The 72,089-nt window shown below is 45.9% G+C and overlaps 1 protein-coding gene across 1 annotated transcript; it reads left to right on the top strand.

The window, feature by feature from the left end:
• Positions 1 to 30,316: 30,316 nt before the first annotated feature.
• Positions 30,317 to 59,983, top strand: BLOC1S1 (biogenesis of lysosomal organelles complex 1 subunit 1). Its single transcript, XM_075852160.1, has 4 exons — positions 30,317 to 30,575; positions 43,312 to 43,384; positions 53,616 to 53,748; positions 56,040 to 59,983. The coding sequence occupies exons 1-4, from the start codon at positions 30,515 to 30,517 to the stop codon at positions 56,148 to 56,150; spliced, it is 378 nt and encodes a 125-aa protein (XP_075708275.1). The 5' UTR covers positions 30,317 to 30,514; the 3' UTR covers positions 56,151 to 59,983.
• Positions 59,984 to 72,089: the final 12,106 nt, after the last annotated feature.

Genomic DNA, 72,089 nt, shown 5'->3' with positions numbered 1-72,089 from the left:
GTATGTCTATATAAATGCCTAGCAATCAGAACAATGTCTTGTCTGAAAGGAAACCTTCACTTTTAACCCCTTATCGACAAACTTTGTAAATATATGTTGATAAGAGCCTGTGCTTAGCACCCAGCAATGTACATACACAGCGCTGTGATCATAAGGGCACAGCTGTTGTGCCCGCTGTGATTATCATCCGCCACTCTGCGGCAATGGCCAGGACCAGAGAAGACTCAGATCCCAGTCATTTAACCCTTGTAATCAATAGCGATCGCAGCACCACAAGGGATGATGCTCTCTTTGTTCCCTAACCGTCAGCCAATCACAATGGTTTTATTCCCAACACAAACATTTATAGCATATCCACAGTATATGCAATAAATGTTTGATAGATGCTTTTCCCAGCTCAGGGACACACACCCATGGCCGGCCTTAGCTATGTTCGACCAGTGCGGTCGCACAGGGCGCCAGCCGCCACACTGGAAGAGGGGCGCCAGCAGGTGTGTGTATCCCTGCGCCGTTGCAACTACCAGCGGGGATACACACATTAACTGCAGTCGCCTTTCCACCCTGGCGCTTCTTCACTTAGTAGCCGTCGCTACCGCTGTAGCAGCCATAGCGGCTGCTAGCGGTGACACGGGGCATGAGGGCGGTGGAGCCGCTAGCAGCTGCTGTGGCTGCTATAGCGGTAGCGACGGCACTATAGCAGAGCAGGGAGGTATCTCCCTGCTCTGCTGTCTACTAGCGCCACTGTAGCTGCCTGAAGGAGCGGAATCCCAGTGTGGCCGGGGTTTCCGCTCCTGGAGCGTTGCTTGATGTCTCTGTCCATACAACCGTGCAGACTCTACGACCGGGGATTCTACTCCAGGAAAAGCCAATGACGTCATGGACACAGACGACAGGAGCTTCTCCTGGAGTGGAATCGACGGTCATAGCGTCTGCAACGCAGTGACCGGGGATTCCGCTTCAGGAGTTTTCCCTGATGTCACTGTCCATATATGGACAGAGGCATCAAGCAGCGCTCCAGGAGCGGAATCCCCGGCCACACGGGGATTCCGCTCCTTCAGGGAGCTACAGTGGCGCTATCTTTACTGGAAGGGGGGGTGCGTTGCTATCTACAGGGGGGCTGTGGGCTGTGGGCACCTTCAGGGAGCTACAGTGGCGCTATCTTTACTGGAAGGGGGGGTTGCTATGTACAGGGGGGCACTATAGCAGAGCAGGGAGGTATCTCCCTGCTCTGCTGTCTACTAGCGCCACTGTAGCTCCCTGAAGGAGCGGAATCCCCGTGTGGCCGGGGATTCAGCTCCTGGAGCGCTGCTTGATGTTTCTGTCCATATATGGTCAGTTACATCAGGGGAAACTCCTGAAGCGGAATCCCCGGTCACAGCATTGCAGACTCTATGACCGGGGATTCCACTCCAGGAGAAGCCAATGACGTCATGGACACAGACGACAGGAGCTTCTCCGGGAGTGGTATCGACGGTCATAATGTCTGCAACGCTGTGGACGGGGATTCCGCCTCAGGAGTTTTCCCTGATGTCACTGTCCATATATGGACAGAGGCATCAAGCAGCGCTCCAAGAGCGGAATCTCCGGCCACACGGGGATTCCGCTCCTTCAGGGAGCTACAGTGGCGCTATCTTTACTGGAAGAGGGGGTGCATTGCTATCTACAGGTGGGCTGTGGGCTGTGGGGCACTACCTACAAAGGACAACTGTGCAGGAGCACACAAAATACCCAGCTTTCCCGTGTATCAAAAAAAAGTGTGGAAATAAACTAAGATATAACTTTTATTTAATCTAGCTAAAAGTATTAATCCTTTACTCAGACTAAATAAAAGTTATATCTTAGTTTATTTTCACACATTTATTTGATAGCTGGGTATTTTGTGTGCTCCTGCACAGTTGTCCTTTTTTAAATGTCTATTGCCCACCAGCTATCAGGGTCATTTCGGTGCGTTGCTATCTACAGGGGGGCTGTGTGACACTACCAACCAGGGGGCTGTGGGCTGTGTGGCACTACCAACCAGGGGGCTGTGGGCTGTGTGGCACTACCAACCAGGGGGCTGTGTGGCACTACCAACCAGGGGGCTGTGTGGCACTACCTACCAGGGGGCTGTGGGCTGTGTGGCACTACCAGCCAGGGGGCAGTGGGCTGTGTGGCACTACCAACCAGGGGGCTGTGGGCTGTGTGGCACTACCAACCAGGGGGCTTTGGGGCACTACCAACCAGGGGGCTGTGGGGCACTACCAACCAGGGGGCTGTGGGGCACTACCAACCAGGGAGCTGTGGGGCACTCCCTACCAGGGGGCTGTGGGCTGTGTGGCACTCCCTACCAGGGGTCTTTGCGACACTTCCTACCAGGGGGCTAGGTGACACTCCCTACAGGGGGCTGTGCGGCACTCCCTACAGGGGGCTGTGCGGCACACTCTACAGGGGGCAGTGTGGCGCTATCTACAAGGGGGCTGTGTGGCGCTATCTACAAGGGGGCTGTGTGGCGCTACCTACAAGGGGGCTGTGTGGCGCTACCTACAAGGGGGCTGTGTGGCGCTACCTACAAGGGGGCTGTGTGGCGCTACCTACAAGGGGGCTATGTGGCGCTACCCACAAGGGGGCTGTCTGGCGCTACCCACAAGGGGGCTGTGTGGTGCTACCTACAAGGGGCTATGTGGTGCTACCCACAAGGGGGCTGTGTGGCGCTACCCACAAGGTGGCTGTGTGGCGCTACCCACAAGGGAGCTGTGTGGCGCTACCTACAGGGGGCTGTGTGGCGCTACCTACAAGGGGCTGTGTGGCGCTATCCACAGGGGGAATCTTTGAGTGGGGGTCTGATGGTCATTTTACTGTGAGTGGTGGGCTTATGGTCTTCAAGTGGTTTCCACCTCTGACCTCCAATTGAAATTAATAGGAGGCAGAAAATACCTGCGGCGCCCGTTTGGAACTTTTTTTCCCTGCGTCTTTTGCATTCGTTTCAACAGCTTAAGAAAAAACACAAAAAAAGGTCACACAACGCTGTCAGTTGCTGAAGGAATTTTGAGGCAGATTTTTTTTGCCTTACAAAAAACGTGTGTGAACATACCCTACGAGTGTAGTGCTTCTTCTTAGCCGTTTTCTGTCTTTCTCAAAACAATTTTTGGTAGGGGGGCCCTGAGGAAATTTTGTTTTTCCAGTGCTGCCTCGAGTCCGAAAAGGTTGGGAAACTCTGTACTATGCTACAGGGTCCCGTCATGGAGCAGCTCCGTTCGTCATTGGAATGGGGCCAAGGTGAGTACAATTTTTGTTTTTGTTTGGGGGCACTGTCTACAAGGGGGAGGTGCGGGGACTGTATGGCACGATCTACAAGGGGGAGGTGGGGGATTGTATGGCACTGTCTACAAGGGGGAGGTGGGGGACTGTATGGCACTGTCTACAAGGGGGAGGTGGGGTCTGTATGGCACGATTTACAAAAAGGAGGTGGGGAATTATGGCACGGTCTACAGGGAGGCTGTATGGCAAAATCTACAGGGGGGCACTATACTGTGTGGGGGTACTACAGATGGCATAATACTGTGGGCACAATTAGAGGACAAAATACTGTGTCCTTGAAGGGGTTGTAATATATGATATTATTAAATATTATTATTATACTGTATGGGGGCACTAAAGGGGCATTATAATTTTTTTATGGGGCATTTTTTTTTAATGATGGGGTGGGGCGCCGAAAGATCATTTCGCACAGGGCGCCATCTATCCTAGGGCCGGCCCTGCACACACCTATATCGAGAACGATGATTACCCAACCGCCGTTTTGCCTGGTGAGATGGTCACATGCGCGAAACACTCTCCACTAGCTCTTGTATGGAATCGGCAGCTAGCTGCCGCCTCACCAAGCGAAATGGGTGACGGATGAACCGTGTTTTCGATATAGATGCAGGCCCCCGGATCTAGTACCCGCATCTATCAGACATTTATGGAATATCTTGTGAATATGTTGTAACTGTCTAAGTTTGGAAAACCCTTTTCAGGAACAGCCCTGGGCCTAACAAATACACCCAGAGTTCTCCTGAGATAATCCCTATTATGACATACCGAAGGTATGCCCTAACAACTTCCTGTGCATTTTACATTCACAGGCAGTAATGCTTTAGAATTCATAGGTATTATATGCATTATAATGGCAAAATAACATTAACAAGTAAAAGTCCCCTGAAAAATCAGGAAGCTGTTTGAGAAAGTCTTTGGAAGATGTAAGATGGCTTTCCAACCTTTACAAAAATATCTTGACAGGAACCATATAAGCTTTTCATTTTAGAGCGGATGCTCATTATTGAAATAAAAGGGGTCTGTTGTATGCATTCTGCTATATTTTGTTTGTTTTAGTGATGATTGATAAAGATTAGTAAAATATTTAGACAATAGATCATTATTTCAGAGCAACCTAAATGTTTAGGCTCTGTTCACATCTGCATCAGAGGCTCAGTTCAATTCAGTCAATAATAATCGACACTACAATGGAACCCGACAGACCCCAATGTTGTCAGTTGGGTGCCAGTGGAATCTGCTATGCAACGGAACCGGCACTGCGTTGTAGTTTCTCTTATGAACAGAGACGTAAAGGGGTTTTCCACCTTCTGACAACTGATGACCTATCCACCGGATTGGTAACCAGTACATGACCTGTGGGGGTCCGACACCCAGACCCCGCACAGATCAGCTGGTCCAGTGTCTCCGTGAACCGGACGTACATGCCATGAATAGGAGCATACCTGCAGCACGGCCGCTATGCTATGTACGGAGCCAACTGCTTCCAGCTCCGTACATAGCATCATGTGCCATAACATCCGGTGCCCGCAGGCCACCAGAGCGGCTTAACGGTGCGGGGTCCAGGTGTCGGACCCCTACCGATGATATACTGATGACCTATCCGATGGATAGGTCATCAGTTGTCAGAAGGGGGAAAACCCCTTTAAGGCCGTTTTACATGGGCCGATAATTGGGGAAACTGAACACTCATTCCCAATCATTGGCCTGTGCTAAAGGGCCCAGCGAACAGCCTACAATAGAGCAGATGGGCATTTGACAGCTGATCGCATCTTATTTGCGGTCGTAAAAATCATAATTTTCAGCAGCATGTCTCCCTGTGTAATCAGGGGATGTGATGCCGCCAATGATGCAAACTGTAACATTCTTGTTCGTCCCATTACAGCACAATGATTGCTCCATGTAAATGGAGTTATACCAGCGCCGATCAACGTGCTATATTGTCAATTTACTGTCACACAATTTGCTGGTGTAAAACGCCCTTTATAGGCAGGCTGATTCTGTAAAAGTACAGTAAATTGGTCAATATACTTCACCATATAGGGCTGCAGTGTGGTAAGTTTTGCTTCTGCAATTAAATATTAAAGTGCAGCAAACCTTTTAGGGTGACTTTTCAAAATAAACTGTCATATGTGTGGACCTGCGCAAAAACAATATTTCTGGTTATTATATGATTTGTATATGGCATATTTTTTTTAGCAGTTTTCCCCTCTGCAGGCTTTATCTCTAATGCTATATATTCCCTAAACAAGTGGATGGAGCCTAACTGCTGTCATATCTCCTATACACTGCACATATAGAAGAGGAGAATCCTGCTCTCCTATCTCTATCACATATAGACAGTCAAGTCACATTATTATGACCACCAGCTAATATCCAGAGTAACCGCCATTTGTAGCACGGACAGCAGCTAGACGGGCTGAGAGTCACTGAATAAGGTGCTGGTAGGTGGTCTCAGGTATCTGGAGCTATGCTGACTGCAGCGCACTCCACATTTGCTGGAGGGTGTGTGGGAGAGGATCCATAGAGAGAACAAGACGATCAAGGTGGTCCCACAAATGCTCAATTGGGTGCAAGTCTGGCGAATTAGCGGGCCAGGGAAGTACTTGGAAGTCTTGGTCGAGTTCTTCCAATCACTGTCGGACATTTCTAGCTGTGTGACATGTCGCATTGTCGTGCTGGAAGATTCAATTTGTCCCAGGGAAGACAAACATCATGTGTGAGTTGACGTGATCTGCAACAATGGATTCTTACCAAAATCGGTTCAGAGTGCCTTCCACATGGATGAGTGGGCCCAGAGAATGCCATGAAAAAATTCCCCAGATTGTAACGCTGCCGCTGTCAGGGATCATTACTATGTATATTGTCTGAAAAATATTATCCTCACACATATTTATATACATTTCAGTTCTTTGTGTAATATACTGATATATATAACAAGTTCTTTCTTCATGTCGGACACACCTATGGAAGACACCGCCCCCTGGAATGCAAAGAGGAGTGTGCAGAAGAATGTAAAGGAAAACTTATAGCTGAGGAGCGAATAGAATTTAAGCAAGTCCCACATCTATAGGGAGGGGCATGTGTCTTCTCTGTGTGTGTTTCTTTGTTCTGAATAAAGTTCAGTTCCTCCTGGCTGACATTGAAGCTGTACCTCAGACATTTGTGTGGTGTACTTCTCTCCAGGCATGCCTTCAGCTTTCAATTTACAGAGGTGGTTATTCGGTGTGAAATACGGACCTGACATTTTGGCACCCCAGATGGGACCTCACTCGAGGAAATATCAAAATCCGGACAATCGACAATCACAGGGTGAAACAGATAACTCAAAGTTGCCCACTGAAGGAATTTGATCACCTCCGCAATAACACGGTAAGCTAATTGATTTTATAAATCTTCGTCTTATCTGTGTTAGTGGACAGTCTTGTGGCGATCTGTAGAACCCTTTTGTTGATTTCCTGGATTATCTCAGGCGACAGAGGAGATATTTTCCGCTGTGAGGTTGAAAACCTGTGAGACCTTAGTCGCGCCCGACTAACCATCCTCTGGGTAATTAGAGTCTAAATAAAAGATTATATAACCGACCAGAGAGCTGCAGACTGTGAAATTTAAATATTTCCAACGAGGCCAGAGAGTCTAATTAAAGATTTTTATATCCTAGCGAGACGTAATAAATTACATTGCAGACTAGAGATGATACTATTTCGGCTAGACTTAGCGTTGCAGACTGTGAAATTATAATATTTCCTGCCAGACCAAGAGTTGCAGATCGAAAATTGTTATATAAATTACGTGTATAATATAGACTGTTAGAATGGATGGTTTACGGTCCATATTCAAATCATCAGGATCACCCGATCCTATTCATGATTTGGTGAAGTGAATGGAAGTTAGGAATAAGAAAGGTATTGTATGTTATATGTATTAGAAAACACAGGACCAGCCGACGCCCGGTAATGGTGTCCGTACCTCATGTTGAGTGTGTCCTCATTGTGGGTGGGAAACCACCCCCCCTTCACAGCTGCGCACTGTGTTTCCAATGGGAGAGGCTGCCCCCACCACCCACCCCTGATGTGGCCACGCCCGGCCCAACCAAATCAGTATGAAATAATCGCCTTGTTAATTTTGTCATTTGTAGTGTTTTTTTCTATTTACAGAAGTTCCAGTCTAGTTCACTGATGAAACAACACGTCATCATAATATAGAGATGGTGGCCGACAGATTGTACTGTTAAAGATGTGTTTGATGTTTAGATAATTCCTTTACAATGGTGTGATGAATGATTGCAGATACGTATGTTGTTTTGCCGGCATTGAAAGTGTTAAGATTGTGAGACTAGAAGCTGTGAGAAGCTGTGAGTGTGTAACCCCCCTCCATCTCCCCTCTAGTGTGCTGTGTTTGGGTGGAGGAGGGGGGCTGACTGGGTGCAGTCTGCAGGGCTGATGAGACAAAGGGATTTCAATATGCACTGCTGAGATATATATATATATATCAGTAATGTCTACAAACCTAAATACATTTCTTCTCTTTGCGCATGCGCTGTTGTTTATAAAAGTAACAATATTTATGTGTTATGATGTGATCAGATTTCATGTGTTTTCATGTTAATTCAGATGTATTAAACTACAGATACTGTGAGACACGGGGTTTTGAAAATGTATGTGCCCCCACCGTTCCCTATTTTTATATACAGTTTATTGGTTTGCAGTAATTAATGTTATCAGATATAATATTTTCAGTTTTTATTGAATAACTAACTACAATTGTTTTATTTTTGATTTCACATATAAATTATGTCATTGTAAAGATCAAATGTATTTGTCAGGAAAAAGTCATTTTTGTCTCAGGCTGTTGTACATTACAGGGGGTTAAACTAGTGTTATGTTGAGATGTAGTTTTGAACTCTACTACATTACTCTCGCAGAGTCCACAAAGGGGGGAAGGGTGAAGGAACTGATCAGGTACAATTTTGGTTTATGTGTAAGAGACCATCCCCCTCCAGCAAAGTTACACAGGAGGCGAGGTGACATCACTCACACGAGTCTTTATGGATTTAGATGAGGGAGAAGGCAAAACAAAAATTGTCTGGACATTGTTAATTTGATGTAAAGTTTTTAGGAATGTTTTATTTTTATTTGTTTTTGTATTAATCAAGTATTTGCAGAACCTGATAAAAGTGAGATTCTCAAAGTATTCTGTATTATCAGATGAGTGTTGAGAAGTGTATAACATTTGGTTTTATTTTAGAGGATAAAGACGCCACCCCTTTGAGATGTTCTATCTATATGTGACATGGGTTTTTAATGTAAATTTGTAATAAAGAGATATTTTATTATACAATATGTACAAGACAGGATACGAGGCACCAGGTAAATCATCCAGAAACCACTCTCACCTTCTTGTTCATCTCAAGGAGCGGAGCTGGAGGTGCTCGCTGAGGCTGTAACCTGGCAAAAGGTAAGACGGCCGACATCTACACTGGCTCTAGGTACGCTTTTGGCATCGCCCACAATTATGGGCCCATTGGTAGTAGGAACTTTATTGGATCATCGAGTAAGCCAATTGAGAGAGCGAGAAAAGACAGACCTGACAACAAGGGTATGTGCGGTCAGGTATCAGTAAATTGGCTTGTCCCTGGATACAATAATGCCACCACTAGGTTTGTAGCAGCCGGCGTGATGTGCGCACGGCATGACATAAGTAAAACTGCAAAGGTACCTGTGAAAAGTGCAGCCCGGCCAGATTACCCATCCCAGCCACTGCAGAACATACAACTACCCGAGGTAGTAGAAGTGTATGACAAAGTGCTCGTGTGTGTAGACCTGTTCTCAGGGGGGGCCTGAAGCCCGGCCTGTATTTTCCCCACTGCAGACGTTGTGTGTAAGTGACAGGGGAACAATGTTATCCCAAGTATTGAACTGGTGTTTGTACAATGATAAGATGTCAGCAGTTCTCTAGACATTGTCCCAAAGTTAGTTTGTTTAATAATTGTATTTAAGAAGTGTTGTGGGAATATTAAATTCTGAAGTTAAGTTTTATGTAAAGTTCTAGACCAGCCTTAGCATTGGACTATTAGAGTCATGCGTCAGATAAAAGGTACAGAAGCGGAATATTCCCATTAGAAAACATTTTTATTTGTTTATTTTTGTTGTGAAAGGGAAATTTTAGAGCAGAGAATTCTGTGCAGTGTATATGTGTAAGTATAGATATGTATATAAAGAAGAAGAATCAGTTTGTAAGTTTTAGTTACTGACCAGTGTGAACGTTTAAAATAAATCTGTCATTGTTAATGTTCTCCTCCAAGTTAATTATCTGATTAAGATCAATTACTGATTAGGCTATGAAAAGCTTGTTCTTCACAGGAAGAGTCCAACTGGGAGCGGAAGGCGTGAGAACCAGATTCTAACAGAATGTGGACGGATAAGGGAAGATGAACCGGTAACACCCAAGGCACTCTTGATGGCACTTGCATTGATGGTGCATGACCTCACATATGCCCCAAGACTGCAAGGATCGATTTGGTAAGATCTAATTGGTATGTCCCAGGTTTTACAGCTGTCGCTGCTAAATTCTGTTAGAGCTGTTTGATTTGCCTACAGAACAGTCCTGGCAGACCGGTGCCAACCTTATCATACCCGCCTCCCACGAAGAGAACAGACCTTGAGAGGCCTTCCCAGGTAGAACGAACCAGATTAGAGTAAGAAAAATTGGTTTGAGACACTTGTCAGATAAACATGTGGAATCTGTGCATGTTTCTGTGAGGTGGAGATGTTCTAGGCGATCAGCTGAGATCAAGGTACAAATCCTGCTGAAAGAGTATCACCAAGTGCAAATGAAATGTACCCAGTAATCACACATCTTCTAGGTGCCCTGTCCATTGTAACAGAGAAGTTTTTCCTTATATATATATATATATATAAAAGTGTTTGATGTCGTTTAAGGGCCTGACATTATTGTATGTACTTAGAACAACGTTTATAATGTATGCGGATGATGTTATCACCAGATTAGTATTTATTTTAACAATTGACAAGAGTTGGGGGTCCCCAGCAAGTGCCAGTAAATATGAACTAAAAGACTTTTAACACGATGAACTCCATCACTGAGATGCGGCAGGCACAGCCTGAGCCAGTACAACGCGTTTATCATGAACTGACGGCCGTGTCACAATTCTAAGCGGCCGCCCAGACAAGTAGCTTGCCAGAGGAAGAGTACAGATGCGGAGGGTTTGATAGTCACAATACAACTCCACTAATCCGCCTACGTGGGATCTCACCCCAGGCTCACAACATGAGGTGCTATGTACAGCCTGATGACGTAAACTAAAGGAGACGGTGTCGGACAGATGAGAAGGACCAAACCAAGTCCTGATGACATCAGCAAAGATCAAAGTAAAGACCAAAGACCTGAGTGAATCCGTCAGCAGGATCAAGTGTTTTGATAAGTAAGTGACTAGGAGGGGGTAATAATAACTCCCCCACTGGACACCAACGTAGTCTGACTCCACAATTGTGTGGGTTACCCTGAGGGTGACAGTCAGTGAAGAGCAGAAGACAGGAGAAGAAGGGGACGATGGTGTACAGGACTGGCAATGAACTGATGGGACCCGAGACCTGAGGGTGATAGCATGAGATTGGTGATATATGTATAGTAACAGGAAAGGGAAAGAGGAAAGTAGTGTGATCAAATAATATTGAAAATAATAAATTCTTTATTAGTAAATAGTTAAAATAACAATGTTAGCTGAAAATTTGTAGTGCCAATGACCCCTCACTTGACACTATAGACAAATAAATGTCTTAATTATTCTTACTCCGTTGGGGAAATATGCGAGTAATGGGACAAGTAGCCTAAATCTTAGATGTATATTGATATATTGATTAGCCCACAGTTGTATATGCTAAAGCAAAGTGTTGTGGAAATGACACTGCTAGAGCATTAACTTGAGTTGGTTGTAGTGGTACACAATTCTCTATAATGCTGTGCTGAAGGTTCCTTCATCGGGCTGTAATGTTAGCCCAGCGATGGAGGAACCTAGTAAAGTGACAGTCACTGCGTGTCTGTCAAGTTGCACATAGACCAGATCAGCATACAATGTACAATGCTGAGCACGGTCAAATGAGAGAGAGTACACGGCAAAAGCCGGGATAAGCTGTCTGGGTGCTTGTTAGTACGTCCAGTGCAGCTAAACACAGTCCCTATTTGTGGGCTAATGCAGCTCACTGAGCACAGAATGTGTGTGCAGCCTAGATGGAGAGACTGCTAAATCAACAGTCTCTACGTAGCGGCTCAATGGTCACACGGCTCAAAAACAAAAGTGCCGTTTGTGAATAAAGAACCAGTGTAATCTACAGAGTAGAGCCGAGATCAGCTGTCTGGGTGCTGTCAGCACGTCCAGTACAGCGTAGCACGGACTCTCACTGTAGGCTGCTACGGCTCACTGGGCACACACTGTGTGCTGCATCGAGGAGAGACTTTCAGAATGACAGTCTCTGCATTCCTGTGGAGCTTCTAGTTGATCACTACGGCATACAGGGAGTAGTGCCGTTCGTGATCAGAAAGGGAGTTTACAGTGTTGAGCCCGGATCAGCTGTCTGGGTGCTAACAGCACATCCAGTACAGCTCAGCACGGTCCCCCACTGCAGGCTGCTGCAGTTCCCTAGGCACACACTGTGTGTACAGTGTCAACAAGAGACTGTTGAAATGACAGTCTCTGCGGTCTTTGAAGCTGCTCGTTGATCATTACGGCACACAATAGACAGTGCCGCTCGTGACCAACGACCAGGGAGTTGAAGCCTGTATGCCGGGATCAGCTGTCTGGGTGCTAATCAGCACGTCCAGAGCAGCCCGGTCCCTTCGTTTGAGCTGCTATAATTGACTGAGCGCACGTACCATGTGCAGCTTCAGTGATAGAGGCATAGAAGAGTCCCTGTCTCTTAGCAGATATTCTGCCACAGTTGTTAGTTGGAGACTAGTGTCTCAAATAACGGAGTTAGTGTTAGAGCATGAAACATTGTTGATAGTAAAACACCCAGTGAAGGTAAAAACCCAGACTTGTCCAAGCAGGACAAAAAGTATTAGTATTATAGATTGATAGGTATTACCCTCATACAATTTTATATATAATATGTTGGAGCAATGAGATTCACACTAGGTGTACACCACCGATTTATGATATATGTATAGTAACAGGAAAGGGAAAGAGGAAAGTAGTGTGATCAAATAATATTGAAAATAATAAATTCTTTATTAGTAAATAGTTAAAATAACAATGTTAGCTGAAAATTTGTAGTGCCAATGACCCCTCACTTGACACTATAGACAAATAAATGTCTTAATTATTCTTACTCCGTTGGGGAAATATGCGAGTAATGGGACAAGTAGCCTAAATCTTAGATGTATATTGATATATTGATTAGCCCACAGTTGTATATGCTAAAGCAAAGTGTTGTGGAAATGACACTGCTAGAGCATTAACTTGAGTTGGTTGTAGTGGTACACAATTCTCTATAATGCTGTGCTGAAGGTTCCTTCATCGGGCTGTAATGTTAGCCCAGCGATGGAGGAACCTAGTAAAGTGACAGTCACTGCGTGTCTGTCAAGTTGCACATAGACCAGATCAGCATACAATGTACAATGCTGAGCACGGTCAAATGAGAGAGAGTACACGGCAAAAGCCGGGATAAGCTGTCTGGGTGCTTGTTAGTACGTCCAGTGCAGCTAAACACAGTCCCTATTTGTGGGCTAATGCAGCTCACTGAGCACAGAATGTGTGTGCAGCCTAGATGGAGAGACTGCTAAATCAACAGTCTCTACGTAGCGGCTCAATGGTCACACGGCTCAAAAACAAAAGTGCCGTTTGTGAATAAAGAACCAGTGTAATCTACAGAGTAGAGCCGAGATCAGCTGTCTGGGTGCTGTCAGCACGTCCAGTACAGCGTAGCACGGACTCTCACTGTAGGCTGCTACGGCTCACTGGGCACACACTGTGTGCTGCATCGAGGAGAGACTTTCAGAATGACAGTCTCTGCATTCCTGTGGAGCTTCTAGTTGATCACTACGGCATACAGGGAGTAGTGCCGTTCGTGATCAGAAAGGGAGTTTACAGTGTTGAGCCCGGATCAGCTGTCTGGGTGCTAACAGCACATCCAGTACAGCTCAGCACGGTCCCCCACTGCAGGCTGCTGCAGTTCCCTAGGCACACACTGTGTGTACAGTGTCAACAAGAGACTGTTGAAATGACAGTCTCTGCGGTCTTTGAAGCTGCTCGTTGATCATTACGGCACACAATAGACAGTGCCGCTCGTGACCAACGACCAGGGAGTTGAAGCCTGTATGCCGGGATCAGCTGTCTGGGTGCTAATCAGCACGTCCAGAGCAGCCCGGTCCCTTCGTTTGAGCTGCTATAATTGACTGAGCGCACGTACCATGTGCAGCTTCAGTGATAGAGGCATAGAAGAGTCCCTGTCTCTTAGCAGATATTCTGCCACAGTTGTTAGTTGGAGACTAGTGTCTCAAATAACGGAGTTAGTGTTAGAGCATGAAACATTGTTGATAGTAAAACACCCAGTGAAGGTAAAACAGCACCCAGACAGCTGATCTCGGCTCTACTCTGTAGATTACACTGGTTCTTTATTCACAAACGGCACTTTTGTTTTTGAGCCGTGTGACCATTGAGCCGCTACGTAGAGACTGTTGATTTAGCAGTCTCTCCATCTAGGCTGCACACACATTCTGTGCTCAGTGAGCTGCATTAGCCCACAAATAGGGACTGTGTTTAGCTGCACTGGACGTACTAACAAGCACCCAGACAGCTTATCCCGGCTTTTGCCGTGTACTCTCTCTCATTTGACCGTGCTCAGCATTGTACATTGTATGCTGATCTGGTCTATGTGCAACTTGACAGACACGCAGTGACTGTCACTTTACTAGGTTCCTCCATCGCTGGGCTAACATTACAGCCCGATGAAGGAACCTTCAGCACAGCATTATAGAGAATTGTGTACCACTACAACCAACTCAAGTTAATGCTCTAGCAGTGTCATTTCCACAACACTTTGCTTTAGCATATACAACTGTGGGCTAATCAATATATCAATATACATCTAAGATTTAGGCTACTTGTCCCATTACTCGCATATTTCCCCAACGGAGTAAGAATAATTAAGACATTTATTTGTCTATAGTGTCAAGTGAGGGGTCATTGGCACTACAAATTTTCAGCTAACATTGTTATTTTAACTATTTACTAATAAAGAATTTATTATTTTCAATATTATTTGATCACACTACTTTCCTCTTTCCCTTTCCTGTTACTATACATATATCATAAATCGGTGGTGTACACCTAGTGTGAATCTCATTGCTCCAACATATTATATATAAAATTGTATGAGGGTAATACCTATCAATCTATAATACTAATACTTTTTGTCCTGCTTGGACAAGTCTGGGTTTTTACCTTCACTGGGTGTTTTACTATCAACAATGTTTCATGCTCTAACACTAACTCCGTTATTTGAGACACTAGTCTCCAACTAACAACTGTGGCAGAATATCTGCTAAGAGACAGGGACTCTTCTATGCCTCTATCACTGAAGCTGCACATGGTACGTGCGCTCAGTCAATTATAGCAGCTCAAACGAAGGGACCGGGCTGCTCTGGACGTGCTGATTAGCACCCAGACAGCTGATCCCGGCATACAGGCTTCAACTCCCTGGTCGTTGGTCACGAGCGGCACTGTCTATTGTGTGCCGTAATGATCAACGAGCAGCTTCAAAGACCGCAGAGACTGTCATTTCAACAGTCTCTTGTTGACACTGTACACACAGTGTGTGCCTAGGGAACTGCAGCAGCCTGCAGTGGGGGACCGTGCTGAGCTGTACTGGATGTGCTGTTAGCACCCAGACAGCTGATCCGGGCTCAACACTGTAAACTCCCTTTCTGATCACGAACGGCACTACTCCCTGTATGCCGTAGTGATCAACTAGAAGCTCCACAGGAATGCAGAGACTGTCATTCTGAAAGTCTCTCCTCGATGCAGCACACAGTGTGTGCCCAGTGAGCCGTAGCAGCCTACAGTGAGAGTCCGTGCTACGCTGTACTGGACGTGCTGACAGCACCCAGACAGCTGATCTCGGCTCTACTCTGTAGATTACACTGGTTCTTTATTCACAAACGGCACTTTTGTTTTTGAGCCGTGTGACCATTGAGCCGCTACGTAGAGACTGTTGATTTAGCAGTCTCTCCATCTAGGCTGCACACACATTCTGTGCTCAGTGAGCTGCATTAGCCCACAAATAGGGACTGTGTTTAGCTGCACTGGACGTACTAACAAGCACCCAGACAGCTTATCCCGGCTTTTGCCGTGTACTCTCTCTCATTTGACCGTGCTCAGCATTGTACATTGTATGCTGATCTGGTCTATGTGCAACTTGACAGACACGCAGTGACTGTCACTTTACTAGGTTCCTCCATCGCTGGGCTAACATTACAGCCCGATGAAGGAACCTTCAGCACAGCATTATAGAGAATTGTGTACCACTACAACCAACTCAAGTTAATGCTCTAGCAGTGTCATTTCCACAACACTTTGCTTTAGCATATACAACTGTGGGCTAATCAATATATCAATATACATCTAAGATTTAGGCTACTTGTCCCATTACTCGCATATTTCCCCAACGGAGTAAGAATAATTAAGACATTTATTTGTCTATAGTGTCAAGTGAGGGGTCATTGGCACTACAAATTTTCAGCTAACATTGTTATTTTAACTATTTACTAATAAAGAATTTATTATTTTCAATATTATTTGATCACACTACTTTCCTCTTTCCCTTTCCTGTTACTATACATATATCATAAATCGGTGGTGTACACCTAGTGTGAATCTCATTGCTCCAACATATTATATATAAAATTGTATGAGGGTAATACCTATCAATCTATAATACTAATACTTTTTGTCCTGCTTGGACAAGTCTGGGTTTTTACCTTCACTGGGTGTTTTACTATCAACAATGTTTCATGCTCTAACACTAACTCCGTTATTTGAGACACTAGTCTCCAACTAACAACTGTGGCAGAATATCTGCTAAGAGACAGGGACTCTTCTATGCCTCTATCACTGAAGCTGCACATGGTACGTGCGCTCAGTCAATTATAGCAGCTCAAACGAAGGGACCGGGCTGCTCTGGACGTGCTGATTAGCACCCAGACAGCTGATCCCGGCATACAGGCTTCAACTCCCTGGTCGTTGGTCACGAGCGGCACTGTCTATTGTGTGCCGTAATGATCAACGAGCAGCTTCAAAGACCGCAGAGACTGTCATTTCAACAGTCTCTTGTTGACACTGTACACACAGTGTGTGCCTAGGGAACTGCAGCAGCCTGCAGTGGGGGACCGTGCTGAGCTGTACTGGATGTGCTGTTAGCACCCAGACAGCTGATCCGGGCTCAACACTGTAAACTCCCTTTCTGATCACGAACGGCACTACTCCCTGTATGCCGTAGTGATCAACTAGAAGCTCCACAGGAATGCAGAGACTGTCATTCTGAAAGTCTCTCCTCGATGCAGCACACAGTGTGTGCCCAGTGAGCCGTAGCAGCCTACAGTGAGAGTCCGTGCTACGCTGTACTGGACGTGCTGACAGCACCCAGACAGCTGATCTCGGCTCTACTCTGTAGATTACACTGGTTCTTTATTCACAAACGGCACTTTTGTTTTTGAGCCGTGTGACCATTGAGCCGCTACGTAGAGACTGTTGATTTAGCAGTCTCTCCATCTAGGCTGCACACACATTCTGTGCTCAGTGAGCTGCATTAGCCCACAAATAGGGACTGTGTTTAGCTGCACTGGACGTACTAACAAGCACCCAGACAGCTTATCCCGGCTTTTGCCGTGTACTCTCTCTCATTTGACCGTGCTCAGCATTGTACATTGTATGCTGATCTGGTCTATGTGCAACTTGACAGACACGCAGTGACTGTCACTTTACTAGGTTCCTCCATCGCTGGGCTAACATTACAGCCCGATGAAGGAACCTTCAGCACAGCATTATAGAGAATTGTGTACCACTACAACCAACTCAAGTTAATGCTCTAGCAGTGTCATTTCCACAACACTTTGCTTTAGCATATACAACTGTGGGCTAATCAATATATCAATATACATCTAAGATTTAGGCTACTTGTCCCATTACTCGCATATTTCCCCAACGGAGTAAGAATAATTAAGACATTTATTTGTCTATAGTGTCAAGTGAGGGGTCATTGGCACTACAAATTTTCAGCTAACATTGTTATTTTAACTATTTACTAATAAAGAATTTATTATTTTCAATATTATTTGATCACACTACTTTCCTCTTTCCCTTTCCTGTTACTATACATATATCATAAATCGGTGGTGTACACCTAGTGTGAATCTCATTGCTCCAACATATTATATATAAAATTGTATGAGGGTAATACCTATCAATCTATAATACTAATACTTTTTGTCCTGCTTGGACAAGTCTGGGTTTTTACCTTCACTGGGTGTTTTACTATCAACAATGTTTCATGCTCTAACACTAACTCCGTTATTTGAGACACTAGTCTCCAACTAACAACTGTGGCAGAATATCTGCTAAGAGACAGGGACTCTTCTATGCCTCTATCACTGAAGCTGCACATGGTACGTGCGCTCAGTCAATTATAGCAGCTCAAACGAAGGGACCGGGCTGCTCTGGACGTGCTGATTAGCACCCAGACAGCTGATCCCGGCATACAGGCTTCAACTCCCTGGTCGTTGGTCACGAGCGGCACTGTCTATTGTGTGCCGTAATGATCAACGAGCAGCTTCAAAGACCGCAGAGACTGTCATTTCAACAGTCTCTTGTTGACACTGTACACACAGTGTGTGCCTAGGGAACTGCAGCAGCCTGCAGTGGGGGACCGTGCTGAGCTGTACTGGATGTGCTGTTAGCACCCAGACAGCTGATCCGGGCTCAACACTGTAAACTCCCTTTCTGATCACGAACGGCACTACTCCCTGTATGCCGTAGTGATCAACTAGAAGCTCCACAGGAATGCAGAGACTGTCATTCTGAAAGTCTCTCCTCGATGCAGCACACAGTGTGTGCCCAGTGAGCCGTAGCAGCCTACAGTGAGAGTCCGTGCTACGCTGTACTGGACGTGCTGACAGCACCCAGACAGCTGATCTCGGCTCTACTCTGTAGATTACACTGGTTCTTTATTCACAAACGGCACTTTTGTTTTTGAGCCGTGTGACCATTGAGCCGCTACGTAGAGACTGTTGATTTAGCAGTCTCTCCATCTAGGCTGCACACACATTCTGTGCTCAGTGAGCTGCATTAGCCCACAAATAGGGACTGTGTTTAGCTGCACTGGACGTACTAACAAGCACCCAGACAGCTTATCCCGGCTTTTGCCGTGTACTCTCTCTCATTTGACCGTGCTCAGCATTGTACATTGTATGCTGATCTGGTCTATGTGCAACTTGACAGACACGCAGTGACTGTCACTTTACTAGGTTCCTCCATCGCTGGGCTAACATTACAGCCCGATGAAGGAACCTTCAGCACAGCATTATAGAGAATTGTGTACCACTACAACCAACTCAAGTTAATGCTCTAGCAGTGTCATTTCCACAACACTTTGCTTTAGCATATACAACTGTGGGCTAATCAATATATCAATATACATCTAAGATTTAGGCTACTTGTCCCATTACTCGCATATTTCCCCAACGGAGTAAGAATAATTAAGACATTTATTTGTCTATAGTGTCAAGTGAGGGGTCATTGGCACTACAAATTTTCAGCTAACATTGTTATTTTAACTATTTACTAATAAAGAATTTATTATTTTCAATATTATTTGATCACACTACTTTCCTCTTTCCCTTTCCTGTTACTATACATATATCATAAATCGGTGGTGTACACCTAGTGTGAATCTCATTGCTCCAACATATTATATATAAAATTGTATGAGGGTAATACCTATCAATCTATAATACTGAGATTGGTGATAGCATTATGTTATTAGTTGAGGCCCTATTGTTTATAATGTCTGAGGTTTATAATTATAATGTGTGTAAATATGCCACGGTGCTGCAAATTACAATCTGAGGAGTTTTATGTGGAGGTGTGAGGTGAAGGTCACTGTGCTGCCCATGACCTGTCATATCTGCAGGGGTAAAGTCCCATTAGGACAGTAAGTGACAGTGCGACAATTATTACTGTTAATAAAAATGTAGACCGGATTAATTATATATATATATATATATATATATATATATATATATATATATATATATATATATATATATATATATATTACAACCAGCAGCGGTTTGTAGATTATATCAAGACAACCATCTTGTATCCAGAGGAGAATAGGGAAAGTTAGGACCACTCCGACACCTTGGAAGTCCAGGTACAAAGGGGGGTTACTCATCAGGAGTAGCTCGTCTCAAGCTGGTGAAGAAATCCAAAACCCCTACCCGCCTGGTTCGAGTGGTCAGTGGTAGGTTGCTAGGCAAGACTCAGGGATAAAATAATATTTTTAGGGGGGACTGTCAGGGATCATTACTATGTATATTGTCTGAAAAATATTATCCTCACACATATGTATATACATTTCAGTTCTTTGTGTAATATACTGATATATATAACAAGTTCTTTCTTCATGTCGGACACACCTATGGAAGACACCGCCCCCTGGAATGCAAAGAGGAGTGTGCAGAAGAATGTACAGGAAAACTTATAGCTGAGGAGCGAATAGAATTTAAGCAAGTCCCACATCTATAGGGAGGGGCATGTGTCTTCTCTGTGTGTGTTTCTTTGTTCTGAATAAAGTTCAGTTCCTCCTGGCTGACATTGAAGCTGTACCTCAGACATTTGTGTGGTGTACTTCTCTCCAGGCATGCCTTCAGATTTAAATTTACAGAGGTGGTTATTCGGTGTGAAATACGGACCTGACACCGCCACCAGCTTGTGTTCTTCCGGCAATGGTTATCGTGTTTGTTCTCTAATGTTTGTCGCCTGACACACCAACGTCCATCCGTTCGTTGATTCAGAAAACGTGACTCATCAGAGAAGGCAACCCTTTGCCAATCATCGGTGGCCAAATCCGATACTGCCGTGCAAATTGAAGCCTTCTTTTTCCAATGCACCTTTGTTAGCATAGGAGCAGTGACCATCCGTCTGCTTCGGAGCCCCGTACGCATTAGGGTTTACTGAACTGTTGTTTTAGATGCACGTCTGGTAGCCCCCTTTTCACGGTGAGCTGCCCCACTGTAGCGTGTTGTTTGGCCCTCGCGCACCTTCGTAGCCAACATTCACATCTCACATCAATGGCACGTTATGCTCCGCAGTTTCCACGTCGGTTATTCCCAATGGTGCCATTTGTCCACTCATGATACACTTTTACCACAGCAGAATGCGAACTGCGCTGTTTGAGAAATACTGCTACCCTTGGCCCGAAAGCCAATAATCATCCCTTTTTGCAACTGATAAATCACCCATTTTACCCATTGCAACGACGAGTGATATGTGTTCAGACAGCCTATCGCACACCTTATATACACACCAAGCCGGCGACATCGAAAGTAGGAGGTGGTCATAATAATGTGACTCGACTGTGTAAATAGAAGCTGCAGCAGCATGAAGGAGATTATACAGCAGTAATAAATAAGCAGTGTAACTGTGAATCCAGCACTGCGGTGATATATAATACGTACCAAAAGCTGCAGCATGTCTGTGTATGTCTCTCACTCTGCTTCCTCATCCTGCCCCCCCCTGTTACGCTGCTGGTGGTGCTCAAGACCGCAACACCAGACAATCACTATCACATGGGTGAAGCACGCATTAACATTGACAGAAAACAAAAGCCACAAGTAGCTCACCAGTGACCGAACACCGAAGGTAGATGGAGACTAAAAGCATGCAAGCAGTTAACAGACAAGTAGACAGTGGACAAGAGCAGTGGACAGTGGACCCTAGCACTCACTGACCCTATCTGAATACTATCCCACAGCAGGGTAAGACAACAGCTTAGCAGCAAACCAAACGCACAGGAAAGGCAAACAAACCATTGGGACTACTAATACCTGGATACACATAAAACTACAATACAAAAACTAGATCTCTCAGAGCACCATCAGGTCCCACAGTACAAACAAACACTAGACAAGAACAAAGTCATAAACAAGAATCTGGAAAGAGTTAGCACATGCCAGAAACCGTATATCCAGCACCTGAGTAATCCAGGCTGAAGTATATATAGGCCCAAGAAAACTACTCCACCCGAATCAACCAGGCAAAGCTAAACGATGACCAAATCCAGATTTAAACCAAAGGCATAAAATTCTACGGGCAGCGTCTATCTCTGTTTCAGCTCCTGCTCTCCCCACCCTCTCCATAGATTTCTATGGGCAGCGCGTCTGTGTCTTTCCCACTCTGCTCCCCCTTCCCTCTCTCGACTTCTAGGGGCAGCGTGCCTGTATCTTTATCTCCCTGCTCCCATCTACTGCTCCCCCATCCATAGACTTCTATGGGCAGTGTGTCTGTGTCTTTCTCTACCTGCTGCCACCTACTGATCACCCGTCGCCCCTCCATAAATTTTTATTGGCAGCAGCATATGTTTCTTTCTCTCCCTGCTCCCCCTCCCCTCTTCATAGACATCTATGGGCAGCGTGTCTGTATCTCCCTTCGCCTACTTTCCCCTCCCCTCTCTATAGACTTCCATGGGCTGGTTGTGAAAAGACACGACCCCACTTCCTGTAGAAAGTCTCTTCTGCTCTGTAACTAAAGACAGATTTTTCTTGACAACATGGGGTGGACAGCAGATTACCAAAAGGGAGACACCTAGTGGCAGCAACTTCACACAGAATTTGCATTGATTAAACTAAATTTTAACAGTAAGTAAATTACAAAGTTGATCTATATCAGGTATACTATTAGATTACCAGAAATTGTTTGAAAAGTCAGTGTCCATTCAGATTAGCGTTTTCAGTTGGCGTAAAGGGGCACTTGGGTCTGCCATGTGCCTTTCACAGCTGCCCAGCTCGCCAGTTAGTATTACTGTACAATAGTGACATTTCTATTTTCTGAATACATATTCTGGCAGTTCTAGTTTGCTGCTATCTTAAAGATTATAAAAAGTTATGCAACATGTAATTAGTTGTTCTGTAAGCAAACTGTCTCAGCTAATTGTCCATGGCATGTCATAATTTTAGTGGTCACATGATATATATCCACGTGACCACTTTGTTCTTAGCCTGAATATACAGGCGCTTGAGGCTTAGCGCTTATTCAGACGAATGTATAATACGTCCGTGCGACGCGCGTGATTTTCACGCGCGTCGCACGGACCTATGTTAGTCAATGGGGCCGTTCAGACAGTCCGTGATTTTCACGCAGCGTGTGTCCGCTGCGTAAAACTCACGACATGTCCTATATTTGTGTGTTTTTCGCGCATCACGTACCCATTGAAGTCAATGGGTGCGTGAAAATCACCTGCTGTTTTCGCAGCAGTTTTTGCCCGCGGCCATTGAAGCAAGGCAAGAACTATGGGCAAAAACACCACAACAAACGCCACGGGAAAGATTTCAATGGGAGGTCAGAGGCGGAAGTCGCAAGGAAGGACACGCCCCCCCCCCCCCCACACCGAGATTGGTCGAAGACCGCCCGGCAAAAAAAACACCTCTGCCTCCCATTGAAATAAATGTGGGGAGATTTCGGGTGTTTTATGGCGTTGATTCCGCCGCTGTTTCCGCATCAAAATCAGTGCCAGAATGCTCTGTGTGAACAGGGAGTTATATCTCTGTTTTCTATTACTTTATTACCACCTTAGTAATGGCAGTTGTCTGTTTGACAGCATCCATTACTAAGACGGGGCTTAGTGTCAGCCAGTAAAAAGGCTAGCAGTAACCCCCCAATATTGCCCCGATACCCACCGCCACCAGGGGTATCTGGAAGAGCCGGGTATGATCCAGTACCCAACCATCTGTAGTGATGGTCGGACACTGGGGCGGCCGCAGGCTGGTAGTATTAGGCTGGGAAAGCAGTATAGTGAATAGGAGAAGTGAATAGGAGAAGGCTATAATACTGTGAAACGCCACTAGAAGGTGATTCATAGTAGGAGAAAGGAACGATGGAGTAGCGGTGCTTGCCGCTGATCCCTTAAAACAGATGATAAGCAGCTATGAAGGATAAGCGGCGCTTGTGCCCCGCTGATCCTTCATAGACGCCAATCAGCTGTTTTGAAGGAACAGCGGCTAGCACCGCTGCTCCATCAAGCGCCCCCCCACACATAAAAGCACAAAACCCCCCAAACATGTAACCACGCCACACACAAACCCCCCCAAACAAAGCCCCGCAAACATGCAAAACACCGCCACCTGGACGCACGCACACACTTTACCTGCAGTGCGGCCGGTCTTGAAAAAAATTGCGCCGGATTTCCCCCTTCAAGCCAGCTGCTATGCTGGGTCGCTCTGAACTGCGCATGCCACAGAAAATGCGCAGTTCAGAGCAGAAGCACAGGATATACGAATGGTTCACTTTCGTATGTCCTATGCCCTGTAGCTGCCATATTTCATCTGAAGAGACACATACACAGATTAAATAAAACATGGCAGCCAGTAGTGTTAATAAAAAAAAACATTTTATGTAAAAAATAACGTAAATATAAAAATTTTATTAAATAAAAACACATAGACTAATTAAAAAAATAATAATTCATGACAACTTTCCTTTAACCCCTTAACGACCAAGGACGAAAATGAACGTCATGGTCGGCTGCTAGTTCCCGCACCATGACGTTCATTTTCGTCCGCATTTCAAACTGTCACTCTGTGTAAACACAGAGTGACAGACCCGCGCTGACAGCTGTCCTAGACAGCTGAGACATCAGTCTCGCCGGACAGCGGACCATCGCCGCTGCTTTCGGCAGTTAACCCCTTAAGTGCGGCGACGGATTGCCGTCGCCGCATTTAAGTGGTTTGAAGCACATCAGCAGCCCCCACGAAGTGATCGTGGGGGCTACCGATGCTTGTCACGGCAATCGGAGGTCAGATAATGACCTCCGGGTTGCCATGTACGGAAGCCTCGGAGGAACAGCCTCCGGCCGTTCCTCCTCTGCTTCCTGTCAGTGTGAGTCACGTCACAATGACAGAGTACATCACACTACGTGTGTAGCGTAATGTACTCTAGCAGCGATCAAAGCTGCAAGACTAAGTGTCCCCTAGTGGGACAAGTTAAAAAAGTAAAAAAAAGTAATAAAAATGTTTTAAAAAAAGTGTTAAAAAATAAAAGTTCTAAGTTATATAAACACTAAATGCTTTTTTTTCTTATAATAAGACTTTTATTATAGAAAAAAAATGAACACGTTAAAAAAGTACACATATGTGGTATCACCGCGTTTGTAACGAACCCAACAATAAAACTATAATGTTATTTTTCCCCGCACGATGTACACCCCAAAAAAAATCAATAAAAAACTACGACAGAATCGCAATTTTTTTGGTCACCACCGCTCCCTAAATAAAGAATAAAAAGTGATCAAAAAGTCGCATGTACCCGAAAATAATACCGATAAAAACTTCTATCCGTCCCGCAAAAAACAAGCCCTTACACAGCTTTTTTGACTAAAAAATTAAAAAATTACGGCTCTCAGAATATGATGACACAGAATTTTTTTTTTTTATAAATAAGTCATTTTATTGTGCAAACGCTAAAAAAAAGGACCAAAAGGTAACCGTACCAACCCGCAGAATAAAGTAAAAATGTCATTTATAGCGTACGGTGAGCGCCGCAAAAAGAAACCCTAAAAAACGGTGTCAGAATTCCTGTTTTTTGCTCAGGATTGCAAAAAAATTGAATAAAAAGTGATAAAAAAAAATCGCTTGTACCCCAAAATGGTACCAATGAAAACGACAGATTGTCCCGCAACAAATAAGCCCTCACCCAGCTCCGGTGGTGAAAAAATAAAGAAGTTCTGGCTTTCAGAATATGGCGATGCAAAATGTGCAGAGTGTTCCAAAAGCGGATAAGATCGGGCGCCATTTATCAGTGTGACACCGGGCACATATCTATGAAATATTATTTATTTACCCCATTATTATACCCTCTTATTATGCCCTGATGTACTCCACACAGCTTACATATGCCCTAATGTACCCCGCACAGATTAGATATGCCCCCACATTATAAACTGAAATACCAGCGAAACCCAAAACAGAAAAACTACCAAGCAAAATCTGCGCTCCAAAAGCGAAATGGCGTTCCCTCCCTTCTGAGCCCTGCAGCGTGCCCAAGCAGCAGTTTGCGCCCACACATATGGCGTCGCCATACCTGAGAGAACCCGCTTAACGTTTTATGAGGTATTTGTCTTCTGTGGCACAAACTGGGCACAACATATTATGCACTAAAATGGCGTATCAGTGGAAAATTGCAATTTTCAGTTTGAACCATCCGCTGTGCATTAACCCCTTTGCGCACTATGACTTAATTGCCGGTCATGGTGCGGCGGTTGATGTATGGAGCCGGCTCACGTGCTGAGCCCGCTCCATACGCTGCGGGTGTCGGCTGTGTATTACAGCAGGCCCCCTCGGTACTAACGGACAGGTACAGTGATCGCTCTGTTACAGAAGCCTGTAAGAATAACAATATACTGCAATACATTAGTATTGCAGTATATTGTACCAGTGATCCAATGATCGTTGGATCAAGTCCCATAAGGGGATTGATTAATAAAATGTGTAGAAGAATTATAGTTATTAGTAGTGAGAATTTTTTTTTTTAAAGTTAAAAAAACAAAACACCTTTTCGCATTTTTCTTCTAAAGTAATGTAAAAAAAATGAACAAAATTGGTATCGCTACGTCCGTAAAAGTCCGAACTATTACAATATACCAATATTTAATTTGCACAGTGAACACCTTAAAAAAATTTAAGAATTGAAACCGGCAAAATCGCTATTTTTTTTTTTTTGTCACCTTCGCTCTAAAAAAAAAAATGTAATACAACTTTTGAATCACTTTTTATGTACCAAAAAATGGCACCAATAAAAACTGCAGCTCCTCCCGCAAGAAATAAGCCCTCCCACCACTCTATTGATGGAAAAATAAAAAGTTATGGCTCTTGGAAGGCGGGGAGTGAAAATCTAAAATATGAAAGCAAAAAATGGATCAGTCCTGAAAGGGTTAATTCATTTCTAATGAAAAAAACTTTTGACCACATGTGGGGTATTTCCGTACTCGGGAGAAATTGCTTTATAAAAAATGGTTGTTTTTTTCCTCCTTTATCCCTTGTGAAAATGAGAAAATGCAACATTTTAGTGGAAAAAATGTTGATATTAATTTTCGCGCCCTAATTCCAATAAACTCTGCAAAAGACCCGTGGGGTGTAAATGCTCACTATACCCCTAGAAAAATTCCTTGAAGGTTTTTCCAAAATGGGGTCACTTTTGGTGGGTTTCCACTGTTTTGGTCCCTCCAGTGCATTGCAAATGCGGCATGGCACCGAAAACCATTCCAGCAAAATCATAAATCCAAATGGCGCTCCTTCCCTTCTGAGCCCTGTTGTGGGTCCAAACAGCAGTTTATTACCACATATGGGGTATTGTCGTAATCGGGAGACATTGCTTTACAAATTTTGGGCTGCATTTTCTTCGTTATTCCTTGTAAATAATAAAAATTTCTATGTTGTTTCAGAAAAAAAGTAGATTTTAATTTTTACAGACTAATTCCAATATATTTAGCGAAAAACCTGTGTGGTCAAAATGCTAACTATACCCCTAGATAAATACCTTATGGGATCTAGTTTTCTAAATGGGGTCGTTTATGGGGAGTTTCAATCGTTCTGGCAGCTTAAAGCCTCTCCAAATGTACAGTGGGGCCTAAAACATTTTCAAGCAAAATATGAGTCCTGAAAGCCTCCGGGTGCTCCCTTCCTTTTGGGTCCTGCCGTGTGTCCAGGCAGCGCATTAGGGCCACAATGTTGGTATTTTTGAAAACAGGAGAAACAGGGTGATAGATTTTGGGGTGTGTTTCTTCATTCTCATGGTCGCTTTACAAAGAAATTGGTCTTCAAACTGATACTTTTATGAAAAAAAGTGAAATTTTTTTTTTCACCTGCTATGTATTAAATTTAGCAAAAAACTGTGGGGTCAAAATACTTACTATACCCCTAGGTAAATACCTTAAGGGGTCTAGTTTTCTAAATGCGGTCATTTGTGGGGTTTCCATCACTCTGAGACCTATGAGCCTCTGAAAACCTGGCCTGGTGCAGGAAAACAAAATGTACTTCAAAATGTATAAAATTATTATTCAATTTGTAAGTCCTCTAAATTGCTGAAAATTTATTTTATTTTTTCAAAAGTGCTGCCAAAATAGAGTAAAAAGATGGAAATATATATTTAATTAAAAAAATTGTACAGTATGTGTGTACATATGTGACATATTGCAGTTAAAAATAGGGGAAAATGGTAATTTTTACAAAATGTCTTCAATTTTTCTATTTTTTAATTAATTTCCGCAAATCGTATCAGTCTACTTTTACCACTAAAATAAAGTACAACATGTGACGAAAAAACAATGTCAGAATTACTTGGATATTCAAAACTTTCACAGAGTTAGGCCTCATGCACACGACCGTATTTTTTCCCACCCGTAAATACTGGCGTAAATACGGGTCCGGTGTCACACGTATTCCACCCGTTTTGCACCAGTATTTACGAACCCGTGCTCGTAAATATGGGTCCGGTGTCACACGTATTCCACCCATATTTACGAGCACGTTTTTGGCGGCAAAATAGCACTGCACTAATCGGCAGCCCCTTCTCTCTATCAGTGCAGGATAGAGAGAAGGGACAGCCTTTTCTGTAATAAAAGTTAAAGAAATTCATACTTACCCGGCCGTTGTCTTGGTGACGCGTCCCTCTCTTCACATCCAGCCCGACATCCCTGGATGACGCGGCAGTCCATGTGACCGCTGCAGCCTGTGATTGACCTGTGATTGGCTGCAGCGGTCACATGGCCTGAAACGTCATCCAGGACGTCGGGCCGGATGTCGAGAGAGACGCGTCACCAAGGCAACGGGCGGGAGACCGGACTGGAGGCAGCAGGAAGTTGTCGGTAAGTATGAACGTCTTTTATTTTTATTTTTTACAGGTTTATACTGATCGGTAGTCACTGTCCAGGGTGCTGAAAGAGTTACTGCTGATCAGTTAACTCTTTCAGCTCCCTGGACAGTGACTATTTACTGACGTCGCTTAGCAACGCTGCCGTAATGACGGGTGCACACATGTAGCCACCCGTCATTACGAGAGCTCCATAGACTTCTATGGACTGTCCGTGCCGTTATTATGGCCTGAAATAGGACATGTTCTATCTTTTTCAACGGCACAGGCACCTTCCCGTGAGAAAACGGGAAGGCACCCGTCGCCAATAGAAGTCTATGAGCCCGTTATTAGGGGTCGTAATTACGACCCGTAATAACGGGAGTTTTTACGGTCGTGTGCATGAGGCCTTATTCTCTGATAAAGTCAGACATACCAGATTTGACAAATCTGGCTTGGTCATTAAGGTACAAACATGCCCGGTCATTAAGGGGTTAAGATGTTGAAATCCCCGGACAGAGCGGCGGCAACGCTCAGGCCAGGGATTCCGTTCCTGGAGGAGCCACTAACAGACACTGTCCATATATGGACAGTGACATCAAGGGCTTTTCCAAGACAGGAGTCCTCGGCCAGAGAGCTTGCGCTGCTCGGAATCTGGGACTGTCCCACTGAATCCCGACGGTTGGGAGGTATGGCCGCATGTACGACTGCCGCGGCCCCTTTAAACATCTGATTGGTGGCGCTGCCGATAGTCGCAGCCCCACAGATGTAATATTGATGGCCTATCCTAAAGGGGCTTTTACACCAGCCGATATTCGGCCGATGCAGCGAGCGCCGATCAACAAGACATCGTTGATCGGCGCTCGTTTGCTCCTGTCACACGGAGCTATGGATGGGGACGAGCGGTCGTTACTCCGATCGCTCGTCCCCATACATTATCACATTGGCAGCGCTTCTCCCTGTTTACACAGACGTGCTGCCGACAACGATAATATTTTACTTTTTTTAAACTATACGATCAGACGATGATCCAGAGTTTGCTCGTTTATCTGCTGATCGCCGCCCTGTTTACACAGGGCAATTATTGGCAATGAGCGTTATATGTACGCCCTTTCTGCCCAATAATCGGCCAGTGTAAAAGGGCTTTTAGGCTCTGCTTGACTTTTAGGGTATGTTCACACGACAGCGTCCTTAACGGCTGAAATTACGGGGATGTTTTAAGGAGGAAACATCCCCGTAATTTCAGCCGTAACGGCATGTGCAGGCGCTTGAACTGGATTCAATTGGAGTCAATGAATAACGGCTCCAATTACACCCAAAGAAGTGACAGGTCACTTCATTGACGCGGGCGTCTATTTACGCGCCGTCATTTGACAGCGGCGATTAAATATGCGTCTCGTGTGAACAGACAAACGTCAGCCCATTGCTTTGAATGGGCAGATGTTTGTCAACGCTATCGAGGCACATTTTTCGGACGTAATTCGGGGCAAAAACGCCCGAATTACGTCCGTAATTAGTGCGTGTGAACATACGCTTAGCCACAACAATTGTTATGCATGTTTTACACTTTGATGCAAAATTGCATATACTTGGCAGTGCCTATAAATGAAAAGTGCTGGGTGGCATTTTTACAATGTGTCAGGTGTATACTTTACTTTCAGAAAATATGTGGGTTATGGGTATGGGGTATAATGTGATTTTTTTTTAAAAGAATGTATAATAAAGATTTTATTTGTGTATGTCAAAAGTGTGAGAATTGTCCTGAAACCGCTGTAACCGAAACAGGGACACCGTTTATCGCGCGTATTCGTCGGATGTCGTTATGGGCGTGTCCATTATTTGAGGGCGGGGCTTGAGTAAATAAAATATATCGCGATCTATATTCTTCTTGTCACGTATGAGATACAGCGTTGTCTTAGCAGCCGCACGTATACAATATAGAATAAAACATGGCCGGTGCAGCTACTGACGACCGAGTCATAGACATTCATCACAAAGTCACAAGATCTCCCTCCACTTCCGCTCTGTGCTCCTCCCCTTACACCCGGTGATACACACGTCCCTCCCGCCTGGCGTCTCACACCCTCCGCCATGCTCACCCGGCTGCTCAAGGAGCACCAGGCGAAACAGAATGAGAGGAAGGAGCTGCAAGGTGAGCGACGGCTTCCTGGCTCCGCAGCAGGGGCCTAGCCATTTTTCTGAAGCCTCGGGCTAAAGTCTCGGCCTGGCAATAGAGCGTGTTCTCCATGGTAACGCGGCGCCTCGGCCTCGGGACTGATAGGAGGGCTCTGCTGTCAGTCACTGTGTACGGTGGACGCGACACCATGATGGTTCTCTTATATATAGGACACATGAGGCCGGTCATATGTTACCTGTATTTCCCTCATGATTTTCACTTCATGTCGGTGAGCAGCGCGTCAAATAAGACGATCACATACAATCATGTCAGAGACTTATCGGATGTGGTTGTACGTTTGTGGTGATTGACCGAACAAGCCAAAGTTCTAGAATCGTCAATTTCAACCTCTTTTTATCTGTGTATGTTTATCTGAAAGGTTTCCATGGTAACAGTCTACAAACAGACCCTGTGTAGTCTGACGCTACAGTCATACTCCCTTGGGATTGTTCCCTAACGCATGCGAATTGGTAGGATGACTGCAGGATCAGGCTGCACAAAGTTTGTAGTGTTACCATGGAAACTTAGCTCTGCATTGGAGCTTTAGACACACAATGATAGATTTTTTTAATTCGGAATATTAAATGCATTGGAATTAAAAAAAACAACAAAATGTGTAGGAAGGTGAGCATCCTCTTAGGCTATATTCACAAGACAGTGGGAAAAAATGGCCATTAAAAACTGATCAACTGTCAGTTTTTCATGTCAATTTTGCATCAGTGTGTCTCCAAAATGTCAGCCATTTAAAAAAGTATATATTAAAAATGGATATAGGAAAGCGCTACACAAAGGAGTAATAATAGGTAGATTTATTTTGCAAAGAAGGGCAACGCGTTTCAACGCAGAATCTGCGTCTTCATCAGGCCAAAAAAAATTCCGGGGTTCCGTCGGGTGAACCCTGCAACGGAAAGTGAAACCACAGCTTCCGTTTCAGGCACCATTGATATCAATGGTAACGGAAACATCACTAATGGTTTCCGTTCGTCACCATTCCGGCAGGTTTCCGTTTTTCCGACGGAATCAATAGCGCAGTCGAAACGGAAGCTGTGGTTTCACTTTCCGTTGCAAGGTTCACCCGACGGAACCCCGGAACGGAAAGCCAACGGTGATGTGAACAGGCCCTCCTCTATTTCCAGTCCGTCTGTCCGCTTTTAATGGCTGTTTGACATCCGTTTTGCATCCGTTTTTCATGACACTATTTACAGCCCCCCTGTAGGCGATGGCACGCAGCCCCCCCCTGTAGGCGATGGCACGCAGCCCCCCCCTGTAGGCGATGGCACGCAGCCCCCCCCTGTAGGCGATGGCACGCAGCCCCCCCCTGTAGGCGATGGCACGCAGCCCCCCCCCTGTAGGCGATGGCACGCAGCCCCCCCCTGTAGGCGATGGCACGCAGCCCCCCCCTGTAGGCGATGGCACGCAGCCCCCCCCTGTAGGCGATGGCACGCAGCCCCCCCCTGTAGGCGATGGCACGCAGCCCACCCCTGTAGGCGATGGCACGCAGCCCCCCCCCCGGTAGGCGATGGCACGCAGCCCCCCCCCGGTAGGCGATGGCACGCAGCCCCCCCCCCGGTAGGCGATGGCACGCAGCCCCCCCCCGGTAGGCGATGGCACGCAGCCCCCCCCCCGGTAGGCGATGGCACGCAGCCCCCCCGGTAGGCGATGGCACGCAGCCCCCCCTGTAGGCGATGGCACGCAGCCCCCCCTGTAGGCGACGGCACGCAGCCCCCCCGGTAGGCGACGTCACGCAGCCCCCCCGGTAGGCGACGGCACGCAGCCCCCCCGGTAGGCGACGGCACGCAGCCCCCCCCGGTAGGCGACGGCACGCAGCCCCCTCCCCCGGTAGGCGACGGCACGCAGCCCCCCCCCGGTAGGCGATGGCACGCAGCCCCCCCCGGTAGGCGATGGCACGCAGCCCCCCCGGTAGGCGATGGCACGCAGCCCCACCTGTGGGCGATGGCACGCAGCCCCCCCTGTAGGCGATGGCACGCAGCCCCCCCCCTGTAGGCGATGGCACGCAGCCCCCCCCCTGTAGGCGATGGCACGCAGCCCCCCCCCCTGTAGGCGATGGCACGCAGCCCCCCCTGTAGGCGATGGCACGCAGCCCCCCCCTGTAGGCGATGGCACGCAGCCCCCCCTGTAGGCGATGGCACGCAGCCCCCCCTGTAGGCGATGGCACGCAGCCCCCCCTGTAGGCGATGGCACGCAGCCCCCCCTGTAGGCGATGGCACGCAGCCCCCCCTGTAGGCGATGGCACGCAGCCCCCTCGGTAGGCGATGGCACGCAGCCCCCTCGGTAGGCGATGGCACGCAGCCCCCTCGGTAGGCGATGGCACGCAGCCCCCTCGGTAGGCGATGGCACGCAGCCCCCTCGGTAGGCGATGGCACGCAGCCCCCCCCGGTAGGCGATGGCACGCAGCCCCCCCCCGGTAGGCGATGGCACGCAGCCCCCCCCGGTAGGCGATGGCACGCAGCCCCCCCTGTAGGCGATGGCACGCAGCCCCCCCGGTAGGCGATGGCACGCAGCCCCCCCCGGTAGGCGATGGCACGCAGCCCCCCCGGTAGGCGATGGCACGCAGCCCCCCCCCCCCCCCGGTAGGCGGTGGCACGCAGCCCCCCCCCCCGGTAGGCGATGGCACGCAGCCCCCCCTGTAGGCGATGGCACGCAGCCCCCTCGGTAGGCGATGGCACGCAGCCCCCCCCCCCTGTAGGCGATGGCACGCAGCCCCCCCTGTAGGCGATGGCACGCAGCCCCCTCGGTAGGCGATGGCACGCAGCCCCCTCGGTAGGCGATGGCACGCAGCCCCCCCCGGTAGGCGATGGCACGCAGCCCCCCCCCGGTAGACGATGGCACGCAGCCCCCCCCCCCGGTAGGCGATGGCACGCAGCCCCCCCCCCCGGTAGGCGATGGCACGCAGCCCCCACCCCGGTAGGCGATGGCACGCAGCCCCCCCCCCCCCGGTAGGCGATGGCACGCAGCCCCCCCGGTAGGCGATGGCACGCAGCCCCCCGGTAGGCGATGGCACGCAGCCCCCCCGGTAGGCGATGGCACGCAGCCCCCCCGGTAGGCGATGGCACGCAGCCCCCCCGGTAGGCGATGGCACGCAGCCCCCCCCCCCGGTAGGCGATGGCACGCAGCCCCCCCCCCCCGGTAGGCGATGGCACGCAGCCCCCCCCCGGTAGGCGATGGCACACAGCCCCCCCCGGTAGGCGATGGCACACAGCCCCCCCCGGTAGGCGATGGCACACAGCCCCCCCCGGTAGGCGATGGCACACAGCCCCCCCCCGGTAGGCGATGGCACACAGCCCCCCCGGTAGGCGATGGCACACAGCCCCCCCCCCCGGCAGGCGATGGCACGCAGCCCCCCCCGGCAGGCGATGGCACGCAGCCCCCCCCGGTAGGCGATGGCACGCAGCCCCCCCCCCCCGGTAGGCGATGGCACGCAGCGCCCCCCCCCCCTGGTAGGCGATGGCACGCAGCCCCCCCCCCCCGGTAGGCGATGGCACGCAGCCCCCCCCCCGGTAGGCGATGGCACGCAGCCCCCCCTGTAGGCGACGGCACGCAGCCCCCCCGGTAGGCGACGGCACGCAGCCCCCCCGGTAGGCGACGTCACGCAGCCCCCCCGGTAGGCGACGTCACGCAGCCCCCCCGGTAGGCGACGTCACGCAGCCCCCCCGGTAGGCGATGGCACGCAGCCCCCCCCGGTAGGCGATGGCACGCAGCGCCCCCCCCCCCCTGGTAGGCGATGGCACGCAGCCCCCCCCCCGGTAGGCGATGGCACGCAGCCCCCCCCCCCCGGTAGGCGATGGCACGCAGCCCCCCCTGTAGGCGATGGCACGCAGCCCCCCCGGTAGGCGACGTCACGCAGCCCCCCCGGTAGGCGACGGCACGCAGCCCCCCCGGTAGGCGACGGCACGCAGCCCCCCCGGTAGGCGATGGCACGCAGCCCCCCCGGTAGGCGATGGCACGCAGCCCCCCCGGTAGGCGATGGCACGCAGCCCCCCCGGTAGGCGATGGCACGCAGCCCCCCCCGATAGGCGATGGCACGCAGCCCCCCCCCCGGTAGGCGATGGCACGCAGCCCCACCTGTGGGCGATGGCACGCAGCCCCCCCTGTAGGCGATGGCACGCAGCCCCCCTGTAGGCGATGGCACGCAGCCGCCCCCCCTGTAGGCGATGGCACGCAGCCCCCCCTGTAGGCGATGGCACGCAGCCCCCCCTGTAGGCGATGGCACGCAGCCCCCCCTGTAGGCGATGGCACGCAGCCCCCCCTGTAGGCGATGGCACGCAGCCCCCCCTGTAGGCGACGGCACGCAGCCCCCCCTGTAGGCGACGGCACGCAGCCCCCTCGGTAGGCGACGGCACGCAGCCCCCTCGGTAGGCGACGGCACGCAGCCCCCTCGGTAGGCGACGGCACGCAGCCCCCTCGGTAGGCGACGGCACGCAGCCCCCCCCGGTAGGCGACGGCACGCAGCCCCCCCCCCCCCGGTAGGCGATGGCACGCAGCACCCCCCCCCCGGTAGGCGATGGCACGCAGCCCCCCCCCCGGTAGGCGATGGCACGCAGCCCCCCCCCGGTAGGCGATGGCACGCAGCCCCCCCCCCCCCGGTAGGCGATGGCACGCAGCCCCCCCCCTTTAGGCGATGGCACGCAGCCCCCCCCCCCCCGTAGGCGATGGCACGCAGCCACCCCGGTAGGCGATGGCACGCAGCCCCCCCTGTAGGCGATGGCACGCAGCCCCCCCGGTAGGCGATGGCACGCAGCCCCCCCGGTAGGCGATGGCACGCAGCCCCCCCGGTAGGCGATGGCACGCAGCCCCCCCGGTAGGCGATGGCACGCAGCCCCCCCGGTAGGCGATGGCACGCAGCCCCCCCGGTAGGCGATGGCACGCAGCCCCCCCGGTAGGCGATGGCACGCAGCCCCCCCCCCGGTAGGCGATGGCACGCAGCCCCCCCCCCCCTGGTAGGCGATGGCACGCAGCCCCCCCCCCCTGGTAGGCGATGGCACGCAGCCCCCCCCCCTGGTAGGCGATGGCACGCAGCCCCCCCCCCGGTAGGCGATGGCACGCAGCCCCCCCCCCCGGTAGGCGATGGCACGCAGCCCCCCCCCCGGTAGGCGATGGCACGCAGCCCGCCCCCCGTGTAGGCGATGGCACGCAGCCCCCCCCTCCTGTAGGCGATGGCACGCAGCCCCCCCTGCAGGCGATGGCACACAGCCCCCCCCCCCCCCGGTAGGCGATGGCACACAGCCCGCCCCCCCCCCGGTAGGCGATGGCACACAGCCCCCCCCCCGGTAGGCGATGGCACGCAGCCCCCCCCCCAGTAGGCGATGGCACGCAGCCCCCCCCCTCCTGGTAGGCGATGGCACGCAGCCCCTCCCCCGGTAGGCGATGGCACACAGCCCCCCCGGTAGGCGATGGCACACAGCCCCCCCGGTAGGCGATGGCACACAGCCCCCCGGTAGGCGATGGCACACCCCCCCCCCCCCCCGGTAGGCGATGGCACACCCCCCCCCCCCCCCGGTAGGCGATGGCACGCAGCCCCCCCCCTGTAGGCGATGGCACGCAGCCCCCCCCCCGGTAGGCGATGGCACACACCCCCCGTAGGCGATGGCACACAGCCCCCGCTGCAGATGATGCCAGACCACCCCCGCCCTGTAGTAATCTTCCGGAACTGTCTCTGAATTCAGGACCGTCCCGAAAAATTTGCTACAGTTGACAACAATGCCCCCTGTACTAGCACCACACTACCCTTGTAGTGAGCGCAACAATACCCGACATTTAATTCCGCCTGAATGCCCTACATACTCCTATTTTTTGGACAGTCAATATTCACGGTCCGTTAAAAAAACGGCAGTCTGAATACAACCAGAGAACATCATTGTTCTGAAGACGGCCGTTCAAAAATCATCCATCACACGGCTGTTTTTCACTGTCTTGTGAATGTAGCCTTAGGATATGTTCACACGGGCTATTTTCAGCCGTTTTTCGGGCCATAAACGCCTTGAAAAACGGCTAAAAATTACGTGGCGCTGAACGCCTCCAAACATCTGCCCATTGATTTCAATCGGAAAAATGGCGTTCTGTTCCCACGGGGGGGCGTTTTTTACACGATCGTTTTTAAAAACAGCCGCGTAAAAAGATGCCCTGTAAAAAGAAGTGCATGTCCCTTCTTGAGCCATTTTTCGAGCCATTTTTCATTGACTCTATAGAAAAACAGCTCCAAAAACGGCCGTAAAAAACGCAAGTTGCTTAAAAACCGGCTGAAAATCAGAGGCTGTTTTCCCTTGAAAACAGCTCCGTATTTTCAGACGTTTTTTGTTAAGCGTGTGAACATAGCCTTAGGCCTGATTCACATGAGCGTATCCGTTTTACACGCGTATAAAAGGCGTTTTTCCTGCGTTGCAGTTCCGTGTGGAATCCGTGCACGGTGCACGTCTGCATTTTTGTACGCGCTTATGTCATGCGTTTTTTACGTCAGCAAAAAAACTGAAGGAGGTGTTTTATTTCTTCCTCCATTTCTTTAGCAACTGGTGCGTGAAAAACATGGACAGCACACCGATGACGTCCGTTTTTTTTCACGCACCCATTGACTTTAATGGGTGGGGGATGCGCAAAAAACGCACAAGAATAGGACATGCAGTGAGTTTCACGCAGCCGACACGCGCAGAGTGGAAAACACAATGTCTGAATGGCTCCATTGAATTTCATAGGTCCGTGTGACGTCCGTTATTTTAACGCGCATAACACAGACGTGAAATACGCTCGTGTGAATAAGGCCTAAGGCCCCATGCACACAAACGTATTTTTGCGGCCGCAATTCACCTGCAAATCTGCGAGTGAATTGCGGCCCCATTCATTCCTATGGGGCCATGCACACCACCGTGGTTTCTACGGTCCGTGCATGGCCCAGGAGCCCAGACCGCAGAAAGAACGGACATGTCTTATTACGGCCGTGTTCTGCTGTCCAGGCTCATAGAAAATAATGGACGCGGCCATGTGCACATGGCTACGGTCGTGTGCATGAGGCCTTAGGCTCCATTCATACGACAGTGAATAAAAAATGTCCATTAAAAATTGATCAGCTGTCAGATTTTCATGGCCATTTTGCATCAGTGTCTCTGAATTTTCATCCATTTCCAGTCCGTCTGTCTGTTTTTAATGGCCGTTTGTTATCAATCTGCCATCCGTTTTTCATGGTCATTAACTCCTACAGGACTGAGCCTGTTTTGGCCTTGAGGACGAAGCTGATTTTCTCAAATCTGACATGTTACCTTATGTAGTAATAACGTCGGAATGCTTTTACCTATCCAAGTGATTCTGAGATTAATTTCTCATGACATATTGTACTTTATTTTAGTAAAAAAGTTTGGTAGAAATGTTTCTAGGACGTTACAAGGCTTAGGCCTTATTCACATGACAGGGTCTGAGTGTCAGCTGATAAAATCGGCCGTTTTTCCCGTCCGGTTTGTATCCGTTCCGATTCCGTTCCAGGCCGGGCATATCTGGACAGTGACATCAGGGGCAAGTCCTGAAATGGAATCCCAATGTGGCCGGTGATTCCACTTCAGGATAAGCCCCTGTCGTCTGTGTCCATTTATGGACACTGAACGTTACTGGCTTCTCCTGGTGTGGAATCCCCGGTCACAGAGTGTTCGGGGATTCCGCTTCAGGAGTTGCCCTTGATGTCACTGTCTATATACGGACAGAAACATCAAGCGCTCTGTCCAGGAGCGGAATCCCTGAACACACGGGGATTCCGCTCCTTCAGGGAGCTAAAGTGGGGCTAGCACATAGCAGAGCAGGGAGATACCTTCCTGCTCTGCTATAGTGGCGTCGCTACAGCAGTAGCAGCAGCTTCTAGCGGCGCCATGGGAGGTGTCGCCGGGCCAGGGCGCTTTGAAAACAAGCAGGGGAAGGGAGCCAGCGCAGCGCCCCCTTCCACCTGCTGTACACCCGGGCCCTGCCACACAGTACCCCTGTATACAGCACCCCCACATTGTAGAAACTTACCTGCAGCATACAGCGCTTCGTCCGAATGGCATAAACTCCTCCTCCTCACATGCACTCTGCGCTGTGAGGAGAACGCGAGTGACGGTTAGACACGGCTGTCACTCGGGACACATTCCAGTGATGGCCGTGTATTACCCGGCCCCATAAACTTCTACGGGGGCCGGGTGAACGGCCCAAAATAGGGCATGTCCCATATTTTGACGGCCGGGTTTTCCGGCCCGTCAAAAAATCGGTCGTGTGAATAGCTCCATTAGGGGTATATTGTTCTTACTGCGGCCGGGTGACAACCGTTTTATGAACGGCCGTCACCCGGCCGGGAAACCCTGTCGTGTTAATAAGGGCTTAGAACTTTAGCAGCAATTTCTCATATTTTCAAGAACATTTCAAAAGCCCATTTTTTCAGGGACCAGTTCAGTTCTGAAGCTGCTTTGAGGGCCTTCTATATTCGAAAGACCCCATAAATCACCCAATGTTTTCAAAGTATTCAAAACCGCATTCAGAAAGTTTCTTAACCCCATAGGCGTTTCTCAGGAATTAAAGCAAAGTAGAGGTGAAATTTACAAATGTAATTTCTTTTTGCCAAAATTCATTTGTAATACAGTTTTTTCTGTAACACAGAAGGTTTTGGAGGTTAAATTCATCACACCTCGTGCCCCACAATAAGTGATAGAAAGCAGTTTTTATATTTATTTTTTTATTGTTGTGCAGATTATTACGGCCGCGCCAATACCTTAGTGACCAGCCCATTTTAGGCCCTAATGACCAAGCTATTTTATTCGTTTTTCTATAGTCGCATTCAAAGAGCTATAACGTTTTTATTTTTCCATCTACATAGCTGTATGAGGGCTTGTTTTTTGTGGGATTAGTTGTACTTTTTAATAGCACCATTTTTGGGTACATATAATTTTTTTATTAACTTTTTTTGGGGGGATTATAAAAAAAAAACTGAAATTCCGGCATAGTTCTATGCGTTTTTAAATTGACGCCGTTCACTGTGCTGCATAAATAACACATTACCTTTATTCTATGGGTCGGTACGATTACGGGGATACCACAAATGTAGAGGTTTTTTATGTTTTATGACTTTTGCACAATAAAAACACTTTATGGAAAAAAATGTTTTTTTGTTTTTTTTTTACTGTAACTTTTATTATTAATCTTTTTCACATTTATTATTTATTTCATTAGTCCCACTAGGGAACTTTACTGTGCGATCTTCAGATCGCTGATATAATTCGTATACCAGAGAATTATTGCCGGTCAGTGTAAATCTGACAGCCAATCTGTTAGGAAGTGCCTCCGGCGCGTCCTAAGAGGCATATGTCCAGGGCAGACCTGGGGGCTTTTATCAAGCCCCCGGCTGCCATGACACCCCATCGGAGACCCGCGATATCCCTCTGTAAACAAAGTTAAATGCTGGGGCCGCTATTGACGGCGGCATTTAACGGGTTAAACGGCCGCGATCGAAGTAAACTTCGGTCGCGGGTGTTGGAGTAGGAGCTCAGCTGTCATCAGACAGCAGAGCCCCGGCTCCAACCTGCACGGGAGACCCGTGCAGGACTTAGACTAGGCGAACGTGAAAAGGCGTCAGCCTAGCCTAAGGCCCCTTAGTGACCAACGTAAAAAGGCGTATTGGTGGTCACTAAGGGGTTAACATTACTTTATGTTTTTATTTTAATTTTAAACTGTAATGTCCTGGCATATATCTATCTATATGTTGATAGTAATGTACTGGTATATATCTATATGCCAGTTCATTAGCCTGTGATAGTACACAGGCAGTTGTTAGGACATACCTAAGTATTCCCTAACAGGAAATATGGTAAGACAGCCCTGGGGTCCTTCAATGGACCCTGGGCTGTCTGCCCATATATGGTATGTCCCTCAATCGCAGGGATTCCTGTGACGCGATCCAAGGGGCATCCCCCCTTCTCATTTTCCCCTGAATGCTGCAGTCCGGTGTGATCGCAGCATTCAGGGGAATAGCGGCGGAGATGAGCAGTTTCTCTGATCTCCGCCGTTAGAGCGGGACTGTGGGTGTGTAATAAAGTCATTGCCCCGCTCCTGACAGGAAGTGCGCGCGCGGTCAGCCTGAGGAGATGCGGCCGGCGCTGCACTAATGAGCGCCGGTTCAGGCACTGAGGACAGAACATGGGGGTGTTTTGCAGCGCGCCCGCCATGTTCTGTTTTCAGTGCCGCCACTCATTAGTGCAGCGCCGGCCGCATCGCATCATCCTGACGGCGCGCACTTGTTATCAGGACTCCGGGCGGGGCAATGACTGTATTACACAGCCGCAGCCTCGCTCTCATACATTCATGTGTTACAATACTGAGCTGTGCGGCCGCATCGCATCATCCTGACGGCGCGCACTTGTCAGGAGTGGGGCAATGACTGTATTACACAGCCGCAGCCCCGCTCTCATACATTCATGTGTTACTATACTGAGTTGTGCGGCCGCACAGCTAACTATCGAAATACATGAAACAACGGTTTCGAACCATTTGGGGATGCAGAGTATCGAAGTTTCGATGCATCGGTCATCCCTACCTCAGAAGCAAAGGAGCGCCTAGAGGACTTTGGGGCCTTCTTTTTTTTTTTTTTTTTTAAATATATTTTAGACACCATGTCAGGTTTGAAGAGGTCTGCTGTGGAAAACTTCACAAAAAAAAAGTTTCCCGTAGCCTTGGTGACACGTACCACTGCAGGCCGGCCTCCTGGGATAATGTTTCATCCCATGTGCCCGCTGCAGCCTGTGATTGGCTGCAGTGGTCACATGGGATGAAACATCATCTCAGGGGGCCGTCCTGGACGAAGAAGCACAGAATTCTGGGTAAGTACGGATGTAGCCATCTTTAACTTGATTCTGATAACTTGCTGCAGCGTGATATCACACAACAAAAGTCTAGATAAGAGATCTAGCCACTGTTTATTTAATGCGTTAAAAGTCAAGGTAAAGACGGCTACATCTAAATAAGATATTTTTTTTTCAGAATTTTGTCTTTTCCGGTGGAATTGCAGCTTTTCTGTCGAAAAAAATCGCACCATCTGCTATTTGTTGCAGGTTTTACCTCCTCATTGGATTCAATGGGCAAAACCCGCAACAAAAAAGCAGCGATTACGCAAATACAATTAACATACTGCGGATTAAAAAAAACGCACCCCAGGTAAACTTCTGTGCGTTTTTTTCCGCTCTGCATTTACGTAGCGTGTGGATGAGATTTGTTCAAATCTCATCCACTCTTCTGTTTCTGTGTTATGCTGCGGATTTTCCGCAAAGAAATCAGAGGAAAATCTGCAGTATTTACGCTACGTGTGATCCCGGCCTTGGGTCTCCGAGGCTTTCCTTCCCATTTTCATTTTATTGTCACTCAGGTTGGTATCTACCTCATAGCTTATCTTCAGGTTCGCTTTTACATATTCATGAACCCCCTGAGGAAGCGGGACATCGCGAAACGCGCGTTGGGGTACACAGCTGCTGTGTGGGAAGACTTTGCTGAGATGCGTAAGACTGGCCTTTCATCAGAAAGTAGGAGTTACTTGGGTGCACTGGCGATCCCCCTTGTTGTGTTTACAGAGAGTTACTAGGGATGGGAGCATTTTCCCTGAGGTTTCTAAAGGTTGCTTTATGTTCATAGTCAACCACATGCTGCACACTATTTTCCATGAGTGGGCGCTGTTCCACATTATGGATTACTAATTATTTTGTGATCAGCATTTGACTAGTCTATCCTGCTGTACCACTTACCTCTATTACCTTGTCATATTACCATTCCTATATATATTTGGCTATGTGCTCCTTTTTTTTTTCTGAAATGGTTTGGAGTGGTCTATTGATTTATTATGGGAGGGTGTTCATCCGAATGTTACCTTGCCCCAAATATAAATGCGATTGGAGTTTGTATATTGTTCTCTTTTATATATTTCTAATGTGGCTATGATTTACATGCAATAAGTCCCAGTTCCAATTTATATGTTTTACTCTATACCTGTTATTTGGAAATGCTCACCCCTCGATTTTTTTATTTGTTATTTTTTTTAATTTTTTTATTAATACCTTGAAAACTTTAATAAAAATGGATTACACACAAATGTATGGCCTGGCGGTGTTTCTCTCTGATACTGTATTCTGACCAGCACTGCGGCCCCTTCTCTTCACCAGGACCTCTAAATCTTATGACATCATCTAGATCAGTGTTTCCCAACCAGAGTTCCTGGTTAGGGCTCATCCAAACGTAACGGAATTTCTTGCAGAAAATTTTTACATTTCTAAATTCTGGGAGATGGAAAAATTATTGCAACCTGCCCAAAGATGCCTCTCATAGGGGCAGGCAACCTATCTTGGCCAGAATATTGATCGTATGATTCTTTACTAGCCTCCTTGCCAAGTTTCTTCAAGGTGAGAAGGATTTTTCACTTATTGACGTGAAAAGCGCTTCCAGCAAACCCTCACCCTTGTTTTGTAGATGCCCTTGGGGTTCCATCTTTACTCGCAGCTTTGACATTTGAGTGGCAGGGCTCCAGATAAATGTATTTTATTTCTAAGTATGACATTGAATAAGTATTAAGAGATACGGGCTTTACATGGGACAAATCATTTTGCATAGTTAACAGACTTTGTATAGGACAAAGGACCGAACTCCGTGTTTGATATTGTACTGGTTTCAATGCTGCAGTACTAAGTAAGGAATGTGTTTCTTTTAACAGAGAAGAGAAGGAAGGAGGCCATCGCTGCCGCTACAACCCTGACAGAGGCTTTAGTAGATCATCTAAATGTTGGGTGAGTGAATATCTTCAGGGATTTAATAATGTACGACCCCCTCCCCTGCACACGCTGCAGATTTTGTTGCAGAAATTTCTGCAACTTTAAATCATTTCCATTCAACGTTGTTGATATGTTAGATCCTAGCGTTCCTCCGTGCGCCCGCAATGAAAATAAATAGTTTTTCATCATCTCGGGCATGGCACGTAAGGATAATTTACAGGAATGGCTCTCACCACATCCCCCATCCTTAAAACTGTTCCTACAAAAACTTTCCCATATCTTCAGGATGGACTGGGTGGAAGCCACCTGACATAAAGAGCTTAAAGAGAACCTTTCTCCTCCCCATACATGTGCAGCATGTAATGGGGAGGGCTGAACAAACCCTGGGGCATGTTACATTTTTTTTTTCTACCTCGCTCCGTTATTTAGATATCGGTGCCATTATATTTGGCGCCCGATGTTTTAATAACCCCCTGAACAGTCAATGGCTCGTGTACTGGCAAGGGGGCAAGTTACTATGTCTGTGACACTGTCCAATCAGATACGGACAATGTTACAGCAAGAGCGAGGAATGAGAGTGTGTGCGCACGCGCGCACACGCTCTCACTCTTCAGCTTTCAAGATTAGTCTTCTGCCGAACTGGCAAGGGGGCGTGTCACTGCTATGGACAGTGTAAGAGTTGGGGAGAGGAGAGCGAGCTCTCATCTCTTCAGCTCTTGCGAGAGATCAGTCTTGTATTGTCTGCTGAACTGGCAAGGGCACGTGTCACGTGTCAAGCGCTCCCCAGCTTACACTGTCCTAGCAGTGACACGCCCCCTTGCCAGTTCGGCAGAAAACTAATCTTGAAAGCTGAAGAGTGAGTGCGTGCACGCGCTCACACTCTCATTCCTTGCTCTTGCTGTAACACTGTCCATATCTGATTGGACAGTGTCACAGCCATAGTAACACGCCCCCGTGCCAGTACACGCCCCGTTGACTGTTGAGGGGGTTATTTAAATATCGGGCGCCAAATATAATGGCACCGATATCTAAATAACGGAGGGAGGTAGAAAAAAAATGTAAAGTGCCCCAGTGTTTGTTCAGCCCTGCACATTACATGCTGCACTCAGCTGGACATGTATGGGGAGGTGAAAGGTTCTCTTTAAAGTTAAAAAATTCTTTACCTTGTGCGAACCATTTATTGATATTTTTCCGCCGCATATAAAACAAAAACCCTGCACATTTCAAGATACCGCATGGTATCCTGAACAAACAATCGCAGGAGTCTCACCAACTAGGTGAACAATTTTGGCTGTGCTGATAACACCCAAGTATTAAATCTTTTTTTCTTCACTCATTTGAGCAAAATGTTCTCAGTACCCTATGACTCGCACGTCCTCATCTTGATCCTAAATACCTCGCCCCCACATGCTTAACTAATTGATGATCTTGGTGTTCTGTCATTGAAGTTGCTTTTGATTAAAATGATATCTTGCATAAATCGAAAACTCCTTAACGCCGAAGGACGGATATATCCGTCCTCAGCAGCTGCTAGTTCGCGCAGGAGGACGGATATATCCGTCCTGTGATGGCGCGGGTACTGAGACTGTACCCACGCGATCAGCGGCAGGAGCACGGCTGTTATACACAGCCTGGCTCCTGCTGCAACTGCCGGAATCGAAGCGCGCTCCGATTCCGGAAGTTTAACCCATTAAATGCTGCTGTCAATAGTGACAGCGGCATCTAATGTGTTTGACAGAGGGAGGGAGCTCCCTCTGTCACCCGATCGGCGCCCCCGCAAACAAATCGCGGGTCGCCGTCGGGTTTCCATGACAGCCAGGGGTCTTACAAAGACCCCCAGGTCTGTCTTCCGCAACTGCCTGTTAGGCGATGCCGGAGGCATGACCTAACATGTTGCCTGTCAGTTTTACACTGACCGGCAATAATGCTTTGGTATACTAAGGATACCAAAGCATTATATATGCGATCGGCAGATCGCATAGTGAAGTCCCCTGGTGGGACTTTAAAAAAAAATGTCAAAGGTGGTGGTGTATGTCTGTATGTGAAAAGTGATATGAAGGCGAGTGTGAAAGAGACAATAGTGGGTGAAGACTGTGAGGAGGTTGAAACCTTGTGGGTGGAACTAGAAAGGGAGGTAAACACTGAAAAAATTACTTTTGGTGTAATCTATAGACCCCCCAATATAACTGAGGAGATGGAAGGTCAGATATATAAACAGATGGAGCGGGCTGCACAGGCGGGTACTGTAGTGATAATGGGAGATTTTAATTTCCGGGATATTAATTGGTGTCATGGTTCGGCTTCAACTGCAAAGGGGAGACATTTCCTCAACCTGTTGCAGGAAAATGTTATGGGCCAGTTTGTGGAAGACCCGACTAGAGGTGAAGCTCTGTTGGATCTGGTCATTTCTAATAATGCAGATCTTGTTGGGAATGTCAATGTTCGTGAAAACCTCGGTAACAGTGATCATAATATAGTTACATTTTACCTATACTGTAAAAAACAAACGCAGGCTGGGAGGGCAAAAACATTTAATTTTAAGAAAGCCAATTTCCCCAGGATGAGGGCTGCAATTCAGGATATAGACTGGGAAGAACTAATGTCAAATAATGGAACAAATGATAAATGGGAGATTTTCAAATCTACTTTGAGTTATTATAGTGCAAAATTTATTCCTACAGGTAATAAGTATAAACGACTCAAATTAAACCCCACATGGCTTACACCTTCTGTGAAAGGGGCAATACATGACAAAAAAAGGGCATTTAAAAAATACAAATCTGAGGGTACAGCTGTAGCCTTTGTAAAATATAAAGAGCTTAATAAAATCTGTAAAAATGTAATAAAATTAGCAAAAATACAAAATGAAAGGCAGGTGGCCAAGGATAGTAAAACAAATCCTAAAAAATTCTTCAAGCATATAAATGCAAAAAAGCCAAGGTCTGAACATGTAGGACCCCTAGATAATGGTAATGGGGAGTTGATCACAGGGGATCAAGAGAAGGCAGAGTTACTAAATGGGTTCTTTAGCTCTGTATATACAACAGAAGAAAGAGCAGCTGATGTAGCCGGTGCCAGTGCTGTTAATATATCAGTTGATATACTGAATTGGATGAATGTAGAGATGGTCCAAACTAAATTAAATAAAATAAATGTGCACAAGGCTCCGGGACCAGATGGGTTACACCCTAGAATTCTTAAAGAGCTTAGTTCAGTTATTTCTGTCCCCCTTTTCATAATATTCAGAGAATCTCTAGTGACTGGTATAGTGCCAAGGGACTGGCGCAGGGCAAATGTGGTGCCTATTTTCAAAAAGGGCTCTAGGTCTTCCCCGGGTAATTATAGACCAGTAAGCTTAACATCCATCGTGGGGAAAATGTTTGAGGGGCTATTGAGGGACTATATACAGGATTATGTGACAATAAATAGTATTATAAGTGACAGCCAGCACGGTTTTACTAAGGACAGAAGTTGTCAAACTAACCTAATCTGTTTTTATGAAGAGGTGAGCAGAAGTCTAGACAGAGGGGCCGCTGTGGATTTAGTGTTTTTAGACTTTGCAAAGGCATTTGACACTGTCCCCCATAGACGCCTAATGGGTAAATTAAGGACTATAGGTTTAGAAAATATAGTTTGTAATTGGATTGAGAATTGGCTCAAGGACCGTATCCAGAGGGTTGTGGTCAATGATTCCTACTCTGAATGGTCCCTGGTTATAAGTGGTGTACCCCAGGGTTCAGTGCTGGGACCACTATTATTCAACTTATTTATTAATGATATAGAGGAAGGGATTAATAGCACTATTTCTATTTTTGCAGATGACACCAAGCTATGTAATATAGTTCAGACTATGGAAGATGTTCATGAATTACAGGCAGATTTAAACAAACTAAGTGTTTGGGCGTCCACTTGGCAAATGAAGTTTAATGTAGATAAATGTAAAGTTATGCATCTTGGTACCAACAACCTGCATGCATCATATGTCCTAGGGGGCGCTACACTGGCGGATTCACTTGTTGAGAAGGATCTGGGTGTACTTGTAAATCATAAACTCAATAACAGCATGCAGTGTCAATCAGCTGCTTCAAAGGCCAGCAGGATATTGTCGTGTATTAAAAGAGGCATGGACTCGCGGGACAGGGATGTAATAATGCCACTTTACAAAGCATTAGTGAGGCCTCATCTAGAATATGCAGTTCAGTTCTGGGCTCCAGTTCATAGAAAGGATGCCCTGGAGTTGGAAAAAATACAAAGAAGAGCAACGAAGCTAATAAGGGGCATGAAGAATTTAAGTTATGAGGAAAGATTGAAAGAATTAAACCTATTTAGCCTTGAAGAAAGACGACTAAGGGGGGACATGATTAACTTATATAAATATATTAATGGCACATACAAAAAATATGGTGAAATCCTGTTCCTTGTAAAACCCCCTCAAAAAACAAGGGGGCACTCCCTCCGTCTGGAGAAAAAAAGGTTCAATCGGCAGAGGCGACAAGCCTTCTTTACAGTGAGAACTGTGAATCTATGGAATAGCCTACCGCAGGAGCTGGTCACAGCAGGGACAGTAGATGGCTTTAAAAAAGGGTTAGATAATTTCCTAGAACAAAAAAATATTAGCTCCTATGTGTAGAAATTTTTCCTTCCCTTTTCCCTTCCCTTGGTTGAACTTGATGGACATGTGTCTTTTTTCAGCCGTACTAACTATGTAACTATGTAACTATGTAATCAGTTAAATAAAGTTTGTTGAAAAAAAATAAAAATAATTACAGTCAAAATCAAATAGTGGTTTTATTCAGTAAAAGTGTCAAAACAAATCACACATACACATATATGGTATCCCCGCGATCATAACAACTTGACCAATAAAATGAACACATTAATTAAACCGCCGGATGAACGGCGTCCAAAAAAACCGCAAAAAACAACGGCAAGATTCTCTCTTTTCTCCCATTCCCCCCATAAAAATATAAAATAAAAGTTAATCTATAAGTCCTATGTACCCCAAAATAGTACTAATGAAAACGACACCTTGGCCCGCAAAAATCAAGCCCACATACGTCCACATTGACGGAAAAATAAAAACGTTACGGCTCTTGGAACGCGGCGATGTAAAAACAAGTAATTTTTTACTAAAAGGCTTTTTATTGTGCAAACGTAGAAAAAACATATAAAACCTTTACATATTTGGTATCCCCGTAATCGTGCCGACCCATAGAATAAAGTTAACATGTTATTTACACTGCATAGTAAACGGCGTAAATTTATAACGTGAAAATCAATGCTGGAATAGTTGCATATTTTCAATACTCTCCTAAAATAAAGTTAATAAAAGTTAATCAATATATTATAAGCATCTAAAAATGGTACAATTACAAAATACAACTCGTCCCGCAAAAAACAAGCCCTTATACAGCTATGTCGACGTAATAAAAAAAAAGTTACGACTCTTGGAATGCGACCATGAAAAAACAAAAAATAATCCTTGGTCATTAACGTGCAAAATGGCCCGGTCATTAAGGGGTTAATGATGTACCAACATGGTTTGAAACTACTTGTCTTGTGTATAACTCCATTGTAATGTTGTGTTCTGTATATTGCACTGGAACGTCTGTATCTGTCAAGCCTGTAGAATTGTATGACCTGATTTACAACCCCCTTTACCCCCTTGTTGTATTGAAGAATTGACAAGTTATGAAAATCCTTAATAAAAACAGTTTAAAAAATAAATAAATCCATCCCATTCATCTGAATTTGGTTGTGCAGCAAGCATAAATTCTGCAGCATGTGCAGGGGGTTAATATGATGCTTTGCCACGTTGCATACTGCGTTCTGGGCTTCTCACCCTTTTTTTATGGATTTTTATTTTACTGGGGCGTCACCAGCCCTTGCATGGTCATGCCAAAATGATAACTATCTAAATGTATAGTTTATTTGTCCCCTGAACCCATTTAACATTAAAATTGACTAAAATTCGTTCATTATGTTGCATATAATCACTTCTGCCAAAACGACCTCCCCAGCCACGTGTCACCAGCACTTCTTGCACACGATCGAGTTTGGGCCGTGAAAAACGATCCGAGTGTTGGCCGGATTTGCCGGCCCGACCACTGTACATGTGAATGGGACTCCTGGCGTCATAGACTTTTTATGATGCTAGGAGTTTCTGCCTTCCCGCGGAAATGCTGTTCCATACTGTATCATTTTGTTCATTACGAAACAGCAGTTCCGTGAGGAGGCAGGGACTCCTAGCATCATAAAACGTCTATGATGGCAGGAGTCCCCTTCACCTTTACCGCGTTCAGGCCGGGAAATCCGTCCAACACACGGACCATTTTACACGGTCCGAACTCGGTCGTGTGCAAGAGACGTTACAACTGGGGGGGGGGGGGCGCCGTCATGTAATCTGTAAGTGCGTTCAGACAAGTGAGAGCGAGGTGCCTGGTTTGTGACCTCCATCAATTAGCCGGAGTAAAGAGCAGCTACGAAGAGTCTTTTTCTGTCTTTCTCGCTCTCCCTCTTTCATCCAGAACCTTTGTTCATTGCAGAGTTCCTTTCATTTCCCCTGTGGTGGCACAGCACTTGCTGCTAGGTTACACCACGGGTTACAGCTGTTTGCTTTAGGGTCTCTGCGGTGTTCCAACCTGTCATCAACTTATTTTCGGTGGACCCTTCCATCAAAATAGGATTGAAATAACTGGACAACGCCTTCAAATATTATTTCTTTGAAGAAACAGTAGACTTTAGGGGCCAGTTAGAGCACCCCAGGAACTACTTAGAGGGTAAGTTCACACAGGTTTTTTTTTTTTTTTTTGAAAGGTGGAAATAATGTGCCACAAAATTCCACCAAAAATTTTGGGGCGGATTTTGAATGCCAGCATTTGGCCGCTTTTTTTTGTTTTTTTTAGGTTTCTTTTTTTTAGGCGTTCTTGGTTGCGTTTTTTTTAAGCCGTTCAAGCTAATGCAAAAAAAAAACGAGCGCCGCAGGTTTTTTTGCCTCCCGTTAATTTCAATGGGAGGTCAGAGGCAGAAACCACTCCAAGAAATAGCATGCCGCTTTGATTTCCCACGAGCAGCCTCAAGCCGTCTGGGAAAAAATCGCCTCTGCCTCATGTTGAAATCAATGAGATCAATTTGGGGAGTTTCTTGGCGCTAATTCCGAGGTGGTTTTCGCTTCAAATTCAGCGCCAAATAACAGTGTATGAACTGACTCTTACCCTGTTAAATCAAGGATAGAAAACCACCAAAAAGTTAGGCGTCAGTAGCAGATTTCTAGAATCGTTGCCTAGTCCTTTAATTCCCACTCCGTTTCTTTTGTATTATGTGAGAACGATGACATCTGTGACAATGGTGCCTGCTTGGTTTTGGTAGCTGGTTCAGCCAGAACACCGTACATTCCTTCCCAGCTGAATCCACATTTCCAGGGTGCTGTAGTCCGTTCACATTTCATATGTGGGTCAGTATAGTGTCTCATTAATGCCTCTTCCTGGCAGGATTTTGGTTCAGGAAGGGAAATACTAAATCCTGAGAATTATTTTTAAGTATTTTTTTCTTGCCATTTACAGGCACTTAAGGAGAGGAGTTACAGATCTAAGACCCTTCAGCAGTACTCGAGCCCCAGACTTCCTTGAACTGATTTTAATAATCTCATAATAAAGCAGGATCGGCTACACAATAATCACTGCAAAAACTGTTATTTTTCACCAACTTAATAATAAGCAATTGTATAACCCAAATTTTCGTAGACCTATAACTATTGGAAGGGGTAGGGTTTGCTGTGTTCAAAGCAAGAGGACTGGCGCTACATTTGTACTGCTCATCCCACTAGAAGTGATCTCTTACAGATCTTTCCCACCAGGATTTCCTCCTCTTGTGCCAACATCTGACACTGGAGGAGAAACTTCCATCTGTAACTAAAAGTAAAGGAGGAAACACGGAGAAGGTGAGTATCTAATGCGGCTCTTGCTTGCACTTAAGTGGGAGCAAAGTATGTCAGTCAAAGTGGAGGGGGGCGCACAGTATGACTGACAGTGGAGGGGGGCGCACAGTATGACTGACAGTGGAGGGGGGCGCACAGTATGACTGACAGTGGAGGGGGGCGCACAGTATGACTGACAGTGGAGGGGGGCGCACAGTATGACTGACAGTGGAGGGGGGCGCACAGTATGACTGACAGTGGAGGGGGGCGCACAGTATGACTGACAGTGGAGGGGGGCGCACAGTATGACTGACAATCGGCACATTGTGGCTGAGACATGGAGCATTCTTGCTGATAAGAAGGGCTTTGACTGGCACTTGGAAATTCTGGCTGGCAATGAGGACTGTAGCTAACACAAGGAGAGCATTGAAGTTGGCACTCGGGGATGATGCAGCTGGTACTACATGGGACACCCTGTGGGTGGCATTTTGAAGTAGAAATGGTTAAAGTGTAGCTAAACGTTTGACAAACTTCTGACATGTCATAGTGACACGTCAGACGTTTGTATTGGTGGGGGTCCGAGCACTGAGACCCCACCAATCTCTAGAATGAAGCAGTTGAAGTGCTCGTGTGAGCGCCCAGCCGCTTTCTGTCTGTTCGGCTTTTTCCGGAAAGCCGATGTATCGGAGTACGGGCTCATAGACTTTGTATTGAGTCCGTACACCGATACATTTATTTCCGGAAAAAGCCGTACAGACACGAAGCGGCTGAGCGATCACACGAGCTCTTCTGCTGCTTCGTTCTAGTGATTGGTGGGGGTCTCAGTGCTCGGATCCCCACCAATCCAAACTTCTGACATGTCACTATGACATGTCAGAAGTTTGTCAAACGTTTAGCTACACTTTAATGTAATTCAGTGTGATTGTCATGAAGCTCCTGCTTTCTCTCCAATGAGAGTTTCTGCAGCAGCCGAGGATTGTATTATAAGGAATAATTTTCTTTCTACAATAAAGTAAGAATTTTAAAAGTCACCTAAGAGTTCTGTGACCTTTATATATGCAACCGGCCTGTAGGACTTCTAATATTCTATTAATTACATTGGGTGTACATTATTCCCCATGTACATCTGTGCGTGTGTGCGTGTGTGTGTGTGTGCGTGTGTGCGTGCGTGCGCGCGCGCTTTGCATATTGTATTAGGCTACATTCACACCACAATGAAAAAAAACGGGCGTTAAAAATGCATCAACTGTCATGGACCGTTTTGCATCAGAGTGTCTCCAAGTTGTAATTTATTTTCCTGCCCATCTCACCATTTTTAACGGCCATTTGTCATTTGTTTGCCATCCGTTCTTCATGGCAGTTAAAAAAAAAAAAAAAAAAAATTTCATTTGTCAGGGTTTTTTATGTCCCAACCCACTGAAAACACCACAGTGCTTACGTAGATCGTGTCGCAATGCCCCTGTACTTAGTGTCACAGTTCCCACTGTAGATAGTGGCCACATATAAAGTGCAACAGTGCCCACTGTAGGTGCCCATGTAGATAGTACCCACACAGTGCCCGTGTAGATAGCTCCACAGTGTCCCCTGCAGATAGTGCCCACAGAGTGCCACAGTGCCCATGTAGATAGTGCCACACACTCCCCAGCCCCCCGAATAGGAGCGGAATCTCTGGCCAGAGTGTTGACGAAGCCCTGGCCGGGAATTCTCACAAAGCCTTGTGTGGGTCAGGATCCGTTTTTAACCTCCGTCACAAGGATGACTTTCTGAAAAACGTCCGTTAAAAGCTGATCCATTGATTTCTATGGGGGCCGTTGGGCTGTGATAGAATGTTTCATTTTTTGACGGCTAGTATTCCTGGCCTGTTAAAAAATATGGCCATGTGAATACACACACAGAACTTTATTACTCTGAAAATGGCGGCTGTTAAAAAAAAAAACCCGTTAACTTTCATGTAAATATAGCCTTGGTCAATATGCAAGCTGTTCACATATCTAATGTAACTTAGAATTTGTATAGTAAAGGCAGTGTATTCTTCTACCATGTAGAAGGTAATTTGGCCACCAGGTGGCACTATTGATTCACTGATAAACTGATGCTTTCTTCCACAGACCTGCATTGCATCGCTTCACTCGGTCTGTAATATTAGGAGAATTTCCAAAACATCAAGCAACAATGGATTCTATTTCCAATTTGGTTATATTTGTCTATTGAGCGTTAATTCGATTGTTCATCCAGAATAACGGGATATTTAGAGGAAGAAATCGCCGAACATCTGTGACTTCATTACATCTTCGTTGTCATTCTTGTTTTCTGTCTTTTTATCCACTGTAGTGTGGCCCAGGCTTACGTGAATCAAAGAAAGTTGGATCATGAAGTGAAGACACTGCAGACGCAGGCCGCACAGTTTGCAAAGCAGACAACACAGTGGATCGGTCTAGTGGAGAACTTCAATCAGGCTTTAAAAGTAAGTTTCTCCAGTGATTAATAGTTACTAAGAAACCTTGTGGCGTGTATTCTGTTCAAGGGGCTTTCCGACACTATTGGACGCACCACAAATGTTCCAAGTATGTAAAAAAAACTTTCTCCAGTTTTTTTCATTTTTCTGCCGATCCCCGCTCTCCAGGAGTGCTTCCGGTATTTGTTTCTCTTTGCTTTAATGTGATTGGATGCTGGCAGCCCATGGGCAGTATATACAATAGGGTCTGTGTGAAAATTGAAGGTGCGCGCGTGGACCAGAGATGTGAGCTAATCGGAGCAATCCCTGTAACAGACGACACTCCTGTCGCACTGTACAGTCTGGAGGCAGGAAGAAGACTTTTTCAGAGGACAGACAGGACCTCGCCAGAAGTGTAAATTTCACAGGGGGTCAGCATCACGCAGGGAGTTTTTGCAGGAGTTTTTGATGGTTTTGTGTGCCAAAAATGACATTATTCCTTTCATTTGCATATTCCTCCTTGTGAGGCTCTAGTCATACTTGGGCTCCGAGATTGCTCACCATTCTTATATACGGTTACAAGTTTAAACTTGAGACAAAAAACACCTAAGAGGCTTTGCTGAGCCGAAAATAAATTGCCAAACATCCCATCATCTTCCCACAAGCTCGTGTCCTGTATTTTGCTACCAGAGGAGTTTTGGCTAAATTTCAGAATCGGCCTTCTCTAGACTTTGGTGACGGTGAGCACATAATAACCTTGTATATGGGAAAGGGACATTGATATCTGTATTTAAACAATTGACACCCCAAATTCCTCCGCATCTGATCACTGTGGATCATGGTGTTGTGAAATGTGAGTGGGTGATGGGCATTCATGTGAAATGTTAGTACCTGTAGTGTCACATCGCGCATTTTCTGAAACTGAACATATTTGCTACTGTAAGAATATCAGGAAGTTGTGAAAAAAAAAGTTTCTTAAAATTTTGTCTAACCGGTTTTTTCTACCCACCATGTGTAAATTCTTTAGGCCACTTTCACACGCCAGTATTTTGGTCAAAATTTAAGAGTGGAACCTACACAGAGAAAAAGCATGATGGAAAGACTTGCACCTCTTCTGTGTTTTGGACCCACTCTTGGTTTGGGTCACAAACACTGATGCAAAATACTGCGAGAGTGATCGCATCCTTAGGCCTGGATCACACACAGTATTGATGCCGTTTTTGACTCAGATCTTTGAGCCAAACACAGGAAGGGGACACAAAGGAAAGAGGAGATGCTTTCATTTATGTTTTCTTCCTTTTGGATTGGTTAAAAAAAAAACGGTGCCAAAAACTGCTACAAAACTGTGCTTGTGATCCTGGCTTTATACTGTTAGATTTTTTTTCAGAGACCTACCCTTAGGCCCCATACACACGACTCATTTTCATTCATAATTACGGAATCCGAAATTATGGATGAAATTGCAGACCCATTCATTTCTATTGGCCACGGACGCCTTTCTGTATATTTACGGATGTGTGTCCGGGCCGTAGAAATGATCCGCAAATTATAGAACATGTCCTATTCTTGTCCGAAACTGCGTCACGCACTCGCCCATATGGGCGCTTCCGCAATTGTGGACTGCTACGGATGTGTAGCCGTCGGATCCATATTTGCGGACAGTAAAAATCCTTACGGTCATGTGCATCAGGCTTTAGGGTAAGTTCACACGTAGCATAAATATTGCAGATCCGCAGCATAACACAGTAGCAGCAGAGTGGATGAGATTTGAAGAAATCTGGTCTAAATGATGAGCGGAAAAATTGTTCAGAAATTGAATTGGGAACGGTTTTTTAATCCGCAGCATGTGAATAGTATTTTTATAATTGCTGCTTTTTTGTTTCGGGCTTTCCCCATTGAATTCAAAACCAGCAACAAATAGCAGATGTTGCGATTATTGCGGCGGAAAAGCCCCGATTCCGCCGCAAAAATCGCAACTCCGAAAAAAAACAAACTATACTTACGCAGAATTCTGTGCTTCTTCGTCCGGACCGGCCTACTGGGATGACATTTCATCCCATGTGACCCCGCTGCAGCCGTCTCCTGGGATGAAATGTCCTCCTAGGAGGCTGGCCTGCAGGACGGCAGAGGGACGCTTCGCCATGGGTACGTAAGTATGAAACTTTACTGGTTTTTTTATGTGCAGTTTTTTCAGAGGACAATCAATTTGGTGTGGTTTTTCAGCGGGACCCAGGGTGGATATGCTGTGTGCTTTTAAGTAGCATATCTGCCCTGTGTGAACATATCCTAACTTTTTTTTTTTTTTTTTTTTTTAAACACAGGAGATCGGTGATGTGGAGAACTGGGCCCGAAGTATTGAAAAGGACATGCGTATAATTGCCACTGCTTTGGAATATGTGTATAAAGGGCAGCGCCAGCCTTCTGCCTCCTGAGCTGTAACACATAGCTGAGACTCCTGAAGCCTAATAACTTCCATACCACAAGATCTTCAAAAGTATTTGGGATTTCCTTGTGGCAGAATTTTTAGGATGTTTCTGGCTTTTTCATATACTGAAGCATTTATTGTGCAATCTTACCCCGGTTGCATCATTATTTAATTTTATAGTAATAACCAAAGTTATGCCTGATCTCTTACTTGGAAATGAAGAATAACTTGGACGTAAGCGACATCTTACAAGGAATAGAATACTTGGCAATGAATAGCCTACTTCCAAATTGGGAAAAGAATACATGTACTAACATATTATACAGAATGTCAAGGTTTCATAAGGCTAGTGGAAGATACAGTATATCCTTGTGTGCAGCTCCAGCACTGATTATATTGCAAAATCTCCATTAAAGTGGAAAAAGTCAGCAAGTTATTTAACTACTGTTGCCAAACCCTGCTTTGCATTAGCCTGGCCATGTTCATGTAGCAGTGGCTTGGGCATGTTAAAAATGTGTTCTGAGAGGTAGTTTGCTTTCTTTAGAAGGGTCACTTAACGATAAGCTGATCGCAGAGTGTCCTAATGTTGTGACCATCAGTCAACAAAGGGTTAAATTACAATGCAGCGCAAATGAAGTATTACACAGTTCCTGTTGCAATCCATGGGCTGTCTGTGCAACCAGCAGAGGGGGCCAGATCCTCCAGAGCGAGAGACACTCTTTGCAGCCACTTTCTTTTCTGCCGTATAGATGAGGGTCCTAAACAATGCATCTTCCTTTATTAACGCAGAATTCCATAATAGGGTATTTAAACATATGTTTTCTAAACCAGACTACCCCTTTAGGGTCTACTCACATGGTTGTATGTTTACACAGAGTATAAAAATGTTCTCAAAAATTGTAGCAAAACCGCGATTTGATTTACAGCTTGATGCCTATTGCACATGTGCTAAGAACCCAATTGTGATGTTTTCATATCCTGCTATTGGCTCCTTAGCTCATTATCCCCTTTGTGCACCCGGACGTGCCATTACGTCCTGGTGCAGGGAGTGATGTATGGAGAGCACTCGCGCGCTCCATACGCTGCTGGTGTCAGCTGTTTTTTACAGCACTGTTCCTGGCTGTTTAACCCCTCAAATGTTGCGTCAATCGCGACCGTAGCATCAGAGGTGTTGAAAAGAGTGGGCAGGCCCCCTCCGACAGCTCATTGCCGCCGTACAGAAGTATGCTAATACATTACAAGTAAAAAATAAAGTTACAAATAAAGTTATCCCTTGATGGGATTAAAAAAAAAAAGTAACAAAACAAATAAATAAAAGTCCCAAAAAGAGTCTTTATTTTGGATTAAATAAATTGTATTGCCCCTACACTAAATAAAAACAAAAAAGCTACGCATATTAGGTATCTACACGACCGTAATAACCTGAAGAATTAATCTAATGGGTTATTTAGCGTGAAACGTGAACGGGATAAAAAAAAATTAACAAAAAAAACTATTCCGAGAATCGCTTTCTCCTATATTCACGCCGTAAAAAAATATTTTTTTACCCCCAAACTGTGGGGGAAAAAAAATAATATTTCTCTCGCATAAAACAAGTCCTCATACAGCCACGTCAATGAAAAAAGAAAAAAGTTATGGCTGCTGAAGCGCAGAGAGGCAAAAACAGAAAAATTTAGCTGGTCATTAAGGTCTTTTCAGGCCTGGTCATTAAGGGGTTAAAGTGTAGCTAAACGTTTGACAAACTTCTGACATGTCAGAAGTTTTTATTGGTGGGGTCCGAGCACTGAGACCCCCACCAATCGCTGAAATGAAGTGGCAGAAGTGATCGTGTGAGCGCTCAGCCGCTTAATTTCTGTTCGGCTTTTTCCGGAAAGCCGATGTATTGAAGTACGGGCTCATAGACTTTCTATTAAGTCCGTACTCCGATACATTGATTCACAAGGGAGTGTGTTGCACAAAATATTGTGGGCGGTCATGATGTTAAGAATGTTCCAAGAGGAGAAACCTATTGATATGTGTAATAAAAACAAGACAGACCATTTTAGGCTTCGTTCACATCTGCGGCAGGGTCCCGTTCCATCGGAGCTTTCTGTCGGAACGGGACCCTGACTGACACAAACGAAAACCAAAGGTTTCCATCACCATAGATTTCAATGGTGACGGATGCGGTGCTAATGGTTTCTGTTTGACTCAGTTGTGCAAGGGTTCCGTCGTTTTGACGGAATCAATAGCATGGTCGACTAAGTTTGTGTCAGTCAGGGCTCCGTTCCGACGGAACGGAGCCCTGGCCCAGATGTGAATGAAACTTTACCTGGATATTTTAATTTTATTTTTTTTATCATAGTAAAAGATTTCTGGAAAACCTTAACAAGCAAAATAAAATAAATCTAGAGCGGTCATGTCTATTATACGCCTTTTACATTTCATTCTGCACCATTTTCATTGGGATGTCCAGGCACAAGATGCTTTAATATTCTAGAAAACACTTATTAACTGCCACATAAATGCCAACTAAGGACATGACTGGGGAAGTATTGCCTAAGGCTGTGCTATTTCTAGAGCTGAAGGCCTGTCATTTTATGCCCTCACCTACTGTTTACCAGAGGCAGCTGGTTGACGTTGGCACTTGTAACCAGTCTCTTTTACGAGGTCGGATGACATCACAAGCTGATATATTCTGAACACCTGCTGTTTTCTCGCTCTACGATTGTAAAGCTTGTTTTATGTCTTGTGCTTTGTCCTCCACTAGGACTAGAAGTTAACCGTTAATGCCAGCTTTGTGTGCGCCCTTGCCCTGGCCATCTGCCTGGGAGCTGCTTTACTATGATATAATAATTGCTTTGGTTAATGTGCATTATTGATGGTCTGTCTTTACGGGCTAAAGCAAACAATTCTGCTGTCTATCAATAGTAGAAAAAGAAAGCACAAATACCCCTTCTCGCTCCTTGAATAACCATTTAGAAAGTTCCCAGCACTGTAATATATTTCTGAATAGCAAGATTTACCTGAACAGGTGCTAATCGGAAATGTACTTTATATATTCTGCACCAGGAGCAGGTTCAGGTTGTGCAGTAATCTAGTGATGTGTTCAGGTCTCTGCTGGGTCTCGGGGGAGAGGAGCTCCTAGCTGGATGGAAGGACTTCACATGCCAAGAACTTCCCGAATTTGGATTTGTTGAATCCGAGAATTAACCCTTTCAGGACCAGACTAATTGTCGTTTTTATGCTTTTGTTTTTTCCTCCCCGCCTTCAAAAAGTTAACTCTTTTTTATTTTTTCGTTGACAGACTTATGAGGGCTTCATTTTTACTGGACAAATTGTACTTTCTAATGGTACTATTTAATATTGTGTGTGATGTACTGGAAAGCTGTAAAAAAATTCAGAATGGGGTAGAACCGTGAAAAAAAACCAGCGGTTCCGCCATTTTCTTATGGTTTTTACGGTGTTTACTAAATGGTAAAAATGACACGTTACCTTTATTCTGCGGGTCAGTACGATCACATTGATAACAAAAACGATATAAGTTTGGTATGTTTTAGTACCTTTTTTTTTGCATTGCCATATTATAAACCCCGTAACTTTTCTATATTTCTGGTTACAGCACTATGTAAGGCATCTTTTTGTACGTGGAATGATGTCGTTTTTATTAATACCATTTTGGGGAATGTCTGACATTTTAATCAGTGGTTATATTTTTTTGGGGGGTTGAAGTGACAAAAAAACAGATTCATCCATTTTGACTTTTTTTTTTTTCCCTGCTACGGCCTTCACTTGTATTGGATTTTTTTTTTTATATTTTGGGGATTTTCAGATGCACGGATACCTAATGTGTTTGTTTATTTTCATATGTCATCTAGGGAAAGGGGGATGATTTTAATTTTTATATTTTTTTAAAAAACAACTTTAATATTTTTTTTTATTATACTTTTTATCTCCCCTAGGGGGCTTGAACCTGCGATCATTAGATTGCTTATGCCACAAAATCAGTGCATTGCTTTTGAGACCTGGGCAGGCAGGTCTTAATGGCAATTTTCCTATAGCAGGGCTGGGAGCGTTCACAAGGCAATACACCACGGGCTCCTGCGATCATTGCCGCGCAGGGTCAGATGTTTCTGGTCGCAAGCATTGAGCCGGGTCCCTGCTGTGTAACACAGCAGTGACCCAGCAGCTATGGTGCCCGCTCTGCTTTTCAGCTGGAGCCATGTTTTAAATACCCTTTCCGGACATTAATCAACAGATTAGCGATGTGAAAGGGTTAAAATAGCATCTTGAGTATTACCTGAATGTATAGACAGAGAAAACTTCCATTAGAACTAAACGATTACTCATTTTGAACTGTTAACTGGGACATTCATTATCGGGACATAGAGGAAAAGCCATAGTCTGAAACCGCCTCTAGAGACTGTGCTCACACTTAAAGGGGTTGTCCAGGTGGTTCCGAGCATTCATTTAGCAACAGGGTAAAACACACAGAAGAGATGAAGAATGTAAGAGCCGCTCTTCACAGACACTGACAGACGTGATGATGAGATGTTAGAAAACTGTTTTGATTTCCTATTCTATAAATAAAAAATGTCCTATATTTTGCATTTAACGGCCGTGCTCCCATACTTTGTATGGTAGCATGGGCTGAAAATGCGAGCGGCAATCGCGGCACGTGATTACGGGCACGGCCGTGTGCATGAGGCCTTAGAATGGATGTATTTTTCTATATGCAACTGTAAAATGGAAGTCTGAAGTTCTGATTTATTGCAGCCAAATTCCTTAGTATATGTCTTTCGTTGGAATTGAGCCCTTTATGAGGAGAATGAGTCAATGTGCTTTTTATCGATTACTTTGAGGCCCGAAGATGTAAAAGCATCTACCATCACCACACCTAGCGATTCGTAATACAAGTAAACTATATAAAAAAACAACACATAAGTAGGGTTGTTTATTTATCACAATGACAATTAGAGGAGTCCCCTCTGCCTGAGGGTCCTACAAGCCTAGTTTGTGTTGGGGCTTCAGTCTCCACTGTACGGGTGTTTATAAAAGGATATGGTATAACTAGCATTAGGATGGACAGGGGTGTTACTATAGGGCAGAGTTTCCCAACCTCTACAGGCTCGAGGCACCCCATGAAAAAAAAACTCAGGGCACCCCTACTAAAAATTGTTAACAAAAGACAAAAAACGGTGAAAAACAAGCACTACACACTTAGGGTATGTTCACACTGCGTTTTTTTTTTTTTTTTTTTTTTAAGTAAGGCCAAATTCACATGAACGTGTTAGGGTATGTGCACACACACTAATTACGTCCGTAATTGCCGGACGTATTTCGGCCGCAAGTCCCGGACCGAACACAGTGCAGGGAGCCGGGCTCCTAGCATCATACTTATGTACGATGCTAGGAGTCCCTGCCTCGCTGCAGGACAACTGTCCCGTACTGAAAACATGATTACAGTACGGGACAGTTGTCCTGCAGCGAGGCAGGGACTCCTAGCATCGTACATAAGTATGATGCTAGGAGCCCGGCTCCCTGCACTGTGTTCGGTCCGGGACTTGCGGCCGAAATACGTCCGGCAATTACGGACGTAATTAGTGTGTGTGCACATACCCTCAAACGGCCGTCACATGGACCTATATAATTCAATGGGGCCGTTCATACGCCCTTTGTTTCAACGGGCCGTGTGAATCGTCTGTGAGAAAATAGGACATGTCCTATTTTTTTTTCATGCTTCGCGCATCCCCCATAGTCTCGTCTATGGGGGATGCGTGATATCGTATCCCGCAGAGCACGGATGCACCTCGGACGTGTAAAAACTGATGTTTTTCACGTCCGAGATGCGTTGCATTTGTGTGAATCCGGCCTAAAGCAGAAAAAAAAAATCTGACTTAAAATTCCTATGGGAATTTTGAGGCAGATTTTGAATTGACAGCGTTGTTTGATGCTTTTTCTTCGCATTTTTTTGCTCACATTTTTTTTTAAGCCGTTGAAGCTAATGCAAAAACTGCAGGTGAAAAAGCACCCCAAAGAGGCACCGCAGATTTTTTTTCTGCCTCCTATTAATTTCAATGGCCATCAACCCCCCACTCACAGTAAAATGACCATCAGCCTCCCCCCTCACAGACAGAAGGTGTGCTTACTCCTGGGGAAGGAATAAATAAGGAGGTATAATAGGAGAGAACTACAACTCCCTGCAGGTCCAGACTTATTATGGGATAGCAGAACTTTACAAGGAGGAGGTAAAAGCGGAGAGAACTACAACTTCCAGCATGTCCAGGCGGTTATTATGGGACATCTAAGGACATTACAGGGAGGAGGTATAAGAGGCGAGAACTACAACTCCCAGCACATCCAGACTTACTATGTAATATCAGAGGACATTACATGGAAGAGTATAAGAGGAGAGCACTACAACTCCCAGCATTCCCCTGGCTCCAGTTCTCACAATTGCTGAAAAACGATATAATAAATACTTATCCTGCCCAGGTCTGCAGCGTTGGCCTCTGGTTTCCGTCTGTGTCTGTTCAGGGTCCCGTTCTGACGGAAAGCTCCGACGGAACATCAGCACGGGACCCCAAAGCAGATGTGAACAAAGCCTTTCATATAGAATTAATCTACATAAGTAGCGGAGTAACTTTGTAAATACATTGTATTATTATTAGACACAACATCTTTCGCTGATCCTCAGTTACAGCAGGTCTGTAAACAATCTTGTTGACCGTTTCCAATGGCAACCAGCAAAAATGAGAATGCCGCTCTGGGTAACTCAGAACCAGTGGTAGATAAATAATGTATCGCATTTACAAACTTACTTAACTACTTCTGTAGATTAATTCTATATGTAAACTAGAACATTTTGTTAAAGGGTGAAATAAGCTTTATTATTAGACAAACTTTTTATGTTGAAGATCTGTTCTGTATTTCTCAGCCATCATCTACTTTTCCTATTCCTCTTTTTTGGGGTTATGGTAAGGCATCAAAATTCCTGTTTTCCTGAAACAATTCTCTCTTTTCACAGCGAATGTATTTTGCAACATTTAGAAACAATAAGAGTATGTTCACACGCAAACTCAAAAACGTCTGAAAATACGGAGCGGTTTTCAAGGGAAAATAGCTCCTGATTTTCAGACGTTTTTTATGGAAGTTTTGTAGCTGTTTTCAATAGTCTATGAAAAACAGCTCCAAAAACGTCCCAAGAAGTGACCTGCACTTCTTTTTGGCGGCCGTTTTTTTACGCGACCAAAAAAACGTCCGAAAATAGGCCGTGTGAACATACCCTAACACTTTTTGTTATATTAATTTGTGTTTTGTCATTGAACCATAAGTTGTTTCACCCAGGGCCACAGCTTATCACTACTATAATGTTAAAGGGAATCTGCGACAAGACAGAAACCTTTAATAAAGAGCAACTATAAGATGCTCAGAGTAATGTGCTTCAGTGGGTGCCATAACACCTGCCGTATCGCGCCCAACATCCTGTTAGGGGCGCCATTCAAAAGCACTCCATATGTGCCGCTTCCCAACCTGATTGGCATTGAAAGGATTGCTGAGTGCCTATAGACAAATGTTTCCCCATAGAATTCAATAGGCTTTTTAATATAGCTTAAAGAGGCTCTGTCACCAGATTTTGCAACCCCTATCAGCTATTGCAGCAGATCGGCGCTGCAATGTAGATTACAGTAACGTTTTTATTTTTAAAAAACGAGCATTTTTGGCCAAGTTATGACCATTTTTGTATTTATGCAAATGAGGCTTGCAAAAGTATAACTGGGCGTGTTTAAAAGTAAAAGTCCAAGTGGGCGTGTTTAAAAGTAAAAGTACAACTGGGCGTGTATTATGTGCGTACATCGGGGCGTGTTTACTACTTTTACTGGCTGGGCATTCTGACGAGAAGTATCATCCACTTCTCTTCAGAACGTCCAGCTTCTGGCAGTGCAGACACAGCGTGTTCTCGAGAGATCACGCTGTGACGTCACTCACTTCCTGCCCCAGGTCCTGCATCGTGACGGACGAGCGAGGACACATCGGCACTAGAGGCTACAGTTGATTCTGCAGCAGCATCGGCGTTTGCAGGTAAGTCGATGTAGCTACTTACCTGCAAACGCTGATGCTGCTGCAGAATCAACTGTAGCCTCTGGTGCCGATGTGGCCGACACGATGCAGGACCTGTGAGTGACGTCACAGATCTGCACTGCCAGAACCTGGGCGTTCTGAAGAGAAGTGGATGATACTTCTCGTCAGAACGCCCAGCTAGTAAAAGTAGTAAACACGCCCCGATGTACGCACATAATACACGCCCAGTTGTACTTTTACTTTTCAACACGCCCAGTTGTACTTTTGCAAGCCTCATTTGCATAAATACAAAAATGGTCATAACTTGGCCAAAAATGCTCGTTTTTTAAAAATAAAAACGTTACTGTAATCTACATTGCAGCGCCTATCTGCTGCAATAGCAGATAGGGGCTGCAAAATCTGGTGACAGAGCCTCTTTAAAAAAACACCTCCACAAAAAAAATCATTCTTGGAAAAACTATTGCACGTAAAACACCATAAAAAAACAAAACAAAAAAAAACGCTTCAAACTTTAGAAAAAAATATGAATGCATTTTTAAATGCAAGAAAAAAAATCCTGTCTGAACTTGGCCTAAATTAAATTCTACTTGAAATGTAAATAGAAAGTCATTAACTTTACAAATACTTTGCTTTATTGTTTGGCTTTGATTTCAGGTTTTTTTCATGCTGTGCTCTCTATTCATATACATAGCGGTTTTTAATACTTAGGCACAATGCTGCTGGTTCTCTTGGGTCCAGATAAGACTTCTTAGGCTATGTTCACACCTGCATTGGGGGTTTCCGTTTTGCTCCATCAGAGGAGCAGAACAAGGAAAAAACAGTAGCGACGGTTTAGTTGCACAAAGGATACCACTGGCGGACAACAGAACCCATTGTCTTTAATAGCCTATTGTTTCTGGTAATCTCGACCGAATCTGCGACGGAGACTCCTAAAGGAGCCTCCAAACGCAGATGTGAACGAGGTCTTAGCTTTAAGTCTGTATTGACATGAGCCGCTTTTGCCATGTTTTTTGTAAAAATTACAAGAATATTTCTAAACACCTTGACTGTGTCGCTGTCATTAAGCCTCCACAATGCCCTTTTCGCTGGTTATAGGAAATCTGCAGATTTTGAAATGTATCTTTCTGTCTGAACAACCAATAAAACATCATGTCATTAAAATGTAATACAAGATAAGTTGTACTCAACTTTTTACGTAAACTTAGATTGTGGAATATTAGTAAAATGTCATTCAAGTTCTTTTTTTTTTTCTTTACTGATCACAATGCAACAATTGTGGAGAATAAATAAGTCAACGTAAAAGAAAAAGGCCATTGTGCTAGGACTGGAGTATCATATGTGTGTCCCGATATGGGGCCTCTCCAGTAACTCCTATTTTTGTCATCATGATGGTGGTGTCTTATTTGTCATGCCATACACAGAGGTTTATGATATCACCTGCTACACCCAATAACGGTGCTAAAGAAAACTAAAGTGGGCCATTAATGCGCTATCTGCGGGCAGTATTATATTGTACATTAATAAACAAACCCATATACCTTCTATATTCAGGCCCTGCAGTTGTCATGTGTCAGGGTGACAATGGCCATTCCAACGTAACTTAAGCAAGAGTGCCCCTAACAATACCAAAGGGTGCCCCCTACACATCGTGCCGTACAGAGGCGCAACTATAGAGTGCATGCCTCATGCCACACTTTTGAATGGGACGCCCTCAGCATTTGCTTACTGCCTCTTGGCTTTTCTACAGGATCTTGCCAGATCACCATAGGCTGCCACTTTGGGTCCTAGTGCAAAGAAGGTCCTGACTTCGGGTAGCATCAGGATGTATGCGATGCAGCACACAATATCCTGACACGTGACATTCTGTGCTGCCCGTCGTCAGGGTCTATGTGCCACAGCACAGTGTAATGTGGCAGCCAGTGGGGATGAAAGGTCACAATCCACCCCCTGCGAACGCGATCATTATGCCACTGGTGCCAGATAATAAACCTAAAAAAACACATACGTATAGACAACATTAATTCATTGTCTTTAAATTTAACGTTCTCGTTGTGAGTAGAAAATGAATTTCACTCCTGGCCTTTCACTCCTTTAATTTTTTCACAATGTGAACATTTCGACCAACTTCTCATGCTGAGAGGAGAGCAATAAAGACTTCAGTTAGGATGACCTATTTAGATTTAGGTTAAGAACACACACATAGCGGCAGTCGCACTAGACCGAAACCACAAACACATGCGGTGGCAAGTCACTGCATGATTTTGCCGCTAATACCACAGTTCTACCGGAAAAATCGTGCAGCCATTCGTCACTGCATGTGGGTGTGGTTTTTGCTATATGGGGCTGCTGCCCCATGATTAGGATAGGCCAGGGGTCTCCAACTCGGCCGGGTAATTGGGCCACATAAAAAAAATATGTTAAGTTGACGGCTGCATTACTTTCAAATTTGATACAGTACAAAATTATTGTTAATCAATTAGTTATTTGAACTACTATAATAATACTACATTACTATAATAATACTGCTATGTTTAAACTTAACGGAAATTACGTTTTCTCCACGTGCTTATTTCAGCAATCCAGTTTTCCAGCTTAAAGAGGCTCTGTCACCACATTATAAGTGCCCTATCTTCTACATAATGTGATCGGCGCTGTAATGTAAATCACAGCATTGTTTCTTATTTAGAAAAACGATCTATTTTCACCAAGTTATGACCTATTTTAGCCTTATGCTAATTACTTTCTTAATGCCCAACTGGGCGTGTTTTTACTTTTGACCAAGTGGGCGTTGTGGAGAGAAGTGTATGACGCTGACCAATCAGTGACCAATCAGCGTCATACGCTTCTCTACATTCATGTAATCAGCACATAGTGATCCTGGGTTGTTCACTATGTGACTCACACATTAACATTACTGAAGTGTCTTGAGAGTTAATAGACATCGCTTCCAGCCAGTAAATGACAGCTCTCGCGAGATTACGCTTGCTGTGCTGTAACTCCCACACAAACGTTGGCGAAGTGTCGAGATTGTGAATAGACATCGCGTCCTTGTTTGACGCGATGTCTCTTAACTCTCAAGGCACTTCAGTAATGTTAATGTGTGAGTATGTGACTGCACATAGTGAACAACGCAGGATCACTATGTGCAGAGTAAATGAATGGAGAGAAGTGTATGACGCCGATTGGTCACTGATTGGTCAGCGTCATACACTTCTCTCCACAACGCCCACTTGGTCAAAAGTAAAAACACGCCCAGTTGGGCATTAAGGAAGTCATTAGCATAGAGGTAAAATAGGTCATAACTTGGTGAAAATAGATTGTTTTTCTAAATAAAAAAACTCTACATTACAGTGCCGATCACATTATGTAGAAGATAGGCCACTTATAATGTGGTGACAGAGCCTCTTTAAGTGTCGCTAAATGCAGTCCAGCGGCTCAGTTGGCAGCATTTGGCAGACACACAAATGTCAAGATTGGGCAGTCCCTTTTTAGATAGTGCCACAGAGCCCTTGATAATGCCAGTGCACTCTGTAGATGCTGCCACAGGGCCCTCTGTAGATGCTGCCACAGGGCCCTCTGTAGATGCTGCCACAGGGCCCTCTGTAGATGCTGCCACAGGGCCCTCTGTAGATGCTGCCACAGGGCCCTCTGTAGATGCTGCCACACACACCCCCAGTAGATTGTTCCATTGGGGCTCCCTCTAGGAGTGGCATCCACAGCCAGAGCGTTGCCTACGCTTTGACCAGGGATTCCTCTGCTGGAGGAGCCTATGACATGACTGTCCATAGACAGTGACGTCAGGTGATCCTCCTGGACCGGAATGTGCTGTCAGGGGCAACCCCAGACCCGTGGTCCCAGAGCTTAGCACTAGTATAGGCTCTGCTCCGTGGTCCCAGAGCTTAGCACTAGTATAGGCTCTGATATCTGGGGAAGCCCCTGATATCAGTGTCCATATATGGAGTCCCGGAGCAGAGCCGCTTCTAACACTTTGCCTTGGATTCCAGCTCTGCTCCTGACATCACTGTTCATATATGGACAGAGATGTCAAGGGCAACCCCAGAGCTGGAGTCCCGGGCAGAGCGCTAGTAGAGCACCTACTGGGACTCCAGCTGTGCTCCTGACATCACTGTCCAGCTCTGGGGAAGCCCTAGACATCGCTGTCCATATGTGGACAGCGATGTCAGGGGATTCCACAGAGTCCCGGAGCAGAGCCTATACTAGCGCTCTGCCCGGGACTCCGGCTCTGGGGAAGCCCCAGACATCGCGTGTCCATATATGGACAGCGATGTCAGGGAATTCCACAGAGTCCCTGAGCATAGCCGATACTAGCGCTCTGGCCGGGACTCCGCTCAGGGAAAGACCCTGACAACACTGTCCATATATGGAGAGCGATGTCAGGGAATTCCACAGATTCCCGGAGCAGAGCCGATACTAGCGGTTCTGTGTCCCGCGGGCCGCAGATGACAGCCTCAGGGGCCGCATGCTTGAGACCCCTGGGATAGGCCATTAAAAATAGGTCAGATGGGGTCCGACTACCGGTACCCCTGCCGATCAGCTGTTTGTAGGGGCCAGTCATATGACCGCTGCAGCCTCTTTATGGTTTGCATTGTTTCTTTCTCATTTGTACTTTGCACGTGCCGTTACATTTGTAGTGACTGTGCAAGTTATTGCACCACTGTCCTATTCAAGAATAGGTTAAATAGGTTATCAATTTTAAAAGCCAGGCTAACCCCTTTAATGATTCCCTGTAGGATACCAATGCCAATGGGCTAAGAAATGTTTAAAATAAAAATGGAGATTTTATACCAGATTGTATAAACTTGTTGATTGTCATAGACCATTGGATATGATGGAAAATGTCATAAAAATATTAAAAGAAAATGTAGAAATCCCTTATTTTAAATCTTAGGGAATCATGGCTCATTTTGCCTCTAGCCATTTCTACCAACTCCATTATAAACATGCACATATGGCTCGGTCACGAGTTTGTTTATTTCAATGGGTAGAGGTGAATAAGCTGCTGCCATACACCTCTGACAGTGTCTCATTTCCTGCAGGAACAAAGGAGAGAACATGTCAAAATTCAACATGTCCGATCCTTTTTTCCCCCAACATCTGCTGTCGGGGGAGAGGCCACCATACACATAGATTGTCAGACGAAATTGGCTGGTTTGAATGACTTCTCTGTTATGTGAAGGTCCACAGAGAGAAAGAGTGATGCAGATTCTGGTATAGGCAGTAGGACCAATGTCAAAATTCCCCTTATCAAAGAGTCAATTTCAGAATCTTGAATTGCCACATGAGAGGATGTGCTTTACCTACAGCTGTCCCACCAGCTCATATAGCTTATACTTTGTATGTACATTAGATATGGTAAAGCATGTCCATAATGACATTTACTGTTAATATTGTACCAAACGTGGTGATTTCCAACCTGCCTAAGATGAGGGACAATACCACTTTGTAAGTTATATTTGCTGTTCAAATATTACAAATATTATTACACGTCACATTGTGCTTTTGTTATTTTGTTTGCACAGATTTTTGAAGTTCCATTACATTTCCATGCTTGTTCCTTATTTTCTCTATTGAAGTGTGTCCAGGCGGTTGACGGTCGTTGACCGCTATCGTTTTCTTACAATAGATGCACAGATTGTCAAGGCAAATGTTCTGTATCAGCCAAGTATCTGGATATGCTATTACATGTCATTGTGTTGATACAAGGCAATTACTATAGATGAACAGGGGGCTACAGCGACCCTACTGCATTTCTTCTGAACAGTGCTAGGTCTGCGACATAGCCACATTCAAGTGAATGCTTCTAAATCGCAGTACCTGCACAGCGTTAGGCCTCATTCACACGAACGTGTGTTTGTGTCCGCAATTCACCCGCAAATCTGCAGGTGAATTGCGGACACATTAGTTTCTATGGGCTCAAGCACACGACAGTGGTTTCCACCATCCGTGCATTGGCTGGAAACCCGGACCACAAAAAGAAGGGACACTTCATTATACGGTCCGGGTTTGCCGTCCGGGCTCATTGAAATCAATGTCTTCACGGTCTGTGATTTGCGGGCGGCCCACGGATGACACTCCGTGGCCATCCGTGCCACAATCATGGGCCGTGCACACGGCTACGGTCGTGTGCATGAGGCCTTACTAAGTATCCGCTTGTGACTGATCACATCTTGCCTTCAGTACGTTAGAGCTGTGTCTCAACTATGAAACAAGAACGGTCATAGTTGTAGGGCTGTTGTCCCCTGTAGATGGGTATGCTGCGGAAGGTGCGTTTAAAGAGGGAAACAGTGGTGTAATAAAAAAAATTGGATACTAATCCACACTTGTCAAAATAGACTTAATACATATTTTAAGATTCTGGTTTTGGTCACTATTAGGTTCTAAAATAAGGAGGTTATAAAAATTACGCTTTACCCTTAACAACATAAAAACAGAAAAGTCTATTCACATAAAAATGTGAGATATAAAGCCTTGTCTTCCATAAGAAAATACTTGAAAATCCAGGAATGAAATATAAAAGGGAGAACATACCCCGCTTTTTGGCAGTTTTGTTGTGTGTTTTTTTTGCCAAAACTAGGGATGAATGCAACAGGGATGAAAGGTATCATTGAAAACGATATACTTCTCTTCTTTTGGATCCAGTCCCAGTTTTGTAAAAGTGAACCAGTAGATCTTGTACACATAGCCAAGACCACATTCAGGCGGAAGTAGGGGCGGATGCACACACAGCGTTTAGGTGCGGGTTTTTTTGCATCTCCTTTCTTTTGTGTCCACTTCTGTATTTGGCTACTGCACCAAAAACTGATTGAGGACATGTTCACACAGGACATATGTGCTGCAGAAAAGTCTGCAGCGTATTCAACCCAGAACACACAGGGAAATCCTGATGAATATTCGCACCAAATGGTGTGCCTATATTCGGCCAGATTCTCCGCTGCGGAAAATGTCTGCCACACCAAAAAAAAACTATACTCACCTCTCCAGCCATTGCTCCTGTTCTTCCGGCTGCACTGTGTTTAGGCACCCTCCTGTGATGGTTTCATCACATATGACCACTGCAGCCTGTGATTGGCTGCTGAGGTCACATGTGATGAAACATCATCAAGGGGGCAGCCTGTACACAGACCAGCTGGTAGAGCAGTGAAAACTTGCTATGGCAGCGCCACGAGAGGTAAGTATAGGCTTTTTTTTTTTTAATCCTGCGGCGGAATTTGCTGTGAATATGCAGCATAATCACAGCAAATTCCACAAACATTGGCATTTTTTGCGGAATTTAACTTCCCCATTATACTGAATGGAGAAATTCTGCAACATATGCACAGCGAAATCGCAGCATAAATTGACATGTTGCGGAGATTTATAATCCACAATGCAGATCAATTAGTGCACGTTTTCTGTGTGCAGCTTTTCCGCCGAAAAAAATCTGCAACATATACGCGAAGTGTGAACATGCTACACATATGATCTGGCCTGACAGCTGGCTTTATGCGGCCTTGTTGGTGGTGTTACTTTTTTACTTCCATTAGATCTACATGTTGGCTGAAACTGGAGCTTTCTCAAAAGGTTTAGTAACTTTGGAAAGAATGTATTATCCAGTACCCCTACTCCAGCCCGGAACGTCTCATGTTTATATAAGATTATCACGTGTTGCATAATCCTCTCTCTAACCTCTTTGGTAATGTTTTTGGCCGGCTCAGAAGACATTTTTCCTATAATACATTGAGACTTTTTCATGAAAGTGTTAACAGTGACTCCAGCCATGCGGTCAGTGATGTGAAGAGGCCTCCGGAGAGTCTGAAGTGAACACTCCACAGATCCAGCCTTATGGAACAATTCATCCAGAGTCGTCCTTCAGCCAGGGCAAAGA

Source organism: Rhinoderma darwinii, chromosome 2, assembly GCF_050947455.1.
Source record: "Rhinoderma darwinii isolate aRhiDar2 chromosome 2, aRhiDar2.hap1, whole genome shotgun sequence".
Classification (NCBI taxonomy): Eukaryota; Metazoa; Chordata; class Amphibia; order Anura; family Rhinodermatidae; genus Rhinoderma; species Rhinoderma darwinii.
The sequence above is the reverse complement of the archived record's forward strand: the minus strand, read 5'-3'. Positions and strand labels throughout refer to the sequence as shown.

Coding starts and splice junctions, on each gene's coding strand:
- BLOC1S1 (XM_075852160.1), top strand. CDS start 30,515: ATGCTCACCCGGCTGCTCAAGGAGCACCAGGCGAAACAGAATGAGAGG. Junction 30,576..43,311: donor TGAGAGGAAGGAGCTGCAAG/GTGAGCGACGGC, acceptor TTCTTTTAACAG/AGAAGAGAAGGAAGGAGGCC. Junction 53,749..56,039: donor ACTTCAATCAGGCTTTAAAA/GTAAGTTTCTCC, acceptor TTTTAAACACAG/GAGATCGGTGATGTGGAGAA.